Genomic DNA, 72,089 nt, shown 5'->3' with positions numbered 1-72,089 from the left:
GCTAAATTAATTAAGTTTAAAAGCCTGCAGTTTCAGGAAGACAGTCAACACCAACTTGGATGGAAAGCCAATAAATCTGTATGTTTGGAAATAAAGATACACAGAAATGTCTATGTAGCTTTTCAACAGAAATCCACAAGCAGCCTATAATTCTAGCTCACAGAGCTGGGGGCCACAGAAAAAGTTAAATGGTGTGAATATTCCCTGTAATGATTACAAAAGGCTGTTTTCAGAGTGTGTTGCATAGGTAATGCAGAGCATGCCAAACTGCCATCAGTCTGTCACATCAAAAATCACAGACTTTCACAAGCAGCTACACACATGGATAAGCCAAGAAAATGACAGAACAGCATAGAACTCTCAGCACAGAATTACACTTGGTCTGTGATCTGGGCACGTTTAAATAGTTCCTTGCTGCAAGCCACTGCCCAGCCAGGGGCACATTTATTCTATTCTTACTCAAATTCCGCAGTAATCTCCAACACGCTCTGACAAACGTACCCAAGAGTGACAATTCAATAATAATAGTGGCAGTATCCAAGGGCCAGAAAAGAAGGTGTGTGACTGCATAGTGCAGATCAGCACCACAACCCAGGCTGTACAGCACAGAGGGATGATGGAGAGCATGTGCAACTCCTCCACGTCTATCTTCACTCATGAGCAATTCATAAACTCCACAGAAGTTAAAAAAAAAAATTATAAAAAACAAGTGCTTAACTTTGAGAAATACTCAGCAGACAGAATGCTCAGTAAAACTGTCAGAGCAAATCAAAGCTCTTCTGTCTCTTTCAGCTGGGGGATATAAGCTCTGCAAAACACCAGGATTAGACAAGCATATTGAGAGCAGCAGTTTCCATCTAGGATTGACTACTGAATGAAGAAATTGCCCTCCTTATGAAAGTCAAATTACAGCTATTGACTTCAATTGATATACATTATATACACATAACCTTGCAGAATTTATGTCCTGCGGGTTACTTTTGACTGGCAAGTGAAATCTCATTCATTCTCATGGAGGGAAAAAAAAAAGATAATCATTACACCACACCAAAAAATCTGTGTTTATGAATTCTGGAGATTACTTTGTCAGTACTTGCAGAGGTACACGACATGCAGGACAATCTTGAGGGTTTGTTTTTTTTTTTTAAAAAAAAGAGAATTCTTCAGGCAGTGTACATGTGTGTTAAGAGAGAAGCACCGTGGCTGTCCTTTCTACTTTCTTTTACTGAGACAAGTGAACAACTTTTGCTGATGTCGAACTCCTACATCACAAAGAATTAACAAAACATTCTATTTCTTCTGCAGCTTCTACCTTAATGTTATTGCTGGTGCCGCAATTTAAAAAGTACCAGGCTGAGATAGTTTGTAGGACATTTTCTCCTTGAACACTTAATTTCATTTTACATACTCTTCAAGCAATTCTATACAGAATTCAGTTTAGAATGCCTTTGGGTCAGCCGGATTTTTCCCACTAACCTTAGCAGACCATAGTTAAACGGTACAATGAGGTGTGATTTTAAGGTCAATGCTTCCAAAACATTAAACCAGAAGTAATTAAATTCTATGTGTTATAGTTTTAGTATTGCTTGAGTTCTCTGCTAAATTGCTTTGTCCCAAAATCCTGCCACATCAGCTACCACCTTACAGAGATATTTAATTTACTGTTAATCTGCCACAAACTTTCATCTGAAAATACTTTTTTTATATAGCCTGTAATAAGTTTAGTCATATTGGAGAAACACTCCCTACTTTATAGGCAATAATGATTTTCCAAGGACTTTCTACAAATGCAAATTTTAAGGGGCTACTGGGAGTAGACTACATACAGCGTCATAGATAACATTCAGGTGTCTCATACACAGATTCGAAGAAGTTCCAGTTAAAAGGCTTTAACAACAAACTGCGAAGGAATAGAGCTGCTGCCCTCCATCAAATTCTTACTGACATGTTAAACAAAATCATCTGGAAGATCATATAATTTACATAACAAAGAGTTATATACATAATGCTTAATGTCCATTCAGACAGACTTCAATGAGATGAAGAACTAGCATGTTGATCTCCCATGCTATAAGGAAAAAAGGAGCATGAGTCATCCTGTAGTCAGAGGATGCTATTCAGATTTCAAAAAGGTAGACTTTACAATAACAAGTCTACTGCAGTCAGTAGAAATGTTTTGCTGTTAATTAACAAACAAAATCTAATTGCATATGACAAGAGCAAGGACAAATCTGTAATGGGAGGATATTCCACACTGACAAGCTCAAATTTCAGATACTATTTGAGCAGAAGAATGTATCGGTAGAGTTGTAAAAATAAAAGTAGCTACTCACTTTAGTACTTTTAAAGAAGTAAACATGCCTCACAAAATCATCAATAACAATGTTTAATACACTCAAGAAGCTTCATTAGGTCTTTCTGGTTTAGGGGTGTATTTTTAATCATTAAAAAAAAAATCTCAATCCCTCACTTTATATCAGCAGGAAAAAAACATCAGCACAGAATCATAAATATAATTCTACGATTCTTCAATTTTAGTGTTAACCAGAAGCCCAGTATTTCCAGCACTCATGTGCTGTCCTCATATTCTCTGCTTCTTCAAAATAAGCAAAAACTCAAAGTGCTAGAGCCAAAGCCACAAGTACATGACTATAGCAGTGTTCTCACCTGTGTGCTTCCGGAGGTGCTCTTTAAAATGTCCAAAGTGGTCAAACTGTTTATCACAGTACTGGCATATATGTATTTTTTTGCCAGGTCTTTGCTTCTTAGGGGCACCACCTTCATCAAGGTGGTAACAGGTGAGGTGCTGTTTCAGAGCATTCTCTCGTAGGTACCTTTTATTGCATATGTCACACTTGTAACTCTCAGTAGAGTGTGTTTTCATGTGTTCCTTAAAATGGTAAAACAATTTAAATGAACGGTTACATTTCTCACAGTGGAATAAATTGTTCATGTGTGACAGTTGAAGTTCCACAATTTCAATACCTTCTACCTGTTTGCATGAAGGATCAGCTGCATTGTCAACTTTTTCTTGGATCTGGCATTTTCGCTCTCCCTGACGATACTTGCTAGTGATATCTGCCAAAAGAGCCAAAGCTGATTCATCGGATGTACCCGTTGTCTGTATGTACTTTATGGATTGCTCTGCAGAAGCTACTTCCTCAAGTGTCTCGATGCTATCTTCTTCCACTTCAATTGCTCCCTCAGCAATCTCAACTTCAATTTCAACAGGCTCTGATTCTGCAGATGGCAGAGATTCTGTGATAACATTAGATGTCTCAGCTATCTTCCTCTTTTTCGGTTTAGTTTTACCTTCTGTTTGATTTGATTCTAAGGGTGATGAATTTTCTTTGTTTCTGTAAAGCAGATGCGTAAACATGGTTGAGATCCACAAGCACTTACATAACAGGCGCCTGCTGGGTACCAAGCTTCTGCATTAAGCACTTTCTACATGTTTATCAGTGAAGCTGAATGATGAATGACCGCATAACCTGAGTGCACTGCAGGTATTTTCTCCTTATTCTATACTCCTTAGAATTGCAAAACAGAAGGTTAATGCTGTGGAGCCTTTTACATAAGGTTACTATAGTGTTCTACAGAGCTCTGCTTGAATACTACAAAACACATCAGTAAGAAAGACCAGTTAGCATAATGGCATAAGTTATCAGAACAACTTGTGAAATTTTGTACTTTTTTGTATTCAGAAATAAGATTCAAGTCCTTCTTATGTTATCGATCTCTTAAGCTCTAGAGTTTGCTATTACCTGCAGCACTTTTAAGTTAGAAAACACTGAAACTGTGACTCCACACAATGATTATTGTAACATCTTGTACTTCAGGAAAGAACACAAGTCAACAACAGAGGAAAAAAGAACGGAGAAGGCAGTGAGATGTGGAAAGAATATTCTAATTCAATTTTCTGGGCTTAAATAAACTGCCCAGCTCTGTTCCTCTTGTCCCTGCATCACACACACAACAACATTCTTTCTCCAAGATGTCAGGGACAGCATCCCACGCCAACCTCAGGCAGAGCTGAGTAAGACTGTTTTCAAGTCTGATGCTCAAAATTACCCACAGCACTGAAGTTTTACTTCCAGATTTTCAGATTTGAAAATGAGCAGATATTATCTCAAATCAGATTGGTAAGATTAATCTAATGCTTTTACCGTCCTTTGTGGTCTGATGAATTATTTCATGAAATCTACTCCCTAGCTTTTAGCTTTTCTTGTAATAGAGAAGGAATTCCTCCAGTATCTCTGCATGTCATGTGTCAGAAATATATGGCTAATGACTTAATGCAGGATACATCTTATCAAATTATACCTTAAAATATTCAGATACAGGAATACAGAACACATACACTTATATCTATCATGGATTTCAGAAGTCTAGGAGACAAGTTTCCTTGCATATTACTGCAAGGAGTTCCAGGATCAGGAACCAAGAACTCATAGAGAGCAGCCCAGCAGAGGAGGACTTGGGATCCTGGCAGACAAAAAGCTGGACATGACCCAGCAGTGTGCACCTGCAGCCCAGAAGGCCAAATGTATCCTGGACTTCATCATTTTCTGAGGCAATCAGCTCCAGTACAGGTGTGTTCTGCAATAGAGCAGGGGATCATGGTGTGAGAAGGGGGACCCTGAAATTGAGGAGACCTCAGGGCAAGTAAAAAAGAGCATGGCTACCAGAGTGGGCAAACAAGGCAAAGCAGTTTGCATGGCAGTTCACACAAAAATGGTGGCCAGCAGCCCAGCAGGCAGGCTGCTCTCTCTCTCTTATGAGAGCAGCAGGGAGCTGTGCTCTGTTGAAACAAACACAGTGACCACCTGCTGCAATGGTTGACACATGCACCCAGACAGAGCTCCCAAGGAGAGACAGAGTTGCTTGGACCTTCGGTTGCGGCAAACTCCAGAATCTGGAAGTCCTTCCAAGGCCTGAGGGCAGAGGGGGGTGTCATGGCTGCAAGTGTGCCCAGCTCGATGAACTTTTTGAGGAGGTGGTCAGGTTGCATGAGGAAATCACCAGGCTGAGAATTATCCAGCAATCTGAGAGAGACTGATGCATAGTATCATGCAGTGACACGGGTAGACTAAGTTTCTATATGTGGAAGAAGCTAAGCTAGGTATATATAATTCTGACCCAGTTATTGTAGTAGAAGAGGGTATGGCCCCATACAAGTTTACAAGGTTCTCTGATAAGGAACAGCACTTCAAAATACTAGCAGATGGCTCTAGTAAGTTTCTTAAGACTACATTTCAGTGTTTGTAAGAGAAAGAGGCTTACATATTTACCTGATTTCAAGAGCTTTGATTGCTTCTAACATCTGTAGATATTCAGCTGCTTTCCAAACATCATTTGCTTCTTCCTCACCTTGGACCATTAGTTTTGCTGTATAGGTGAATTCTATTAGGTGACGAAATGCCATGTTACTTACACCTGTTAAGAAAAAAGAAAAGCAAATTACCAAAGCCTCTATCTCATGAATCTTGCACACTTGCCTGCTCAGAACTTTGCTCACCATACTTTAGCTGTCAGTTTCATGAAGTTGACACCCTTATAAGGCTCACGCTGGAATAACAAGTCTGGTATAGAAACATGGAAATCTGAAACAACTACAGAATAGTGCCATGACAAAGATAAGAGTATAGGAAAAGTAAGATGAACAAAGAGCTCTTTATACAGAACAATTAAATGTATGCATTTATACACAAGAATATAATCTCTCTCTCAAAAGACTTCTGACCAACAAGTTACTAGAAATATAAGGACGGCTCCAAGAAATCACTCCCTGCCTACGAGGGAAGTATTGCTCCATGTCTGCCCTGTTCTTGTACTCCAACTAAGACATCTGCCACGAGCCATCATTGGAGCCTTTTCTGCATGAACAGAATTGCTTTTATCAAGGAAAAGGTCAGATTGCTAGTCCTAAAAAATTACAAGGATTGTGATCTCATTAGGCACATTTTGGATAAATACAACAACTCAGAATCTCTCCCTCTCCTTTCCAAAATATTTAATTCATGACTGTTCTTTATCTTCATAATTGTATTTCAAGGGAAGCTATTTCCAGTGGCAGCAGCTACCTCAGAACAACTCACAAGCTGAGACCTTAAAAATTAACTGATATCATCAGGCATGCATGTCAGCCTGTATTAAGGATACTACATTCATTACCAGCTGCAGTACACAACTCTGAAAGCTTTTATCTACATGAATCAGATTACCTTCAATCTCCACCAAGGGCTCCTGAGTGAAATCTTGGAAGAATCTGTAGAAGAACTGGCTACAGGCAGCAAGAACAGCCTTATGAGCTTTGAAGTGGTGGCCTGCCAAGACAGACAAAAATTTAAGTTTAGGATAACACCTTCGTAATGTACAGTGCAAAGTAAGTGCAGATGAACAAAACAAAAGAGCTGTAAAACCTATTTTACAAATCTGCCCTAGCAACATACAGCCATATGCATCAGCGGACAAGGGAAGAGCCACTCATGTCGCCTATCTGGACTTCAGTAAGGCCTGTGACACAGTCCCCCTTAACATACTTCTCTCGAAATTGCAAATAGATGGATTTGATCAGTGAACAAAGAACTAGCTGCAAGATGGTATCAAGAGCGTGGTGGTGAATGGCTCAGCGTCTGGATGGAGATCAGTGACAAGTAGTGCACCTCAGAGGTCACTACTGGGACTGATGCTTTTAAATATCTTCATCAGTGACATCAACAGTGGGATTGAGTGCACTCTCAGCAAGTTTGCTGATGACACCAAGCTGTGTGCTGCAGTCGATATGCCTGACAGACGGGATGCCATCCAGAGGGACCTAGAAAGGCTGAGCAGTGGGCCTAGGTGAGCGTCAGGAGATTCAATAAGTCTAAGGACAAGGTCTTACACCTGGGTCATGGCAACCTCCACTATCAGTACAAGCTGGGGGATGGAGCACAGCCCTGCTGAAAAAGATCTGGGAGTACTGGTGGATGGGAAGTTGGACATGAGCCAGCAATGTGTCCTTGCAGCCCAGAAAGCCAACTGTAACCTCAGCTGCATCAAAAGAAGTGTGGTCAGCAGGGCGAGGGAAGTGATCCTGCCCCTCTGCTCTCCACTGGTGAGACCTCACCTGTCTAGATGGAGTTCTCAGTATAGGAGAGACATGGATCTGATGGAGGGTGTCCAGAGGAGGGCCACAAAAATGATCCAAGGGATGAAACACCTCTCCTTCAAGGACAGGCTGAGAGAGCTGGGGCTGTTCAGCCTGGAGACAAGAAGGCTCCAGGGAGATGTGAGAATGGCTTTTCAGTATCTAAAGAGGGGCTATAAGTAGGAAGGGGACAGACCTGTTACCAAGGTCTGTTGTGACAGGACGAGAGGTAATGGTTTCAAACTAAAAGAGGGGAGATTTAAGTTGGATATAAGGAAGAAGTTTATTACAATAAGGGTGGTGAGGCACTGGAACAGGCTGCCCAGAGAGGTGGAAGCCAAGTCCTTGGAGACATTGGAGGTCAAGGTGTATGGGGCTCTGAGCAACCTGAGCTAGCTGTGAATGTCCCTGTCCATTGCAGAGGAGTTGGACAAGATGACCTTTAAGGGTCCCTTCTAACTCAAAAGATTCTATGATACTATGATTTAATGTGTCTCCTTGTAACATGGGATACTAATGCAGCTGGCCTCTCTCATTTCATGCACACACTTGCTGACATCACAGGACTGGCATTGCTGAAGTTCTGCAATTCAATCATCTGGAGTACTTTCTTACTCCAGAGTTTCTCTTTTCAAATATTTATGGCAAATCCCTGTGAAAACCTTTTCATGCGTGTCTTGGGCTCAGCTCTCAGATTCTACCCAAGTTCGCTGTGCTTTTTACCACTCTTACATACTGATTTAATTTTATCACCACTTCAGTTAGCATAAACACTCCTGTAGAACAGAAGCAGTTCCGCTCTGTTCATCGTTTTCCAGGCTGTGTACATCCCATCACTGTATCACCATGGCAAAGGCACAAACACTCATAAGGCTTCATGGGATAGAGATAAGAGATGCAATATAGATTAGAACTGCACAAATGTACAAGAAAACAGTTTTGAGCCCAATGCACAGGACTTGATAATACTAGATCACAAACAAACATTCTGGCTAAGTTTTGTGCAAGCACTGGCAACTGCAGAATAGTAATCTTTTCTTCATTTGCTTTCTTTTTTCTAAGACAAGTTCTATATGACCTTTTTTCTTCAAGTGAGCTCTAGCCACCTTTCCAAGAGTCAGGCAGTATTCCTTTAGCTGAGGCTGTCCTATTGGCTACTGGCTATCTTCCCTGAAGTGCTCATCCATTATAAGACATGTTTAGTGTAAAAAGAAATCACACACAGTCTATCAGACACCACCGCTTCTGATGGGATAATAAATAATAACTTATATTTCCATCTTCCCTTTAGACTAACACTTATGTCTCTAGGACACACAAAAAAGGAAAAGGGAGTCCTTCCACCTTATTTTAGCAACATATTAAAAATAGTATGCAGATACTACAGAAGCAAGGGAGTGATCTTACTTCAAGCTGTTTTTAAACAGTATTTGTACAAGTTATCTATATGCAAACAGTCAGCTTAAATTAGAGAAAAATATTTTTAGAATGTTCTAGAAATACTTGAATAACGTTAAATACAGTACAGCAGTTACAAAGTGGGATTCTATCTGAAAATATTCAGGGACTTATTTGGAAAAGCAGAAGCACAATTACTAATGACTGCTGGAGACTCTGTTCACTTCTGACTTTAGAAGAAAATCTGCATGCAATTTGCAGCCCGTTACAGAACCAAGAATTTGTTAGCAACCCAGCTTGACAGCTGACCCATGACAAATCCAAGAGCATCCCAGCAGCTATCAGAGTTCTCTGTTTACCAACTGGTCCACATGTGCATACATACCATCCACAATTAGAGTGATGTCTGTGAACTGGTCCTGCTCACGTTGTTCATTCAATCTATCCAAAATAACTTTATAGTGTTCTGGGAATTCCTGGATGCATTCCATTTTTTCCTCAGCTTCCATGGCAGAAGGACTAGCCTGTGAAATATGCATTAGCAGAGTAAGAATACCGTGCCACTCAGTAAATGCCATGCAGTCAGCTTAGCATACAAACATGAACCAACCGGCACTTTTCAGGGACTACAAAACCAAGAGATACCCCAAACTGTCATGATAACAGGTTTCCCACATTTTAACTGGCAAGTAGGAAATATTAGAGTTAATTTAATATGGCCTTATTTATATATATCAAACAGCAGTCAAACAGTATTTCTTTATTCTTCAGATTCAGTGAAGACTCATCTCCCTCAAAGCAAATAATGTAGGGATATAACATGTCTATAGCTAACTACTTAACAACTCCTCATCACTACAGTGACAGGATCTTTACAGTCACTTCCTGCAATTCTATCAATTTATTATGTGGAAGAACAGTTGCTAACACTTCCTTACTTAAGTTATGTTCTATATCTAGTGAATACAAGATGTTGAATACAAGATTAGTGAATATAAGATGATCAAGGAGGAATGGTTTTAAACTAAGACAGGGGAGGTTTAAGTAAGATGTTAGGAGGAAGTTTTTCACTCTGAGGGTGGTGATGCACTGGAACAGGTTCCCCAAGGAGGTTGTGGATGCCCCGTCCCTGGAGGCATTCAGGGCCAGACTGGACGTGGCTCTGGGCAGCCTGGTGTAGTGGTTGGTGACCCTGCACTCAGCAGGGGGGTTGAAACTCGATGATCTTTGAGGTCCTTTTCAACCCAGGCCATTCTATGATTCTATGTTTATTTCATTTAAGTACAAATGTCATAAGCACTTCTCAACTTCTGAGTAGGTAGGAGTTGCCAGGGTTTAAATAGTTACCACACTTAAGAACAAGAAGGTTCTCATTCACACAGCTTTTCCCCTGCTGGGTGAAATATTTGTTGCCAACCTTTTGAAAGAGATATGTGGGCCTGTAATCCTATGGCCCTTTCTCCCTTATTGATACAATAAACATAGCTTAGGGTGGAAGGAAGGTTCTCAGATCTGAGAAGGTTTAGCAAAACTGCCTATGGAGACACACAGATGCACCTCTGCTGCTTATGCAAAAGAACCTCTGGAGGAGCGAGTCCAAGCACTGCAGGGAAAGCATTTAATAAATTAACTGGAGAAAAAAGGACTTCAGATCTATGCAGCAGCATTCATCTTCAGTGCCCACACTCATATGGTCCTCATGCTGAGAATGCTTCAGAAAAAAAGCAAAGATATCTCAAAATCACATTAGCACAGAAACCTCAGTTTGTTTTTGCAGTCTAACTCACTTTGAAGAACACGTGGCTTCTAAGAGAAGACAGTGAGTAGGCTTGAAGGAGACTCAAAGGAATTTGAGAAATATCCTTCGCTATACTGCTACACTCAGTATAGACCAACGGAAGAAAGCAGAGCAGTTAGTATCTCTGAATATAGAAATGGAATTCTTTACCATGGCAAAGAAGCAGTTGCTTTCAGGATGCTAGAAGAAACTATATGAGAGGTGCTCCATGACTCCCAGTGCAGATTTTTTGTGTGTGACTGGAACTGGAAAGTCCAGAGCGTGAACCTGTCCTGTGTACTTGCTGCACCTGCGCTGCTGCCAGCGTGCATTGCCAGCTCCCTCGTGTGGCTGCATAAGTTTTTTACTTCCAACAAGTGCATGTACCAGTATAAGGGGTTCGACAGAAAAAGAGAGGAAAAGAATTACCTAGTAACTATGAAAGCAAAAATTATTTTCTTACTACTAACACATCAAGGAAAAGAAAATGTCAAATTTGTATTTTAATCACAAAACATGCTCTTCCTTGCATCTCAGAGAAACTGTCCCTTGAAGAAGGCAGAAGGGGAAAAGGGACAAAAACAATTGCTTATAGAAGTCTGGTTCTGCCTGCTACCAGTGCTTTGCCATGTGGGCTCTGAAACACATATCAGATTCTTAAAGGGGAAGAGGCGACCAGCCTGTGGGGGACAGTGTGGTGGAAGGAACGGATGCTGCTGCCTTTACTCATCTATTCCAGTGAGCCTCAGACAGATGGCTGCAGTCATCTGGGGTTCCACATCAAGTCTCACGTGGAAAGTTGTCAGCCATTTACTTCACTGCTTAACTCTTCCTGCCCTTTTTTGAGAAATCATACAAGGATAGGTGACGTTAAAGTTAAAAATATCACAGAATCACAGGGGTTGGAAGGGACCTCAAGAGATCATTGAGTCCAGCCCCCCTGCTGAAGCAGGTACCCTACAATAGGTCACACAGGTAGTTATCCAGCCAGGTCTTGAATATCTCCATAGAAGGAGACTCCACAACCTCTCTGGGAAGCCTGTTCCAGTGCTCCCTTGCCCTTACAACAAAGAAATTCTTTCGCATGTTAGTATGAACCTCCTATGTTCAAGCTTTGGGCCATTACTCCTAGTCCTACCACTACACGCCACTGCGAAGAGCCTGGCCTCATCCCTGCACATCCCACCTTCCTTTAGATATTCATAAACACTTGTCAGATCCCCCCTCAAGTCTTCTTTTCCCCGGGCAGAACAGACTCAGGTTACTCAGCCTTTCCTCATACAGGAGGCACTCCAGGCCCTTTATTATCTTTGTGGGCCTTCGCTGGACTCCTTCTAGGAGATCCCCGTCTTTTTTGAGCTGTTGGGCCCAGAACTGGACACAAAATAATATCCTAAAAGTAAAGCCAAACGAACCTCTGGCCCTCAAATATCATGATTTCCACCTATCCAAATGTAATACGGAACTAAAGTGCATGTTCATAGGGGTATGTTACAAAAAAAAGAAACCAACCCAAAATCATGTCAAAATAATAATCATCAGCTCCCTACCAAACTGATTAAATTCCATTTTTCTTTCCTGTTCAAAGTTTCAGTCTTTCTCAGAAGACTTAAAAAGGAAAAAGAAAAAAAGGGGGGAAGCACACAAGACTGCACAATTTATGCGTAATTAATTGTCCTGAGTTAGTACAAAACTCAGTAATATTGCAGAAAGAAAAAAAAAGGTCTTTATAACAGTAACAGTACAGAGAACATTACTGCTCCGGAGCAGGAAAGGAGGAAGCACGCGCAAGGGTTACACGTGGGCCTTTATTCCAGCGCTAGAAGCCTGACCGCTTGTTTTTAAACCTAGCTCTTCTAGGTTTAAAACTAGGTTTAACTTCTAGGTTTAGCCATCGGCTGAATTTCTCATCCTGTGAAACTGCTAGTGGAACGGGAAGCGTCTGACCCGACAACACGCAGATCTGTCCCTACAGATCTACCTCAGCGAACTCGCGTTACTTGGGCGTGACAGGCGCGCCGCCCGAGGCCCGCTCGAACGAGAGCCGCGCCCGCAGCCCAACGCTTCTTCTCAGAAACAACGGCGCCGGGCAGCGCGCACCCAGCCTCTGACACGGACCATCTCCGGTCGCGGCCCCGCCCTTCAGCCACAGCCAACTCCGCCCTCAGGCTGCAGCCCGCGCTCCAGGAGCACAGCCACCGCCCTCCTATTGGTAGAAACCGCTGCCAGTCAGCGCGATTCTCCGCCAATAGTAGTGCGGGAACGAAGCCCGCCTCTCATGGGGGAGCCAATGAGCGCCCGCCTAGTCCGAGGAGCGAGAGAAGCCGGAAGGCCTAGCCAGGGCTGAGGGCCCGCCGGGCACGGGTGCCCCGGGAGCGGTGCGGGCGGCCGTGGATAGTGCGAGTGTCCCGCGGGCGCGCCCGGGGTGGGGCCCGAGTCGGTGTCGGGCCGAGTGGCGCGCCCGGCGGCGCCGCTGCCTTGTTAGTCCTTATTACGTCATCAAAGCGCGCATTAAATCGATCTTTTTTCGGATCGCGGGCGGGCCGCGGCCCGGCGCCGCGCGCGCCCCGCGGGGCGAGGTGAAGGTTCCGCCCGCTACTCACCGCCAGGAGCCCTCCGCCCCGCCGCGCTCGCGCTGTTCTCGCTTCCTGCTGCCCGGCACGCTGCAAAGCGGGGCGGGCGCCGGCCAATCGCGACTCGCATTCCCGGCCTGCCCCGCGCGGCGGAAGTCAGAGCTGCGTCACCTTTCACACAGCGGCGCGGGCGGTGGCGGCGGCAGCGGGGTGGTCCGGCCCGGCCCGGCCCGGCCCGGGGCGTGCTGGGAGCTGTAGTGTGGGCAGTGCTGCCGTGGGGCGTCGCGGCGTGCCGCGGCCTTGCCGCCAGGGCTCGTGGTCGCGCGCGTGTGTGAACGACGGGGACAGAGAAACGGGCACCCCGAGCTGCAGAGACCCAGCGGGATCCGCTCCTGGTCCCACTCAGCGCCGCCCCAGACTGGTCTGAGAATGTTGACCGTGCTCTCCCTGCCCTGGGCAGACTGTGCCAGTGCCAAACACTGCTGGCGGAGAGCCTTTTCCTGCACCTCGCCTGCTCCTCACCTCTGCTCCCTCGCAGAACGGCGCCGGGAGAGCCACCTGCCTCCCGCCATGGCACCGCCCCATCCCCGGCGGTCACTGTTAGACCCAGGAGGGGCCCACCATAGAGTTCTCCTGTATTGGTGCTCGAAACACATGCAGTGGGGAAGCTGAGGCAGTGCTGCTGAGCCGCAGCAGGCCTGGTGCGCTCCACAGGCTGCAGAGCAGCCAGGCTGGTTCTGCTGCCACCGGGCCACAGTGTGTTCCTCTGCACAGAGCTGCATAAAAACGCAACAGTGTTCATCCCTCTGACTGCCTTTTTGTCTGTCAGAGCTGCAGTAGCTACGTGCTCTGACAAGCTTGCCTGCAAAACTTCTGTCTGCAAACTTGTTTTACTAACATCTCCAGCACTCTTCCTTACTGCCAAATCCACATGATTTGCTTTACTGTATTCCTACTCCACCAGAAGTTACCACAGCATCAGGCATAGAAATCCTGCTGTTAAAGCGTCAGCAACAGCCAACTAGTTCATGACAGTCTTTTTTCGTACGTGAAGTCCCAGGCACCTGTGCCCTGTGTTATAATACAACAATATAGAGAGAGTGTCAGCTTTATCAGTATGGATTGTTTGCAATGTAAAAAACATTGAGGTCAAACGTATGTCCCTTTTATTTCCTCAGGTTGTTACCTACTGGCTTTGCTAATGACATAATATGTACATTCTCAGTCAGCTTCTTCAGACCGTCGTCTTGACTTAGAAGAAATTTCATTTTATCAGAAAGCCACAGCCTTCCTTTTCTGGTACATACAATTATATTAGGAATGTTGATGTCTCCTGCATTCAGATTTTCACTGTCAAGCATTTCAAACCTAATTTTTGGTGGCAGCACAGTACCTCCGGTAGCTTGTAGTTGAAATATTGCTGAAGTTGCCACTATAGGACCAAATACTACACATTAACTAAAAATCTTTTTTTTTTTCAGTACCAACACATTCTGCTTATACCAACAAGAAAGTGGTTTGTGCTTTTGTATTTTTCATTAATCTATGTTTTTTTTTCCTATATATGTTAAATGAACAGTTTATAATTTGTCTTCATACCTTTCAAAATATAAAATTGGACTTACTGAGCTGTAACTATTCAGGTTCTCCTTTTTCACTCCTAGAGAATCCTTTAGGATTTTGGAGCGTTATGCTACGGACCAATGTAATTTAGCTGTATGACCAGTACCCCCTGCTCCTGACACCTGTCAATGCGAGTGGCCTAACCAACAATGAGGTGAATGTCCTTAATGTGTGATTGGGTGTGAATATATCCCCCTGCCCAGGTGCTGGGATTCCAGTAGATGGTGACACCTCTCTGGCAGCAAGGAAGCACAACAGCAGAGGGTGTTGTCACTGTCTGTTAATCAGGCAGCAACAATACCTAAGGGGGACTTAGACTGGAAAACTGCTGGATTGCAAAACAGGGTGAGCCCTAGTGGCCAGTGACATCTCCACTACCATTTTCTTTCTCTGAGGACTGAATGAGAGACTTGTGTTCTTTTATGTGGAGCCTCAGACTAGGTTATGACTGTATTGTGTGCTGATTGGTAAGAATTTAACCTGATCTGCAGAGGGTTTAGCCAGGTGACCAAAAATGCCTTTGTAACAGAATTCTAGAAATTCTGTGCAACTATAAACAATGCTAAGTGCAATAAATGTAGATAATAAACTGTGCTTATTGTTAATTCTTTCCTACATAATAGCAATTCTAACCAGAACCATGTGGCCAGTTCTCATTCTGCCAAGAACCTCCCTGTCCTCTGTGGTGTTGGGTGACAAGTTTCAAGTCTCAAAATAATCTCATTTATATTATGTCTTAATTAGCTGAGGAAAAACTTGTCAAGCAAACATGAAAATAATCTTTATCCCTATCTCTATTCAATCCATACTAGCCATTTCTATGAGTAAAAATTCTCTGTGCTTACTCTTTTTCTATAAGCACCTCAGTAACACTCAGGAGAGATCTGTGTTCATTAAGACGACCTGATGAGCCTTCTGGTCACAACATTTGGCTGAGTTTAGGAATAATACTGACCCTCCCGCTCTGTGCTTTTCATGGCGGTGCTAAAGAAGGCAGAGAACATTCAACCAACGGAGTGTTGGCAGCCTTCCCTAGAGAGACCTGTAAAGCAGCAGAGAAAAATGAACACTAAATTAATTATGGAAAAATGTGAATCTTTTTTTTTTCCTTCTTTAAGGAAAAAGTGTGAATCACAGAGTTCCTTTATTTAATTAAAAAACTCTCTTGTCTGAAGAAATGAAGGAATTAATAAACTGCAGATGTGAGACCAAGAATTCAGAAGATGTGCTGATGGCATGATTGAGTAAATAATTATTTTTGAAAGTGGTTAATTCAGATTATAAATGAAAGCCAACAAGGACCATCAAATCATGTAGTCCAAAGCTATCCACCTAGCAGCCTGACTTGCATGCAGCTTGCTGGAGGTCCTGTCTGGCTCCGCAGGAGGTTTTGAAAGCTGTGTAGTGTACTCATCCACAGATATCCCACCACATAGTCTGAAATCATGACCAAATGATTCACCTCAGGAGAGATAGCTATGGTGTGGCCTTTTTCTGGCCTCATATATACAAAAGTCTTATGAAATAACTGCTTATTCCTGTAATGATAGCAATCATCTGTAAGAAATCTTTTTTGTACAAGAAGTCTTAGTGTGTTTACATTGAACAGTGAGTTGTTCTGTGCATGAAAAGGCTTTGCTGTCCTGTCTAGAGCAAGCCAGATGTATGCTGTTACACAAGGTAAGATTTCTGTGGAGCCCTTTGGTAGGTATGCGTACTGAAACAAAACCAGATTGCATGATAAAGAGCTCTTCTCTTGGTACTTCTCATTCCATTACTATCACAAGAAGGGAAAATGTAAGGAGTTAATTGAAGTTAAAATGATAATGATAAATATAGAATGCAATACTTAAAAACCATAACATGATGAATTGTAAACTGATATTAAAAATCCTTGGACCATACATCTATGACACAAATATATCATCTTGTTCCTTTGTTATCTTCATGTTTTCAGAGGAAATGCACAGTCAGCACAGGATGTGCATTTATGTCCACTCAGTGCTCCCATGCTTCTTTAAAACTGCCCTGCCAAGTCTGGTCTACTGTGCTCAAGTTCATGTTTTTGTAAGCCTGCAGAAACTAGCTGACTAGTGAAATTAGGGAGATCACTGTCTTTTGAATGCTGTAAGAGAGAGGTTTTGAATTTTTTTGACCAAGTATTTTCTTTTACATTATTTTTAATTTCTGAAAGAAGAAACCAGTTTAAGAAATTGAGTGTTTATCAGCTTTTTAAAACACAGTGACTTGAGTTCTGGAGAACTATGAGAATCATTCCTTACAGGACTGCATAGTGTCTTAGCTTTTAAGTAACAGTGTGCATCACATTTAGTACTGTTATCACAGCATAAAACTACAGCAGGCATTGGTTAGGTCAGTATTTCACTGAAAAACCTCTCATTTTTATATGGGTATGCAATGTGCATCATGAGTAGAAATAAAATGCACACATTTACTATACACTGTATATATATATTGCATCTTCAGATATAAAGATTTTCACAAGGGAAGCTTCTATAGTCTGATCTGCAATATTTTTTTCTTTTAATAAGCCACAATGAAGCTCGTGCATCAGAACATGAAACTTGGTGATTTTTCTCGTCTTTTTCATAACTGGTGGAAATCTACAGTCTGGAAAGCATAAAAGCTAAAGTGGCATGAGTTTTTTTTTACCTATTTTACTTTCAGTTGTGCAGTTCCGTATAATTAGAGATTAATCCTACTTTAAGGCCACGTAACCTTCCTATAAAACTGTAGATTTGTGGAATATATTACTGCTGAAGAGAAATAACATCTGACCAATACGTTCATAAAATGTGGACCATAGACGAAAATACACTTTGGAATCTGGAGCCAATGGGGGAAACATCCCACATGTAAGATAGGTAACACTGAGATCACTACCAAGTGAGAAAGCAGAAAACCTAGACATAATTCTTCTCAATATCTAGGGCATGTTCCTTCCTTCACTAACTTTTTCTTTCTGGCACAGCCTTCCATCCATCCATGCAAGACCATGTGCAATATGTAGCACACTGTAACTGTGTCAGTTACGGAAGTTTAACTACTCCCTTTGCAGACGCATAGATGGAGCCTTCACCAAAGCACATGGGCTGCTGAAAGAGCACCCAAAGTCCATGCAGCCTGAAGTTCTTTAAAATCACCCTCATGCACAATCCACACTGCAAGCCTCAGGCAGGTGCCTGAGCTGCCAAGTGATCAATGATTTGCCTGAATGATGGAGACTGAAGCCCTACATGTGGTTTCTGGAGAACTAGATGTCTGAAATCCTGCAGGAGCCTTTTGTTATAAATTCTGTAACTTTACTTGAGCATGTGTTGTCTCTGTTAAACAATCAACAGAAATGTTATCATTAACTCAAAACATTTGCAAGCAAGACATGAACTCTGCAATGAAAAGGGCAATACAACTGACAATTACTTATTGTTAATTATTACTATTATTGCAGGCATCGGATCACTCAGGCATTTAGCTTTCTGGTTTGCCTCTCTTTCTGAATGCCTGGTAGCAGTGGTGGAGAGAACATTTTCAGCCTTATGGCCATGAATTTTAAAGGGATGCAAGTTTTTTTTCATTTCACTTTCTGATTTTGTTTCCTCTTTGAGAGTTTGAACAGGAAATCTGGCAAAGACTCATGCAAGATCAGCACAAATCTGTTTTGTTTCTCTACTTCTTTCTTTTTCTTTTTTGCTGACAAGCAGAAGTTCGGAGGAATGTAGTTTACAATTTAGAGGGCTGGATAAAACTCTGCTGGTCAAAGATGGGTGTGGGAGCTGCTCAGCTGTTCCACCATGAGTCACTGGCTCAGCACTCTGCTGGGGATAATGTTACCTTCCTAACTCCAGACCCTGTAAAACAACATATGAGGCTGATTAGTGCCTGATACGTAAATAATAACTAGAAGATAATACCAAGAGCATATGAGTAGTATTCTTGAACAATTCTTGCTGCCAGGAGACAGACATGAAAAAAAAAAAAAAAGAAAGAAAAAGAAAGGAAGAAGGAGAAAGAAAAGAAACTGGAGGTCAGCTAGTTCAGCTGGAGATAAGGACTTATCAAAGTATAATGCCAGCCTGGGAACCATGTCTCCTTGTAGTGGTACAGAGTCCTTACAGATATGGAAAGATAAATGAGCTGCTATGCAAACTACTGACTGGGGAAATGTTGAGGTGTGCTGAGGTGACTATTTCTTGTCAGGACAAGGACTGAGTAACTTCTCGAGTTCCACAAGCTAAGCCAGTGATTTTGGAACTGGACACTGAGGAAGTTCAGAAGTGAGAAGTGCTGTTATTGCCTGTAGGTAGATAATAAGATATGAAGCCTGTTTGGTGTGAATTCTTAGACAAGTCAAGAGTTTCATCCAAGCACATGTGGACATCTGAAATAGACGTAGTTTCATAAAGGCAAGTAAGAGTGTTGCAAGTGAATACTGCAGGGAAGAATTTTTCACATCTTTGTTCTTTAGAGTGATGTGGAGTAGAGTGAGGGTTTGTGCAGGTACTTCCAAATGTGTCCTCAGGCATCATAACTTCTTTTCTACTCTCACTTTTCTTTCTTTTAAACACCCTCTTAGTTCCTCTGACCTCTTTACTGTGGCCTTTATGCTGGAAAATCTTTTCAAAATTTTTTTTTTTTTTTGGCTAAACAACAGAAAATCTGGGAGACCAAAGCCTTAGGAAAAATAGTAATATTGGTAGTATCAACTGAGGGATAAAACATTTTAAAGATATAATGATCTTTCCATCCTTGCTGGCCCACTGCCAATATACTAAAGAAATAAAATTCTACAGAAAAAAAATTACTTTGCCTTCACAATTACCTTCAAGACCTGCATCTATGGAAAGGAAATTTTAGGACTGTAACATCAAATGTTTGGGGACTTCTGGTATATACCTATTTCATCCAAAATATACACAAATAAATATATGTGAATTAAATTTATCAGCACAGATGTGAATTCTTCAGGACACTATTTACGGGGGCCCCCACCCTGGAGGCTCTCAGTGCCTGTTCATATGGGGCCCTGGGCAGCCTGATCTAGTGAGTGGCAGCCCTGCCTAGGGCATGGAGGTAGAACTGCATGGGCTCTAAGCTCCCTTCCAACCTAAGCCATTCCATGATTGTATGATCATTACATACTTTATAGGAGGGTTAAATGCTTATTTACTTAATATACTGGGATATCTTTAGTACTGGAATATATAATACATTTTCATAAATTCATATTAAATGGTGGAAAACACAACATACAAAGACCATCACTTTCTTAAGATTTGCAAGTATCTCTTATTATCATAGAATCGCAGAACAGTTTGGGTTGGAAGAGACCTTGAAGACCATCTGGTTCCAGCCTCCTGCTGTAGGGAAACCTTTCACTACACAGCATACTCATCACATTCTGAGTGGCATGCAGATACCAAGTAGCTATGTATCAGTAAATGGCACTGTAGCTGCTGAAGTTTGTACAAAGTAATGCTTGCTGAAGGCAAAACTTTAAGTCAGTATAGCTTCATTATCAGAAACAAAATATGGGTAGGGGCTGTGTGTCACTATTGCTTTCTCTTTAAACAATACTACTGACAGTACCTGAAAGGGTGTTACTCTAAGATGGGTGACGCAAGCACTTCTGTCATATCAAACAATGTAAACTGATCAAAATCAGGTGAAGATCTGACTCTTCCAGATTTACATCAGCTTCCAAAGAACAAAGAGACAAGGTTAGTTTGTTCAGAATCTGTCTGCTGCGAGTGGATGCATCAGCACAACTCTTCTTCTTTCATATGGAACACATTTCACAGACAGTTCAATTCTCTTACTAGCCTTCAGAAGTTCACTTAATAGTATTTATTTATTTACAGAATCCAGTTGAGCTACTTCCATTTTGAGCTCATTATGATCCTAGGAGCAACCCCTCTCTTTTTTTGTGAAACTAGTTTTTACTCATGGTGGAAGCAGATGGCTATCAATCTCAGCTTCCTGTGTGCCACAGAAGTAAAGCATACTCTGTTAAGTGAAGACAGACATTTGGGTCTCTCTGTTTTTGTATTTTATCTGCAAACTCTTTCAGCAGTTCACATAAAGGGTTGATTTAGGCAATTACATGTTCATGCCTTGTGTTGATGACACAGTCACATAGTCATGCCCTCAGAAGGACACACAAGAATTGTTTACAGTTCAGCATTCCAGGTCTCCGCTATCAGAAAAGTAGTATCACCAGCAATCAATCTCCAAAGGCATATACTTGAAGCCATAATCATTTTAGCTTGCCAAAACTCTATTTCATATAAAATAATTATATTGCACTCAGCCATCTGAATCTATCCCTAAGCTCTCTTAACATCTGTTGCAGATCATGCTGTTGGCAGTCACCACTGTATTTCAGGAAAATAAGACAACATAGATGCATAAAAAGAATTTTTACTTAAAATATGTAATCAGTTTTCCATCACAACTCAAAAATACTTGAAAAGGAACTTTTGCATTCAAGATTCCTCTCATTCATTGGCTGGACCCACTTTTCAGTTCAGCTTTCACGTATTTTACAACTGATAGGCAAAAAACAGCCTTAAATTACCTGTAAGGTTCACAGCTGTTGTCACTGAATCTCATGCATTGTGCTGGCATAATTTCCATTCTCTGGCTAGAGTTCAGTGCACTGAACTATGCTTGGATGGCCTATTACAAATCATTAACAAAAACTTGTTTTTACAGGTAATTCTGGTGAAAGACCTTTACTGTCACCTGCAATGACACATTGTGGGTTTAGCAGATGAATCATTTTCCTCCACATCTCCTGAGGTATAAAGTCTGTAAGAGGAGATAAAAATATTACCAATTATACTTCTAAAGCTACGATTGGAGTTACACCCTCTCTAAGACCTGATCTGTTCATATGAAGAGAACTGTCTAAATACAGCAAAACCAAGAAGTTTGTTTATCTTTCTTCACATTCATGGGTCAGTAGTTATAACTGAGGACAGGTCTGATGAAAAATATTTTCCTAGTTAATTGCACTGTGATACAGACTGGTTAAAGAAGAGAAAGACACTGCACTGTTGTAATGGAATTTCCAAGCAGAAAAGCAAAACATCTATCTAAAAATCAGAGCTTTTTTTTCAGTCTCATTTTGTTTTTAAATAGACAATTGCCTTTATCAGCTGTCCCTTAGTTCAACTGAAGCAAACTCCAGGTCTATATCAGAGGATGTCAGCTTTTGTAGCTTCCTTTGAATTCTGACAAGTGTGCATTTTGTTATCTAACATTGCTCTGGTGCAAGACATGTATTGCACTACTATAACTCTTTCTGGAGTTACTTTAACTAATGAACTCATAATTCCAATTATTTTCCTGAATCTACTTTACTGTAATATATACTCTTTGTTTTCACTTACATTGACCTATACTTACACCTTTTAACCAAGAATTTAAGGTCTTATAAACAAAACAAATATGGTTTATGCAAGCATTAAGTCAACCTCAATGGCCTATTTTTGTTTTAATTTATTCCTCTATAAAGGATGAGTAATTCCACTGAGCTGACATGGTTACACTGCTATAAAATGAGAAAAATCAGCAGAGACTAACAATCTGCAAGTGGACTTTGGGTTCCCTGCTTGTGACATCCTTCAGTCCCAGCAGCAAAACAGACATTGACGTCTTGAAGTCTTGTGATAGAATTCATGCTGGATCCATGTTCTGCTTCCATCCTGCATTATTTGCACATGTTGCAAGTCACTGTTGCAGACTTTACCAGAGTATAATTACCAACAGCCTCACAATTCCAAGTCCATTTAGGATTTTTTTTCAGAAATGTATGTATTACTGATCTAGATGGCAGAAATAATGAACATCAGTTAATTACAAAAGTAGCTGTACACTGGCATTTCTATGCTGTGATGCTTTGAAAAGTTTGATACAAACAAACAAAAAAGAAGGATATTTATGCTCAATAAGAAGAGAAGGGAGCTCTTATTCCCATCAGTACCATTATTCTCCCCTGCTAAGACAGAGAGTGAGTAGACACTGGATGATAATGGTAATAATCACTGTTGAAACTGAAGACTTCTCCAAATTAGAATTAGTAACAGCTTCCTGCAGGGAGACTGGGTCTTACTCAACAGCTAAGATAACACTTGCAGTGGTAAAAGAAATTAAAATTTAGGACTATTATTTCTTTAGAAGCTATGGACAAAGGGCTATTGGAGCCTACTGTTTCAGGGGGGCTGGCTAAAAGAAACTGAATGGTTGGGCTTTTATGCTGTAAACTTAACGACTATTAACACCTTCATTCTATTTATAAAAAACGTGGAAATGATAAATTTTCCACGCAATAAGGGTGACATGTCAGATAGCGAGTTAAACATATTTAGGGAGTCATACATTTCCAAAACAACTGAATTATATCCATCAACATCCAGAGCCAACACTGTAACATTCCTTACCACTTGATGGAGGAACTCAATACATCTCGGGTCAGAACAATGACCTTTGGTAGGGTGAATGTTATAAAGCAAGATGCTTACAGGTTACAGCTAGAAATGTAGTTAAGGCCTCTGTCTTAATATTATAATTGTTTTAATAAATGTCATGCAATGTAGTAGTAGTATAATCAATGGTAGTTATTACAACAGTGACAGTTGCTAACAGAACTGCTGCTTCCCATCTCTCTGCAAAGCAACTAAGGGTCTGTGAGTATATCTGCATACTAGCTGGGAGCAAATATAAATTTTTCATCAGTGACCACTGTACATTTCCATCCTCAGAGTGCTTTCCATAGCGAGTCACCCGTTTTATAAGCTAGCTGCTTCAGGTTGCTTTGTCTGAACCCTATATTCTTCAGTGCACATGAACTGCGAGTCTCAGTGTGCTTGTTGTATTGTGCATAGTATTTCCAGCTATTTGCAATAACTTGTAAGAGACCAATTTTCAGCCACTACTGAGCTCTATTTTATTCCCCTCTCTATTAATAGATCTGTACCTGCTTCTTTTTGGCTGTAATTAGGAATTGACAGACCTGATGCACACCAAATACTTCCAGCACACCTGACAGGGCTCCATTAGTGCTAAAAATCAGTAACTAGACTCCAGGCAGGAGGCCCATCAAATAGCCTCTCATTTGGAACAGTACAAGACACCGTCACAGAAATGAGGGCTTGGTCCAGCAAAGGAGATAAGTTTGACTTCCTAACCACACAATCAAGGTGAGGATGTCCCATCTTGAAATACCTATCATTCCCTATCAGACATCTGTCTCTTATTTCTTCTTTGTGTACTCAGAGACTGCTGAGTAAAATCTCAGGTCTTGGTCCTCCTTCCTGTTGACCTGAGCATGGCACTTCTGGATGACAGCTCTGTTTCTTGTGTCCAAGATGCAGCCAGGAGCACGATGCTCATCTGTGCAGGAGACAAGGTCAGGGCACAGAGCTAAGCGAGTAAATCTCACCACCAGGAACTCTGAGCGCACTAAGTTTGTAGACACTTGTTTCTACATAAACACATACATTGAAGGAAATTAAGCAAATTGCCAAAACGAAGCACTTCATCCATGAGCAAACCCCTCTCTGAGGAAGGAGGAAGAAAACAGCATAACATGAATGTTCTCAGGTACCTCAGTGGTGAAGGTGGAAAAAAAGCCTAACAGCATAGCAGGGCTACGTGCTGTTGGCGATAGGTAGAACCTCGTGCGTTCCACGTACCTACAGTACTCCGAGGGCTTTAACCCACAACACGCACTGGTAAATGGGAACGCTCCCCCCGGTCCCAGCGCAGCTGGCGTAACCAAGAGCAGCCGCGCACCAGGAGCTCCGCGGTGCACACGCGCTGTGCAGAGGCACGCCATTCCCCGCACAGCTGCGGGGCAAAGCACGAGACGAAGCCAGTGCCAGCTCAGCAGTTTTACGAACGGAGAACTGCCTCTCCCCGACCGCGGCCACCCGCGTGCCCACAGCTCGGCCCCCCACCCCCCCGCCTGCCCGTACCACTGTTCGGCGCGACGGGGTGGCCCAGAACCGCGCGGCCCCGCGTTCAGAGCCGCTGCACGGAAAACGCCCCTGTAGCCTGCGTGAGAAATGGTTTCTACTTGCAACGAGTTAACCGAGAGGAATTTTGGAAACTCCTGCCGGAGGGCTTTGCTTTGCTTGCAAGGTCGCGCAGAACGAGCTCCCTGAACTTTGCCCCGCGACGTAAACAAGGGCCCTATAAAGAGCGGCGCCGCGCTGCGGCCGCGTCCTTCTGCCGCGAGCCGAGCGGGGAGCGCGGAGCGGCCGCTGCGGGGTGAGAGGGGAGCGGCCGCTGGAGGATAGCGGGAAGGTCGGGAAGCGCGGGGGGAACGGAGCTCCCGCCGGTGGGCGGCTGCTGCGGGGCGTGGTAGCGCGGCACGGGGTCCTGCCAGCTTCGTGCTCCCTTACGGACCCCGTAGGGGGAGTAGCTTCCCAGATACGTGGAAAGAGAGAAGCGGACTTGTCGGTAATTACCGGGGCAGAGTTTCAGAGTGCTGCGCCCCGGGTCACTTGGGTAGAACTGCAGGGAGGCGGCACGGGGACAGCTGGACTTACCAGCCATGCTGGCTTTGCAGCGTCTGTCTCTTGCCTGGGAAGATCAGTAATTAAAGTGTTCTGCTTTATTTATTTATTTATGTTAGTAGAACGTGTTTTTCATTAATCTTGTTGAATGTCAGAACTTGCTGTTTCCAAAATGTTCTGTATTTACTGTCAGATGTGCGTGCTGGAACTGCACAATTCCGCAGCCTAGGGCGTGTTGGGAAGCGGTGTTAAAATTTTATTTCTCAGTAATGCGAGTTGTCCAAGCATATTAAGTCAAACTTATTATACCATTGGAATGAAAGGATACTTACAGAGTTTGTTGTATGTTTTGATTCCTGTGAGCATTAAAGAGACCTGGTGTGGGCAGCAGATTTTATAAGATACGGCAAATCCTGAAACTTGAATTTTCATTTCCTATTTTTGCAAACTTGTTTCTACTGCCTGTGTTGAGATTTTTCTCAGTGGCATCCAAGTGCTACAAACTGACTTCTAGAATACTTCAAGTCTTTTTTCTTTTCTTTTTTTTTTCTTATTTTTCTTTTCCATAATGCTTGCTGCTTAAAACACGCTGCTGGTGTAATTACTTCAAGTCAGTGGTTGGATTTACAACTAGGTTCGTACCGGTGTAAACTGGTTCGGCACCACTGCTTTCACAACAGAAGAAATGGATCTGCTTAGTAGCGTTACAAATAAAATCCAGCTTTTTTTGAACTACTAAAAAAAAATCCATTTATTATAGAGGATCACTACTACTAAATGAGATAAATATGATCAAGCAGTACGGTTCAAATCTACTCTTGCTGTTTTTCTTTTTAACTGAATGGAACCAGTATCCTGCTGTGTTTTGTGTGGGAATTTCAGCATCTGGACTTCGTTCAGGCATCGATCTCATTTTGTCTATTTTCCTTCTTTTCAGATAGGCCCAGCCATGTGGGCGGGGCTGGGGCTGGCTCTGGTTCTCTGCCTCCTCCCAGGAGGGGGGGCGGAGAGCCAGCAGTGCCAGGAGCCCCCGGAATGGCGCATCGGGGAGGAGAGCCCAATGCTGAACTCCAGGGGGTCAGTGGCAGTGGTTGCTCTCCTCCAGGCAAGCTGATACTTGTGCCTGCTGCAGGCTTCCAGGTGAGCATCGGTTTCCTTCCCAGCTTTTCCTGAAACACAAATGGCCACTTCATAAAGCCAACTGAGGATAATATACGAACTCAACTATGGGTGTGCTCAACAAGCAATAGCTTCCTTGGATTACCACCCCCATACGTGACGTGGTCCTACTGGCCATTTCCCAGTGGCTCTGATTCTTCAGCTGTAGGCTTAGTCCTGGCTGAAAGATCTTCCTTCCAGATTGTGTTTACAACATAAAATATGATCAGATTGATATTAATGAAACCCAAAACACACCAAAACCACACAGAAACAGTTCATCAAGAGAGATTCTTTGGTTAGCAGGAAAATTAATGGTGGGAGGCACTGAAGCCGAGAAACATAATTCTCTAACATGGCTTGAACACCTGAAAAGACCCATGACCATTCCTTTTTATGTAAAATCTGCAGGGAAAAAAATCACGTTCTGCTTTGTACCTTTAATGTGTGTCTGTTCATGGGTTCTGTATAGAAAAAAAATTCAGAAGATGCAGAAAAGAAAACTTTGCAAAAAAAATGGTGAAGCATTGAAGGGAATCATCACTGTTACATCTTCTTACGCCTAGGACATCGGTGCTCCAGTTTCTAGAATGTACCTTGGTATAAATAATTAGATAGTATGATTGTAACAGCAGCTGGAAAATAATTTTGAGCCGGCCTAAACATGAATTGCCTGCAGTGCTTAGCTTTGGTTCAGTGGTTGTGAAATCACTTTGGCATAAAAATTCATAGTGCTGGTTTCACAACTTGATTAGGAACACTGTAATAACATGTTTGTTTCACTCTCCAGGCTGCATAACTTCATGTTACAATAATCTTAGCCAGTTTTTCAGGAGCTGGACTTACTTAGGGAATAGCAGTGGCAAAGTTATGGCTTTGAGGCTGACTTTCAAAGTAGTTGGATTTGATTCTATGCATTTTAGAAAGGCTGTATTCTTTGAAGTTCTAGATTATGTCCTGAAAATGAAAAAAAATGGAAGTGTTTTCTAGAGTATTCCTGTAGGATTGATCCTGATCGAGTGAATGAAAAACATTGTAGAGTAAGAAAGCAGCTTTCTGTAATAGATAGCAAAGAAAGGGGTGGTGTGTTTTTTTTTTTTTTTTTTTTTTGTGATGGATCACAAAGAAGCCAGCTGGGTCATGAAGACATTCTGTAGTGGTTCTTTTGGCTCAGCTGCTGTCCCTTTTCTGTCATGTCCCTTTCTGGCTATTGCAGAAAGTAGACAAGTCAAGATGAGAGGGAGAGCTGTTGGCCTTGTGCTGTAGGTTTACTTTCTTTGTTATTCAACTTCCTGATGTATTCACTCTGCATTCTTTAACAAACTATGTGACCCAAAACTCAGCATTTAAGTAAAAACACTACATAAGTTCTCTCTGTTAGACCATGAAGAGTGTGAAAGAACTGACATGAAAATAACTCTGAATTCAGTCTGGTAACAGATGCCTGCTTTGCTTAGTACAGTATTCTAGTTACAAGCATAGGAGCTGTGACATACAAACTTTTGTAGAGTTTGACTTGATGGCAATACAGAATCATACATTCCTTTAGGTTGGGAAAGAACTTCAACATTTTCAGTTCTGACAAAACTGATACTTCTGAAAAGAGCAAGAATGTTTTAATAGTATTAGACTGCTGCTTAGAGGAGAAAACACTCACTGTAATGCAAACAACACGGAGCACATTAACTCTTGATGAATGTGGCAAATAACTTATTTTCATATTGCAAAGGAAAAGAACTCTTGTGATTGCCTGCTGATTTATGGTCTTCTTTTTTCACATTCCCCTCTAGGTTGGAGGACCTGCGAGTGAAGTTAGAGAATGAAGGACTGCTCAATATCTCATACGTGGTTGTCAACCATCAGAGTCCTCATTCCCAGAAGAAATTTCACCTACTGCAGGAAAGTGTTTCAGACCATATTACTGTCTACCAACAAGATGATCACCAAGCTGATGTCTGGACTACTTTAAATGGAAACAAAGATGATTTTCTCATCTATGACAGGTTTGTGTTTAAAGGGAAAAACTGGAAAATATTTACATGTATTTATAGTAATGATTTGTAGATCTCTGTATTCATTCATTTAAATAACCTCACAAAAAGGCATCAAGCTGCACATGCACTTTTACTGGAAAACGGAAGTATAAAAGTCTGCTTTTTCTTAAATAAATTTGGGACAAGTATGTATTTATAAGTAATTATGATGGCTTTGGATTGTTGAATTTGATATCATGGTTCTGGTCTTAAGCTGTTTTTATTCTCTAACAACTTTGTTATGTCCATGTCCATTCTGGACATTAGGAAACACTACTTTTTTGAAAGAGTGGTCAGGCACTGGAATGGGCTGCCCAGGGAGGTGGTGGAATCACCATGCCTGGAGGTGTTCAAGAAACATTTAGATGTTGCGTTGAGAGACATGGTTCAGTGGGGTTATTGGTGGTAGGTGGATGGTTGGACTGGATGATCTTGTAGGTCTTTTCCAACCTAGCTAATTCTATGATACTATGATTCTATGTATTTGAAAGAAGACTCAAACCAGGAAAGCGACCTGACTTCTCATCAGAACATCTTGACTGAAGTTGCTGAAAGTGTCCTGTAGCTGAACAAAAAGTCTAGAACTATAGGAAAAATTAGCTTTTTGATCGCAGGATTCTGGGACAAGTATCTTTTGGTAGAACCAGTAATGACTGACTGTTTAGTTGGAATCCCGATTTTTTTTATTTTTGAAGTGAGGATAATTATTTGAGAACTTGAACTTCTGAAATGCCTGTCTTATTTACTACTGTATTACTGTAAAGAATGTTCTGTCTCTGTACTGAAGCATAATGAAATGTAATGAAGAATTAGAAAATTACTTAGCTTTTTTTTTTGGTAATATGATGAAAATAGGCAAATTAGCTATAGTAGGCAGCAAATATACCTAAAGTTGCTGCTGTATGACAAAGAGATCAAGGCTGTGTGTAGTCCACAGAGGTGCTACAAATCTGACACCTGGCCCACAGCATTTGAAAGGTTGAACAGTTCTGCACTGTTGACCCACTGGGTATGTGTACACCTACACTACTAATTGGTTTGGCAACTGCTGGGCTGTAACCTGTTATGACTCTAGGAATTTATGCCCTACTCATTGCTGGTCCTAGATATATATGACAGATGTTTAAAGGTAGGGCTGAAGGGCCTTCTGGTGACATTGCAGATGCCTGCTCATCAAGGTGCCTTGCATACAGCTTCCACATTTTTACCAGCTGCTTTTAATGTATCAATTGTACAGATAAGTACATACCAGAATATTAAAGTGCAAACATGATGCAGGTATGTATCATAAAATCCCCCACCACCAGTGCACACTAAATTACTAATGTAGATGGTTAATAGTGTGCATTCCAATCAAACACATTAGGCTGCATTCAGACATTCCTATCAAATTGGAGATTAGGGAAGGGCTCTTCAGCAGAGGGTGGCTGGGCACAGAACAGGCTCCCCAGGGCAGTGATCATCACCCTGAGCTGCCAGAATTCAAGAAGCATTTGGACAATACTCTCAGACATAGGGTTTGAAATAGAGCGGTCCTGTGTGGAGCCAGCAGTTGGCCTCGATCCTTGTGGGTCCCTTCCAGCTTGGGATATTCTGTGGTTCTATGATTCTTTGGATACAATAACCATGTAGTAATTTGTACCTCTATGCAAACTGTCCTCCTCATTACAAAGACAGGTATTATTAATGTACAGCTTTGTCAATCTAAGTGCAGATCAACTAGAAGTTTCTGCCAGCAGAGTGATTACATCAGTTAGAAAGCAGACTTCACAGTGTACTAAAGAAGCTGAGCAGACAGATGTTTGTGAGGTGGAGACTGTTTGTTTGTTTTTGTTTTTTTTTTTTTTACTGTGAGCTCCTTGGAGAAAAACACTATCTATGGGACTGCACAGCATAGGTAGACTGGCGTAAGTAAAAAAAGAAAAAGGTATACTAAGATGAGATGTTTAATTTTATGTATATGTAACCACAGAGTTCTTTCTCTCCTTAGATGCGGTCGTCTAGTGTATCATCTGGGTCTTCCCTATTCCTTCCTGTCTTTCCAATATGTAGAAGAAGCTATTAAGATTGCATACTGTGAAAACAAATGTGGAAATTGCTCTTACACGGTATTTTGTTATTTCATTATATATATACTAGGAAAAAAAACCCTGATACTTAAGAATCTTTGTCAGCATGATTAATCAAAAAAGGCAACTTTGAATGTACACGTTTCATGGGTTGTGACAGAGAATATATAAGCATTTTTGAAAATTGATCTAGTTTAGAATAGACTGACTGTTTAAATTCCTGCAAACCATTTTCAGAAATCTAAACGTAATCTTGGATGCAATTCTGTTTGTGGAATTACATACAGATAGTGAGAATTTAGCTACTTTAGTTTTTGGGGAGAGGTAGGTACATTTTATTATTTGTTTTTTAAACCTTGGAGATGAATCTGAGCTGGTTTGAGTTACAGTTCCTTTTAGTTTAAATTTAGAAGCAGTATACAAAAGTTACTTTAAGAATTGGTAATACAAGGGGATGATTGTTACCATAATAAAAGAAGAGGAGCTGTATTTTACATGTAACTAGGCATCAGAACTGCTTTAAGGATTGCTTTGCAATGCAGATAGGAAGTGATGAATTTCATCAAGCAGAATCATCATTTTGGCTCCCATCAAATAGCTTTCCAGCTTAACATAGGCCCCAGGCAGGTTAGATGTGGGATCCTAGAATAAGAATACTTTTTATTAGCAATAACTTTGATTATAATCCCAAAAAATTTACATTAGGAGATTGTCCGGGTACCAGTGGTGTTATAAAAAAAGATTCTTTTTGATACGCTCAGATCTTTCTTCAGCAAAGTAGCACTTTCAGAAGCAATCACTTTTTTTTTTCCTGGGATAGATTTAGGGAGGACAATTCAAAGTGTTTAAATGCTAAACACCTCACATGCTGCTCAGGAGGTGCAGAGCACCTGTGTGCCTTGTTTACTCTTCAGTGCTTACACAGATAATCACAGCTGGAATCATGTGGTCTGATGAACACAGCTACTTGGGCACTGAAATAGAACATGAAAAGTATGTGACAAAATATGGCTTGCTCTGTATTTCACAGAATTAAAGCCAGCCAGGTTAAAAAAAAATTAAGTCATTTTAAATGGCTTTTGGGTGATTGTGAGGACTAACGAGAAAAATCTTTGCTATTTTCAGTGTTGTTTTTTTTCTTTTTTAATTTGAACTTTGACATTAAGACCCTGAGTATGCATTGCTGACTGTTTATCTAGCTTTACTGAAAAATCTTCATAAATCCACTGACAAGTTTATCTGTGCCGCAGGAGCAGAACCAAGAAAAGTGACAGTTAAGATGCGGACCGGGGTGTTACGGAGGACTTTTGTGCCTCAGAGACAAACTTTGGAAGCAGATATTTCTTCCCGTTTTTCCTTTTGCAATTGCATCGCCTTTCAAGGGGTGCTATAGATTCCATTCCTGGAGCCAGCATTTTTGGCTTTCCACTCCCTGCCAACCTCCAGGGTGGAGAAGTTGCAGAAATAAGTTTTTGGATGGTCTGTGTTATTTTACAGACTTTGTTGATGCTAAATGCTTTATTATTTTCAGGAAGGAAATACAGACTGTAGCTCACACTTTGTGTCACTGCATTAGTTTATAAAAAATATTTATAAACAATAATTTTAAATATCTCATTGCATGGGTTTTCTAGGTACAGCAAAAATACTTATTTAATATCTTACAAGTAGTTTAATTAAATACCGTGTTGCTGTTTTGCAGGAACCTGATGTTGATAATATATGTGAAAACATCACTAAAAAAGAAGATGAAAATCTAGCAGGGATAGAACCTGAACCCAAACCACGTGGTCAACATTCACATCATCACCGTCAACTGCACAGGCACAGACACCACCACCACCATCGTGAGGGCAGTCATCATTCAAAAAATCAAAATCATCAGGCTCCTTCTGAATCTCAAAGACGTCACCCTCACAACGGTCGTCATCACAGAGTTTTTAACCACAACAGACATGATCCAATAGGTAGCCATGAACAGGTAGAAACTCTTCCTCCAGGAGAAGGTGTGGAAATTCTTCCGCGTGTTACAAAACTATGAAAAAAGTGGAAAACCATCTGTAAAAACCAGTTAACTTGAAATTGGCAGACAGCATCAGACTCAACAACTAGTAGCTGATGCTGTCATTGTCGACACCTTTTGTTTGAAGAGCTAGGAAATTCTATCACTTGACAGTGTCGCGGAGCACTTCCAAATTCATGCAGGTGACACGGCCAGCTGTTAGCAGAGGACATCACTGAATCCTGACAGTGACGTCTGCTCACTGCTGCCTGAGAGTCATCAGCAGCAGGAGGAAGTGAAACTAGTGACACCTGACAGTGACAGGAACAGGCAGGAAACTGAGCATGAAAAACAAACTAAGCACTTAAAAACTGCAGAGGAGTCATATGGCCTACATTTACTTAATTGCAAGACAGGAAAAACTATCAGATGATGTATTTCTATTGCTCCCAAATAAAAATTAGACTAAGGTGACAGGAGTGTAGTGCTAAAATTTTGCAAAGAGCAGTGCTCTTGAAATTACACAAGACCAGTGAAACTCCATCAATGAAAATTTCTTACTACAAAGGAATTGGATTATCCCATAGTTTGTTTTTCAGCTACACTGGAAGGGTGTCTGCATGGCTGATTAATTTGTCTTTCTTGTTTCTCTTCTAACATTCTGCTTGCATTTGTGAGGACAGGAGCATAAACTATGACCTAGGGGCTCCTGTTTGATATTTTGCAATCAAGAACAGAAGATAAGCAAAAGAGATACTTTAATCTTTTTTTTTTAATTAAGAGGGGATATATTCAGAAGTTTTTTTTTAAAGTAGGTATACAAGTTATGTACAAGTGAAGCTTATAGCTAAACAGTGGACCAAAATAACTTTTTATCTCATCAGAGTAAGATACAACAGTAACTGCATTGTTTTAAAGTAACAGATTATATGCTTAACTTTGTGGGTTAGATATAGTACCAGGTTACACTGATACACAGTACTACAGTTTGTAAAATCCCACTCAATCAATTAAGTTCATGTCTGAAGTGAGAAGCAATATTAACAACTCTTTGTGCAGAATCAGCACCTCTATCAAGAAAGAGACAGGACAAACTCAATCTTGGTTTAATATTTTTCTTTACTAATGGCAGTATGGAATTTGTTAAATCTGTATTGATTAGTAAGGCAATATACCACTGACATTTTTATAATTTCTTTGTATGTAGCTTAGCATTTTCTAATTTTTATTAACCATGTTGAAGTAAAAATTTCTTTTGTTCAAAGGATTCCTGGATGAGCAGAGTATTCAAGAAAGGAAAGCTGCTTTGAAAGCATACACCATAATTAATGATGTTTGAATAGGGAAATTATTACTCCTATGAAAACTGAATCTTTTTGTGGTGAATGCTAATTAGCAGGAAAGTAGTACTGAATATAAACAAAATGCCTGCCTTTGGAATATTTGACAAGAGACTTTTCAATAAAAAATATTCAGCATTTCTTTGTATTTTGTTTTTACTTTCAAATGCGCCATTTAAAATGTGCTGTTTCTTATCATATATTCTACTGAAATGCTTCATGTTATTACTCAAAACCGCCTCCGTTTTAAGTGCAAATCTTGGCCTTTATTGAGACGTTGCTCTAAGTCTCTTACGGTGTTTCGGAGGATTTCAATTTCCTTGTTTTTCTCCTCCTGGAGGTGCTGTAGTTTCTGTAAAATTGCAAGTAAAGGCTTTGTTCATGTTACTATGTAGGATTATGCACCAATACAAGATGCTACTGCTAATGAGAAATATTCTAATAAGAATGTTTTTCCTTGGTATCTATCTTCTATCACAATATTAAAGAAGATTACATCCCCCCAAATCCTGTTCCTGTGACATTACAAAGTCCCCAGTCTGCAAAGCTACTAATGCATGCAACATTTGTATCAGTCATTGATGTCATTTCTATCTCAAATTTCAAAGTTAACAATTCTGTACTAAAACCATGTGGTCTTCTGTTGTTATTCATGACAAAGGTATTAAGCTGAACCTTATCTATATCAGCATCACTACAGAAGGACATGGAATTGGTCATCTAGAGGTGGGAGAGATGTGTTGAAGAGACACTGAATGGATCCTGGAAGTTACAGAACTTCTTTTCCCAAATAATTTTTTTTTTTTTGCAAATGAAACACAGAAACAGCCAAAATAACTGCTGTTTAGAATGGGCTGCAACAATACTCGAGTATTTGCAGATGACAGGTAATTAAAGCACATACCCTTCGATAGATACTTTGTGGCAAGACAGAAGCATCTGAAAATGATTTTGTTGTTTTGTTCTGAACTCTTGCCAATTTAGCATTGAACTGAAAGAACCAGGGAAGAGAAAATATTAACAATCCAGCAGGGGGGAAAAAAAGTATGTTAAATAATACAAGGATAATTTTTTTTTTCTTTAATGGATGTTGTATCTGAAAGTTGTTGCAAGATTATCTAGTATTTAGTTCTAGGACAATGAAGTTTATTAGAAATGAACACAATTACAGATTTCTTAGTAATGCTTCAAAATATTCCAAAAAGTAAATAGTACAGATATTCTGATCCCGCTATGTTACACACAAGTATTTCTGAAATGCTATATGGAAAGAACACTACTAAAATGAAAAGTTGAAAGTACTTTGGCACCACAGTTTCATGAATGCAGGAGGAGAAAATGGAAAGGATGCTAAAAACCTCTTAAACCTTCCCTCACATACTACAGATATCTCAGCCCAAACGCTTTCACACCTTGTTTCCTATTTAGTACATGAAAGATTTGAAGTATTTCCTTGAGTCTTCTGTAGCAAGGACTGAGCTGTGAAATGTGTGTTGAATTCCATGACTCAAACCTCTTGGAAGTTTATAATAATAATAAATAAAAAATAAAAATATTCAAGCATTCAGGAACAACAATAAAAGAATAAATAGAAAACATTGTTTTAATTTCTGTATAGGTAAAAAATTAGCAACATTTTCAAAATAATTTAAAGGAAGAACACTACAAAGCTCAGCCTCCATATACAGTAAATGGAAGTGCAGATTTCTGAGCAGAAGCTACTTAGATACCATAGTGACAGAGCGATCAATGCCACTGATCCTTCTAAAGGTCACTTTTTAAGATGCTTAGGTTCCATCACATTACTTTGTTATGCACTAGTTACAGCATTTTTCACTTCTGTCTTCTAAGTTTACTCAATGCCTAATCGAGCTTTAATTCATCATAACACATACCTCTATCTGCAGTTTAATTATTTCATTCTGCTTCTCTTCATCTTGAGTTTTCAGCTGTCTAGTTAGCTCTATTATTTCCAGTTCCTTTTTTTCTATCTGTTCCCTATACTCCATCTCTTTTGCTTCAGCTAATATCACAGTAACACCAAATATACCGATTAAATTAATTATGCAATACACTTAAATGGAAAAACAAAATAAAATAGCATTTCCCAAATAGCAGAGCTTTCTTGAGCAACAGGTCAGCATTTTACAGAACAATTTCAGTCAAACAAAAAGTATACTTTAGAGCTATGTATGAATGATAGTGAATGATCTGAATGATAGTGAGATTGAATCTCTTTAAAGCAGCATCACATTTTACAAAGACTTTGTTTTGCTTTTTTACATCTAAGTGAATAATCAAAAAAATCCTACTTGTCAAGCCTATGTCAGTAATGAAAAATAATCAATACTGCAATCAGGTATTTCTTTTTGCGACATTATTTGCAAAAAGTCCTACTGATCTCAGGCATAGCTGAAACACCCTCCTAGGAACCTACCTAAATCAATTTTCCAGCAAGTTCAAAGCAATTCTCCAGTCAGTACTTAACCCGAAACTTTATTCCTTCAGATTTTTATGTACAGGTTCCCAGTGTCTGTTCTACTTGATTTGAAATTTCTGCTCATCCTGTGTTGTTGTAATATTACCTCATTGCCACTATCTCCACAGTTAAGATAAAATTCAGTTTGACAATAGGTACTTTGTAGCTTTCATGTCTGTTTGTTCTGTCAGTACCACACTTGGACTCTATGCAAAAACTGTTTTCCAGTCATGTTTCCATGAGGAAGCTGAACTATTTTTTGCATTTATGCTAGATGAAGTATAGCTCTTACAGGCTATGACATGGTTTATCCAACTGCATAGCATTCAGGCTTCAGATAACTTACTTCTTTTTCTCATGTTGGAATTCAAGTTTGCTATTTCTAATTTGTGGTCTTCCTCTTTGTTTTGAATTTCTACTGTGAGTTTCTCAATCTGATCTTTACAATCCTGTGAATGCAAAAAGTTTCATGAAAATTTTCAGGTTTCTGTGCCTTCTTAGAAAGCCTTCTGCAAAGCACAATGTTCATGTCAAAATATACAGAATAACTCAGTTAATTATAATTCTATAATGCAGTACTTGTTTTATGTTGCATATGTTCAATTCTAAAATGCTCAGCTACTTCTTACTTAACCCAATGAAAATCTAAAGATGAAAAATGTAGCAGATTTCACTTATCTGTTAAAATAGAATTATAAATTGCTTGTATTAGGAGAAGGGGCAAACGGAGAGGTAGTATTCTTTGCCCCAGTGTAGGATCTGGTATGATTCTGCAGTTAGTTAAGTAACAACAGTTTTACTTGTACAGATTTCTCGTTGTAGAATTGTGCGACAAAAAATGGTATTTAAAGTATCTCAAATTGCTAATCTTGTTTACACCAAGGATTCCACAACTTTACGCTGGCAGCAGTGGCATTAATGCTAGTGGCCCTGATATTCAAATTAATAGTTTGAGCATACTTATTTTAAATTTGCATCAATGAGAAATACTCCAGAACTATCAAGTAATTTGGTGTAACTGCCAGTGCAGAGGTGCTTACTCCCAAGATCTCATCAGAACCTTCTGTTGTAGATAGGCACTACCTAGAGCAATGCTCAGAGGCACTACAAAGGCAGTTACTATCTGGTGGTAAGAGCATGTACAGGACGATCAACTAAGTGCCTTCAGAACATCAGTAGTTCTGTATATGTGAATATATATATATACACACATAGATACATATGTAAGACATATATACATATTACTTATTCTCAAACTGTCAATATAACAGTTCTATCATTATAAAAGTTTAATTTAGACTCTTTGCTGCTATAAACACAGGCAAAGAAAATTGACAGTAAGATTCCTAATCCTATACAGGTAACAGATATACAGTCAAAGCACAGAGAACTGACACAGCTTGTGCCTAGCCCTGTTTATGTTACCTCCTTTCCAAGAATGAGATAGATATAAGTACAGGGACAGCAATGGAATTTATTCTGAGATACGGGGACCTATTCTCTTTACAGCATTTACTCCCAAAGAAACTACAGAGATAATTCAGGTGGTACTTAATTCCCTGGCAGTAGAGTAGGTATCTTGACTATCCAAAATTTATGTGTGGGAAGTTGAATTTAAAGCTAACTATGGTTAAAAAAAACAAACGTATCTCAGATTAAGCCAGAGTTCTCAGCACTCTGTAGTGCTGACCTTTTAGTTCTTGTAAAACGCTCTCATATTGTCATTAGAACAACTTTTCTCTTTTTACACATGATAAACTTTAGGAAAAGTGAAACAGTAATGTGATTAGTAGCAAACTCAGGAACAAAAATATGTATGAACTACTCCAGTAGAGACAGAAATAGTATTATGTCTCCTATTAAAGAATGATCATTTTGACGAACCTGTTCAGTAGCCTTTAACTTATCTTCCAAGATATGAATGTTTTCCTTCAGTCTATCATTTTCACCTGAACAACAACAGAAAAAATAATACACTAAAAGATAAATGTTGGCACATGGAAGCATGAAAGGAAATTATTTAAAATTTTTTAACTTGTCTGAACTCTAACGAGACCTAACATTTTCTAGATACAATAATCTTAATTTACAGAGATACAAAATGCCTTACAATTTTTTTAAGAAGAAAATTTATTGTATAATTGTAATGCTTCTCTGGTATTACTATATTGAACTGCTTTTAGAAATCTTTAGCAACTGTTTACCAGTGCATTCAAGAAAACCTAGATGCAAAGTTAACTTGCTCAGAAAAGAAAAGATTGTTAACACATTGGTAAAACTTTCAAACTAAGAGATTTAACTTTTCAAGTACTTGTTTCTCAAAACCAGAAAACTTAGTCAGTTTGTGTAGGCCCCCTTAGAGCCTGTCTATAGTGATAGCAAATATGCAAACTGAAAAACAGTATTGCAAAAACAGAATTCAGGAAAAGCAGATCATGCTTTCTTGATTAGCAAAATTCATTCTGATTATTAAGAACAGCCATCTACTTCCAATTTTTAGAGTTTTATTAACTGTTACGCTAATGTACCTTGAACACAGAATGGGTATACAATGAAATATGATAACTAAACTGCAGTATAGAAATATGTTGATATCTGATGTGTATAATAAGTACTTTTATTTTTTAATTATTTTTTAATTAATTTTTAATTAATTTAAATAGCAATGAGCAATTATCAAGAATTTACAGATAACAGCCAAATTTCAACCTCCTTAAGATGAGGATTAAGACTCGGATTTTACAAAGCACTTTAGCAAAAACTGCATAAATGCTTTAAGAGAAGTCAGTTCAGTGGTTGAGTAATTCTTTCCCACATTTTCTAAAGTTTCCTTTGCTATGCTGAAATAAATTTTAAATCTAACTATTAATTAAAAACCTTGCTAGGACAGGACTTCTTTTATGAGTGGATTCTAGGCAGAGTAACAGCAAAAGACATTCACTGAGTACACAGGCCACCAAAATCTGCACAGGATTGATTTTAGATATACTTTTAACTTCTGCCTGGATGCTAGAGTGTTTCTCTCTAAAAAACACAATGAATATAAAGAAAAAATGAAAATCCTGTTTTTTCTATATTACTGTACAGGATAAATAAGAACACTTTTCTTTTACCTTTTATGTTACACTGGTTTTCAAGAGTTTGTATAAGACCCTTTATCACATTCCGTAGAGCAGTACATTCTAGAAGGGAAAAATTCACTGTTTGAAAATAAATAACTTCTTCACCACTTTAATTCTGGAATATAGTATAGCAATTGAAAAAATAATAAACATCATGTTTAAACAGTATTCTTAAAACATAATAGAAATGTAAGAAAATAATACACATTTTTGAGTAATAGGATTGTAAGCATAATCCTTCTGTTTGGTCTTCAAGAATGTTTGCTTTTTTGAGATAGTAGGAAAAATATACTGCTTTGCTTACTGTAAAGGTGATTGAAATCTTATAGAATCAGCAGTCACTTTCTCGCTGGGAGTTAACCTTATTTAATTCATCACAACTTTGGAGAAGGTCATCTTTTGCAAAAAAGACTTACAGACCATATACATCCAAACCTCACTTGCACTGTCTAAATCAGCTTAAAGATTCACAGCCTTCTATTGGTAGATGACAAGAATTCAGAAAAAGTAAAGAATCTATCCACTGTTTTGTTCAGTAAGAACTACTTAAATTACTTAATGTTTGAGATTTTATTTATTTAGCAATGACATTATACCATGTCTCTGCTTTTCCAGATGGATTTCAGGATAGACAATGTCATGGAAGAGGAAAGCCTGCTGTTAGTAGCTAAGAAAATACTTGGCCTGTATAGGAATTACAGTTCATTTTGGAAAAATCAGTGAACACTTTTAGGATAGGAGTTTGAAAAATGATAGTAAGCCATAAGTCACTGGATTCAGCTGTGAGTTTCCAGAGAGGGCAGCAAGCACTGTGATAATCTCCATTAAACTCTGCAGTCTATAAAGGAAGGAAGAGAGCACTGAAGAGTTTTGCTTTACAATACTATCAGGAAATAAATATTTTAGTAAAGGAAGTTTAAAAGCCAAAGGAATTACTTTTCCACATATAAATGAATGTTTTCTGCTGCAATGTTTTAGTCCTTCAAAGCTGCTGAAAACACCTGTCCTGAAGATACGCTTCCAGTGCCTAAATGTTTTATTACTTATTCTTTAATGAACGTTATTAAATGTTTTCTTAGTATAGCTAGGTAAACATTATTTGGATGGCTTACAGAATCTGGCTAAATACTAACTTCAAGGCTTAGTATGTAAGCTTTACATACAGTAAGGATTACAAATTGCTAGAAAGTATAGAAAGGCATGAAGACTAAAAGTATATTTAAGCCTACAGTAGCTGAACTGCATATCGAAAGGTAGTAAAAATGCACAGAAAAAAATCTGTTATGAGCTATGAAAAATGTTTCTTTCTTAAAATGCCCTTTGTCGTTTGTTTTCATGTGTTTGCCCTCCTATCAGATGAATGACCATTATTTCATAAATACTTGTTCTTTATCACAGGTACTTTTAAGCTATTAATGGAGGAGATCTACTCTCTATCAAATATTTGTCTGACCTCCACTCTGAAAATCTGGCAATTTCAAATGCAGTCAGATGATTGACTTCAGAAAATCTCAGTTTGTACGACCCCCCTAGAGGCCTTTTACAACTTGCTACTAAGTTTTCAAGACTCAGATAAATAGCCCCAAAACTGAACAAGACTTTTGCCACTATATCAGCAGGTAACTGCCGTTCTGTTATAACATCTGATGTCAGTCTCTCCGTCCTGTAACTATGGTGGTAATCAAAGACGATTCAGTATTGTGAAGAAAAAGGCAGAGACTGGGAAAGCAGGTGTGGAAGAAATCGAGATGTAGAGGGGAGGGGCAAAACACAACAGAGCTAGGCACAACTTGCAAGACAGACGACAGAACTGTGAGTCAAGCAGCAACCAGAGATGAAGAGAAATGCCAGTTGCCAAGAGAAAAATGACAGAGGTGGTAAGATGACAATCAACCATGCAACAAAGTAAGGTGGATAAACAGGAAACTCAGGGCAGGCTAAAGGCAGAACATAAGAAAACACGCTTTAAGAATACTGTGAGCTCAACCACTCAAGTCAAACTTTCTTAATTCAATCACATTTGAATTATGACTGCTTATTATCGTAATTGGTCTTGAATACATGTGTAGGTATACAGCTTCTCCCCAGAACAAGAAGGTGAAGAGAACAGGGAATAGTGTCATGATGTGGGGATAAAACACTACCATTATCTTGTTAGTTACAGAAAGTCAAATTTTTATTTTGAATGAGACAGGATGCTGCTGGGCAGCAGATTCTACTCCTAAAGTTGTTTGTGGCACTGTTTTCCACTTAAGGCAATGGTGAGCAGCTTATTATGCCTGCAGGCCTCTTTCCAGGTCAGGAGACAGCTTTAGTATGCCACTGTCTTGTTTCTGTGTCACAGGGCATACTGCAAAACAGTGTGCACATGCATGAGAGCACAACTCTGCATGCATGTGAAAAGATGTGTTCCTCATTTTACAGATACCTACTCTGAGATTCAAGCTTCCAGGTATTGAAAATGTCTATCTACATATAAATGAAAATTATTTGTATAACTGCAAAGAAGTGAAAAACCTATGAAATGGGTACAGTACCTCAACAAATTAGACTTCCTATGTTTTAAAGCAGACATCTAAATTTGGACATTTTGACTACTGATACTTCATCATAATCCACATCTGAAACACTGAAATAGGTCCTGTCACATGTCTGACTGCAAAAACTGCAAAATTTGTAACACGACAGACTTCAATGACCCACATCCTTTAAACATGCTATGCTGTACTTTTTACTTTGTTTACAAATAATCTCAAATGTTTTATAATCACCCAGATTAAATGTTAACCTAAATCTTCTTACTGGCTTTATAGATAACACCTTACTATTACGCTATTACTGCTTATTTTTAGCTTTTACCTTGATTACAGACTAAACTCAATTTTAACAAGCAGTACAATTTTATAAAACAATTTTTTTTTCTAGTCATCAAATAAGGATGTTATTGTTTTCTGGAGAGTAATGGAAGTTTTCCACATCAGCATACCAATAATTTTATGTAATTAAGTTTAGGTTTACTTCTTCACTGACAGCATTTTTGCCAAGATTGCTTTTAATAAGACCAAAACAAAATAGTTCTGTGTGTGTACACACATGCAATTTGTTGCTACCTTACATATTTATATTCCATAATTTTATTTCAAAAAACTTGTGTATTTTTCGTATTTGAAGACCATATGGGCTACCTGTAATAGAACATTATATTTCCTTGTAATTCTAACAGTTAAGCTACAAAACATTCAAAGACAGGGAACACTGGGCATACTAAAACTAAGGTTGCCTGCTCTTAAACCTTTTCATCCTGTTTTCTTAGTACCACTTAATTTCTGAAATGGCTTCTGATTTCTGCAACAGATAAAGTATGCTAAATATCAGTTCTTTGACTAAGATGAAACTTTTGTTGAAAACCGTAGATCCTGTAATTAAAGTCTACAAATTACGGAATCATGATGATGAATTATGATTCCAGCTCCAGCATTTGGTCTTCTACTCAAACATTTTGAACTTTAACCTATTCTTCCATCCAGTCTGCTTTTAACGCAGCTGTGTGTTAGCCACTGTCGTTCTCTTTTTCCATTCTTCTAAAAAAGCAGTAGGGGGAGCACGAAGGGCACAGGAACAGTGACTGCCAGCTCCTACACTATGTAGTACACCGTATCGACTATCAACAGCATTTAATGGTAACATCCTATTCAAAATCTGAAGCTTTAGGTCACTATGCCTATTTATACTGACAAGATCTATTACAATTCTTCATCTCTTTGAAAATATAGGAAATAAATTCTAGAAAGTCATACACACATTGTAAATACATCTATGCATTTCAGTAAACAATACGACAGAAGATAATCTTACAATGAATCACAGCAATTTAGATGCAAACTACTTTTTTTGTCCAATCCTAAGAATATTTCCTTCTCTTTATTATCTTTAAATGTATATATATTGACAATTTTCTTATGTTAAATTACAGTTGTGACTGGAAAAAATTACTGAGCACACAGTTTTGCTTGCGTACATTAAGGAAGAAAAGGCACAGTAGTGCTAAATGGTCACAGCTCTGTGGATCACTGGCATTAGGACAATTCTAATCTGCTCCTTCTCTGTAAAGAATACACCCTACACACAGAAAGACTGAACAGCCAATCAATATTATCTCATGTTTAGTATTCATGATTCATTGCAGATCCTCCTATCCACACTTATAACTGAAAATATTTAATATATATATATTTTTTCTTCTTTAACACCTTCAAAACACTAGCCAACAAATACATAATACTGGAGATGCTATATGGAATTGTGTCATTCAATATACCAGTCTCATCTTTGTTACTTGGAAGCAAAATCCACTGCTGCAATATCTGCTGCTGTAAGACATATTTGAAGAAAGTGAAGTAATTACTGGACAAACAAAAACAAAAACACTCATTAAGACAAAATAGAGCCACCTTCAGTTTTCTGTGGAAATAATGAAAATTGCCTTCTTTTAAAAAACTACAGTAGATTTTATTCAGAACTGTAGTCTGCACCACAACTGTCCACTTAGTATAGAAAACATTTAGGAGCGGAAAACAAAAGTGCCAGACTTGTCCATGTTAAGTTGATCACAATGTTTTACACTAAACAAAGCTGCGGTCCTGAATCTCACCTTTGTTCAGTAAAGAACATATTAAAACAAAACAAAGCCCATTTGTTATCTTTCAGAACATGTATACGCTTGCCATGTTGCTCATCTTTTTCTACATTATGTTTGGTTAAAGAGTTTCACACTCCTCTCCCCACTAAGTTTTATACATTTTCTTTCTTCCTTTGCATATCCCTCAGAATTCCCACTCTTCTTTTACCTTGAACAGTTCCAAAGAGACTTCTGGCAATCAAGGATGTCAAGAAGCTCTCAGGTTCTCACTTATACTTTTTGGAATTTTCTTCGGGTGTGAAATGCTATTCTCATTTCAGTTTCTCATACTAACATAGGGTTTTTCAGCCAGAATAAAATTCCACTTCCTCCACCCAACGACCCTAGCAGCCACAAATCCTTCAGGGTAAGTGGAACAACAGCTTTTCCTTCCACAGTGCTTTTGCTCTCTTCCCCGTTGCTGAAAGAAGCATGTTTATTTGGAATCATATGTGAACCATTCAGCAGCATGTGGTCTCTCATGTTTTTCCTTGGCTGTTCTGTGAATAGCTTTGTGGTCTACTGCTAAGGCTGAGTTGTTTATCTATCCTAAACTCACTTGCTCTTGTGTTAAATTTGCAACAAGGTGGACTTCAGAATCTTATTCAACTTGAGAATGTACATATATTCAGAATGCATGTTGACATTGTTCATCAAAAATTTGATGCAGCTGTTCAGATCCAGCAATTTCATTTGCTTTTGGATCAATTCTTCTACTGATACCCTTGGGAAATATGACTGAGATGGGCTCTGGGAAGTGGCTTGGGGCATGAGGCTAGACGAAATCTCTTTTCCAAGCCACAGTTGGCCCTATCATTATATAAAAGCCATTCTCACATCTAGAGTCTGTTAGGATAACTGTTGCCAAAATAAGAATAGAAGAATCAATGATGAATTGTTCCCACACATCTCCTCCAGTTCAGTGCAGGACTCCTCTATATTCCCATGAGAAGTAAAGAGTGTTTTTTACTGTCACAGTGCTCTGACTATCAAAAGGGTTCTGCAAAGATCCAAACTACCTGACACAACACTTCCAGTGCTCTGAGTCTGAACATACCGTATGCTACTACTTTAATCACTGATTAAATGTACAAAGTCCATTTTATCAGTTTTAAAAATAAAAGGCAAAATGCTTTGAAATTATTTTACGATTACTGTAATTTATAATTACTTAATAACCTATAATGTACTTCCGATGTATTTTTAACATTATAAATACTGCTGACCCTCAGCAACACAGTAACTCATGTTTACCTGAAAATTTCTCTGACAGCATCCACTGCAGATCATGGCAATGTATTGAACAAAACGGTTTGAGAAACTACTGTTTGATCACCTTTAATGAATGTCATTCAAAAATGTTACTTATATAAACACTCAAATCTTGTGGTGTGCTAGAATTTGATTGGAATACGTTACTGGTAAGCATTTTAACCTAAGAGAATATAGCCACATTAATCAGCTAATTTTCTAAATACATTCTATGCCCTTAGCATCTCGTATTTACCTTATTACCAAGTAGATTTCAGAACCACCTCTTGGAAGTCCTACTATGTTTTAAGTCACCTCTTTTCACTTCTTCCTTTACTGCTACTAACATCTTGGCAGTCTCTCTTACTCTCAGACCAGAATTATCAGTTTCCAAAACTTCTGCCTCCTATCTATGTCCTTACTAATTTGTAAATTACTGCAACTTGAATATTTCCTTTTTTTTTCTGCTACTAAACTTTATTTTGTATTTCATGGTGATTACTCTGGCACTTTTACTTGGACTTCTGCCATCCACATTTTTTTTCCATCATGTGTTTCAAAACAGCTCCAGAGATTGTTCTCCCCAGTTTTATCAGCATAACTATCTCCTCAAGTCATTTCACTCTTATCTCATTGAAGTGAGGCAATTTACATAACCCAAACCTCGCTTCCGACTTCCATCTGTTTTCAGTCTGTTCTGCTTATGGTGTCCTTGCTTCAGTCTTCCCAGCTGCTCTGACTTACTGCATTGTCTCTTTTGTATTCATTATCTTTTATCCCATGGGTTTTATGATAAGAATAATTTCTTCTTTTTTGTCAACGTTTTCCTTTCTGTCTTTAAAATCTATTTCATACAAAAAACCTCCTCTTTGTTTTCATCAGTAATGAAGCCTCTTGCTCTGTTTCTGAATGACTGTCCTTCGTATTTTGTGCTCAGTAGAGAAACAAATGTTTCTAATGAGTTAAACCAGAGTTCCTTTCAGTTTGCTGTCCCATACCATAATGCTCAGTAGAAGATACTTTAGGAAGGAGTAGAAATACCAAACAAGATACTGCCACAATGCAATCTCACATCTTCAAAAACCACAAACAGAAGACTTGAGCGAGAGGTACTGTCTTTGTGTTTAAGACTTCAGGGGTCCAGGGAGGTTGCTGTTAGCTGTAAACTAGCCAGTGTTATACATGTCTACCAAAACAGCATGAAAGAAGACACAGAAAACTACAGACCTGTCAGTCTAACCTCAGTCCCTAAAAAAGTTATAGAGAAGATTATCTTGGGTGCTACTGAAAGAACAGAGAACAAAGCTATTTTCAAACACAGTCAACAAGTGTTCAGGAAGAGAAAGCTATGCTTTAATGATCTGATCTCTTTCTGCAATATCCATATGCTTGTTGGATAAGCTGCTGGAAGGGTAATTCCATTACATGCCACAAAATAAGCATTACTACATTTCATACAGTATTTAAGAACCTTGCTATTTTATACGATTGAAAATAATATATGTATTTCTCAGAACTTCATGAATACAAGCAAAAAGCTTTCTTTATTTTTTTTTAATTAGGGAAAAAACCAAGACCTTACCTTCTTTTACTGATTCCTCCCTTGATTGGCTTAATGTTAACAACCTGTTGGATTTTTCCAGCTGAAGAAGTAATAGTTTGTTTGCTTCATTAATTTCCGAAATTTTCTAGGAGACGGGAAAAAGACCAATTTTATACTGATATCTTTTGATCTGAGTTTTAAATCCTGTGTTTTAAATTTATATAAAATTAGCACTTAACAAGTCTGCAGTCACAAGCCTATATTATTTGACTTTCTGGAAATTCTATCGTAGAAAAGATGAATCATAGAATGTTCTGGGTTTGGAATAGGCCTTTGAAGTTCATCCAGTCCAATTCCCCTGCTATGGGCAGGGGCATCTTCTCCTGAATCAGGGGTTTCAAAGCACTGTTCAACCTTACTTTGACCACTTCCAATGACAGAGCATCCACAACTTCTTAGAGCAACTGGTTCCCGTGTCTTATGACTCTCATTGTGAAAAATTTCTTCCTTATATCTGACATAATTCTAACCTCTTCCAGTTTAAAACAATTTAAAACTGTTCCCCTTGTCTTGTCACTACAGGCTCTAGCAGAAGGTCTCTCCATCTTTATTATAAACCTCTTTTAAGTACTGGAATTTTATAATGAGGTCTCCCCAGAACCTTCTCTTCTCCAGGCTGAACAAATATAGCTTTTTCAGCCCATCTTCGTAGGAGAGGTGCTCCAGACCCCTGACCATCCTCATGGCTTCCTCTGGACCAGCTCCAACAGCTCCACACCTTTCTTACGCTGGGACCTCCAGCCCTGGGCACAATACTACCTCATGAGGGCAGAGAAAAGGGGTACAATCACCTCCCTTGTCCTGCTGGCCACTCTTTTGATGAAGTCTAGGATACAGTTGGCTTTCTGGATTGCAAGTGCACACTGCTGGCTTATAATCAGTTTTTCATCCCCAAGTTCTTCTCGGCATGACTGCTCCCAGTAAATTTCTCACCTAGTCTGGTCAAAATCTGGGATTGCCCCAATCCAGGTACAGAACTTTGCACTTGAGCTTGTTGATCTTCATGAAATTCACGTGTCAGATTTGAAAGCCTATGCAGTTGATAGTTTACCCTGCAGAACTAAGAACTAGTTATAAACTGGATCCTTCTGAATACTATACTGTATGGTCCAGATCAATCCTCACAAAGTTCTTTTTACTGCTTTGCATAAGAAGCTGTGAATGCCATCATTGAGAATCAATATGAGTAATGTGTATGAACAGAAATTGGCATTTTATATATATATACATACATCGATTTATTTTTTCATGAGAAATACTATGTTTATTTTAGGTGCTGCTTCTCTGTTACCTTTAGTGTGGATTCACCGAACAGCATCAATTACCAGAGAGGTGGCCTGTGGGACTAACAAGGAATCCAGCACCAATTTTCCTCAGTGGATCAGTCTTTAAGAAATTACATACTGAGAGTTCAATGCATATATAATAATAAAAAAAAAACAGATTCTCCTTCCATAGTAATAACAATTTCTGAAGCAAAGGTCCAGCAGAGCTCTGTAATACTGGTATTAACAGTGGAAGTATCTGTTAGAAAGAGATATTCCAGTCTCTTCCTGAGAAGCCAAAATTGGGCCTTAGCACCATTAAAATTCTAGCACAGAAACAAATACTTCTCAGACTTCACAGACCTTGCAGAGAGACAGTGACAAGTTGGAAGGCTGAGCAATCACCAACCACATGAAGTTCAACAGGAGCAAGTGCCAGGTTCTGCAGCTGGGACAAAGCAACCCTGGCTATATGCACAAACTCGGGGGATGAGAGGCAGCCCAACAGCCCTGCCAAAAAGGATCTGGAGGTTCTGGCTGATGGTGAATAGACTGTGAGTCAGCAGTGTGCCCCGGCAGCCCAAAGAGACAAACGCACCCTGTGGTGCCTCAGGCCTCGCACTGCCAGGTGGGTGAGGGAAGGATTGTCCCGCTCTGCTCTGCGCTCTGCAGCCTCACTTTGAACACTGGGTACAGGTTGGGCTCTGCAATATCAGAAGGACATAAAACTAGTAGAGAGCATTCAAATGAGATCTATGAAGGTGGTGAAGGTTCTAGAGGGTAAAGAGTGTGAGGTGCTGCTGGGGACCTTTGGAGTGTTGGGCCCAGAGCAGGGCAGGCTGAGGGGAGGCCTCATGGTGGCTGCAGCTCCTCACAGGGAGCGGAGGACAGCGCTGAGCTCTGCTCTCTGTGACAGCAACAGGGCCCGAGGGAACGGCATGGAGCTGTGACGTGGTTGGGCCAGGGGAATTAGGGAAATGGTCTGCACCAGAGGGCAGAACATAGGGTTTGAATATTTGGGTGTTCCTGTATGAAGCCAGGAGGTGTATTTGGTGATCCTGGTGGGCCCCTTCCAACACAGGAAATTGTATGATTCCACGATTCTCTTAAATCACTTGTATCACACTGAGATACAACCAGTACAATCAGCTTTGAAACAAAGTTGGTATTACAAGGTATATTAATAAGAATTAGCTGCAAAACAGAAGAATCTTCACTTGAAAAGCTTACCACAGTATCAAAAAAATATTTATGGATAGCAATTTCAACTTTCTTTTAAGACCTTTTTTACTTACCTTTTCTATCTCTGAGAAGTTATCTAAAAGTTTATCAAGATTCACCACATTGATTTTCTTCATGGCTGTGATTCATTGATTTCCAGAACATTTCAGCCAGTGACCACTGCATATATAAAAAATAGATCTATTAATTTTCAGTAGATTTGTATGCACAAATGTAAGCAGAACAAGTAACATTTAAAAAAAATATGTAACTATTTTTGCCTATTAATCTAAACTTCCACCAACCTGAGACCTAGTATTTCTAAGAAATAAAATTAATGTCAGAAAGCCCAAAGCAAATCTATCAAACTGTTAGATGATGTAAAAAAATATATTTTTTGTTGCAATTCAAAAATAAATCTGAATCCAATTCTATAGACACAATGACACAATTCTAGCTAAAACCACATATGATGCTTTTAAAACATATGAGCTACTATTTCTTATATATGTTACTAAAACATATTGGCTTTCCTATCATCACTTTTAAAGCACGAAATTGAATGGATTCAAAATACTCGTTCTCCACTGTGCATTTTGCAGAGGCAATAGATGAAGCTCTGTTAAGTTTGATTAACTTAAAAAATATTATTTAAGCAAAGGAGCTTTTACTGGGTACATATTAATTCAGAATATACATCTTTTAACTGTCTACGGGCTCCAATACTCTATTCAGGCTTAAAGCTACATACATACTTTCTTATAAACAATTCACATTAATATCAGTGATGAGAAACTGCTGCACATAAACCTCATCGTGTTAGTAAAAATCAATATTTTGAAGCACACCCATATAATTTCAGATTAGTAACACAATTCCTATTTTTACTGGGAGTTCTACTTACAGAATCTTCAACATGCAATTGCAAGATGTATCTGAAAGAAAATATATGAATGTTTCTAAAAATATTTCAAGTATCTTTGAACATCAAACTCCATCAAACAATAATTCCAATACAGATAAAGCATATATTCTGGACAAAACCATCACTTCTGTGCAGGAATGTATAAACTGTCTTTGTTATGGATAGTAAATAAAAATGAAATGAGGGTGCTGATCCAGAAGATAGAATGTGTGTGCTACCCAGAAACTGAAGAGGTTTCCACACATATATACTTACAATGAAGTTACGCTGAAATACACATGTAAATGAACAACTGAGCAAGAACCAAACTGAATTTTTTTTTTTAATTCAATATTTTCAGGTCTTTATGTATGTGCAACATCTTTAAAAAAGGTGTAAGATAGTGATAATAGCTCTGTGTGTTCAACAGAGAGTTTGCTTTTGTGTCCAGCATTTCCTCTAATTAGCATTAGAGGGACTAATGCTAATTCATTACGTAACACTAAAAAACTATTTTAAAAAAATCAATAATTTTTAAGAATATGCCTAAAGAACCAGTACTTCTAAGATAAACTGGCAGTTTTCTTCAAAGCTAGCAATCTTAATGACCTGTAATTGTTATTACAGTGTAATGAGTTGTTCAAATTGAGTTTGAAATAGTTATTTAGAACGTTCAATTTTGTAAAACAATTACATGTTTTATTTGATAATTTAAATGTACGGTGTGAATGCCAAGCCCCGATCTTTCCAGTCCTTATCATGGGCACTATCTTATCTATTTTTCTATCATGTACCATGTTATCATGCTTATAAAAGTGTTTTAACATCTGAATTTTGACTGAGGATGGAAGCTCAGGGAGCTGCCATGCTGCGTGCTGTTTTATTTGTGTTTTCATATTCCATGGCATCATTTGTTTATGTGGAAGACAGGATGTGCTAAGCATTTGGCAGCGTTAGGCAATGATGCCACTGGGAATATAGCTCCTGCTGAACAGAAAGAATAAATTAAAAATAATACGCTGTATTTTGAATGTTGCGTTTTTCCAGCAGGAAAACTCATCACTTTTTGTGTAATCATTATTTATATGTTAAGTTCTCCAAAAGCATTTTTCTTAAGCCTCCCACTCCTATTCTGAACTATACTTACTTCACTTGGAGGAAGGCTAGAGATTTAACACACATTTTCATCTGCCACAAAACTGACACCTTTATTTACTCTCCACATCTCCATCTCTTAGAATCATTTTCTAAGTGTTGCTTATGATAATCTTATTTTGGAATTTAAGATTTCTTTTTTGTTTCATGTAACACTGAAAACTGTATACATAACCAAAAACGCCCAAGAAGTTCTCCCGATTTTTTAAGAGCACATCTGAACTGAATACAGTGATTACTCAGTAACAGGCATTTCAGATCATCTCACTGTTTTTCTGAGCTCCACCCATCTTGAGGACAAGCGCTAACATTGGCTTTGACCTTGCTTCATTGCTCACACTTGGAAGACCCTCTGACATTTAAAACATGGAAGGCAGATCAAAATGCATCACTCAGAATGGGGTGGTTCCCATCCCCCCACTTGATTTTGCAGAAGCCTCACCGCAATGCAAGAAGATGGCAGTACGATCTGCTGCAATCCCAGCCAGTTCCGTCCACCAGCTCACAGTGGCCCTGTTTGCCTCTCTGTCCCGCAGTTTGCTTACAGCCAGTGCCTGCGTAGAAGTGAGATGCTCCCACAGGCTCCAGAGTGCAGCATGCTCAGGGCGCAGCCTTTTGCTTGGCAGAAGCACAGAGAGAGGGAGCAGGTGCTGCAGGTTCCTCTGAGAGGACACCCTGCCTTGCCCTGCCCTGTGCACTCCTTGTCCTCAGTGGGCTGAGGAGGAACAGTACACACCCTCAAAGGCGGGAAAACCTCTCTGCTGGTGAAGCGCACTGCTGCTGACCTCAGGGGTCCCTTCAGCCCCCTTCAACTGTGAGATGCTGGGGGAAAGGTCAGCAGGAGTGTGCCACACATCCTAATGCTTCTTTGACGTCAGCCTGAAGGCAGTGCCTTTGTCTGGTGCCTCACAAAACAAACAAAACAGAACCTGAACACCTCAGTGGACCACCTGTCAAGGCCCTGATTTTATTCTCTCTGTGATGTTTGAATTTTTCAAATGTCTCCTCGCACTGACACTAACATTAACTGAGCAGGAAGTTCATGTGTTTTCCTTTCCATTCCTTTGAATAGAGGCAAACTGACTTCTGATGAAGTCAGCGCACCACTTCTGTGAGTGATAGAGATACCAGTTGATTCCCATTATTTCTGAGTATTGATGATGTGACTATAACTATCTACCAAGCAGCGATCTTCTCTGTGTGTATCACTCCTTTTTCTGTGGGAAGTTACCACAAAGGGCTTCTGAGAAAAGTGTCCAAGATAGCGTGTATGAGTGTGGCAGCATGCGGCCAGGCCTATGAAGTAGATGATTATAATGTCACTGAATAACGTTCCCATGAAATCAGAGGCAACCAAGCCCTCTGGTTATACAGGAAAGCTGAACAACTCCTCCTCTAGCTCCTTCTTACCTCACTAGGTAAAAACTGCTTGTTTTCCAGGCTAACACTGAATGGATGACCAGGACATATCAACGTTTCTTTAATCCTGCTTGTTAGGGCCATGTATGTATTCTGCTTGATGTTCTGCCTTACCACGGAAACAAACTGCAGAGGCAGGAGGTTCTTATCAGTAAGTGTAACTGTTGTTAGAATAGGGTAATTAGTGAGAGACCCTTACTGAAAGCTTCACAGCAAAACTATTTTGTCATTAAAATGATCCTAACAGGGCTTCAGGGTTAGTAATGCTGAGGGAATATTTGCTATGTTTCACATAATAATTTTTTTTGGAAGGGACTTCTGGATCTTGCCTGGTTCAAACCTCTTCTCCAAGTAGGGCCAGCTTCAAAGCCAGATTGAGTTGCTCATGACTTGCCAAATTCAGTTCTGAATATCTTCAATTCATGACTATATCATGGCTTGAACAGGATTTTTTTTAGAACAAACTGTTTCATTTAGACAGAAACAACAGAGCCATACAACTGTATGTAAAAATAAGTGGACTTGTTTTCAGAAATGCTAAATATGCCACAGCATGCTTAGATAGCATTACTTCATAGAATCATAGAATCATATCATTTGTGATAGAGAGGAAAGATATTACATCTTCAGTGCTTGTTGATGCTGTCCTCAAAACCAGAGCTGCCTGCCTCACTGCTAGAAGCCAGGGGAGCATGTAGGGCCCTTCAAGTCTGAACATGTCCAGAGAAATAACAACCTACCAGTCATGGTCACCACTGCTGTCTGTAGGGAACAACATGATCAGAATGTCTGAAGATTGCTGTCCACTGGGATACAGACATAGCCAAAGTGATGAAAATATTTTTTGTGCATAGAAGATCTGCCACTGAGGTGTAAGTGGAGAAAGTACTGTGCTCTTGTAGTCATGGTTTACAATTGGGACTCCAGGTGTGTCATGATGACAGGTATTGATGGGGAAAGCGGAACTCCTGTCATCTCCCAGTGAAGGGGATGATGAGAGAATTTTAAAATTCAGTGAACCACACGTTATTGCACAGTTTGTTTTTATTCTTAATTATTTAGTAGTGGTTTTACTTTATAGATTACATTCACAGGAAGACAGGCAATGAAGAATGAAAGAATGAAGAATGAATTCCAACTCTTAATTATAAGGCAAAAATTTAACTCTGTAGACATCTCTAATATTTGCAATAAGGTGATGCTAAATGTCCATCTGTAAATATATCATAGAATTGTAGAGTGGAATATCTCAAGTTGGAAGAGATCCACAAGGATCATCAAGGCCAAATCCTGGCTCCACACAGGACCACCCAAAAGTCAAACGCTTTGTCTGAGCTATGTCCAAATGCTTCTTGAATGGCTTGGTGCCATGATCTCTGCCCTGGGGAGCCTGCTCCAGTGCCCACCACCCTCTGGTGCAGAACCTTTTCCTAACACCCAGCCCAGCTCTCTCCTGACACAGCTCTATGCTTTCCCTCAGGTTCCATTACAACTGGTAAACAGGAACTGAACTTTCCTAAAGTGTCTCTGTAAGTGCCTTCATTTAGGCACCTCCAGAAGGACTCATTAGGGTGAGACGTAAAGATACTCTCTAGCATTAGTGGTAGCACATGCGTAACATAAATTGGCTTTAGTCCGGCTTCTAAAGTAACTTTCTAATTGACTGTGATTGTGGATGGAAATCCAACTCACTGTATCATGCTGTCTGCAAATCTTAGTCTGGAATTGCCTGTGTTTTTCTGCAGCATAACTTTTAACAAAATATTTAGCCATATGGTATTGAAGGTAGACAACACGTTCCAGCACTTTGCTGCATAGACAGACTGGTACGTGCTGTTTCCAAGGGGAAAAAAGCCCCTTTTATGTCATTAGAGCCTAAGAGACCTTTACAGTTATTTAGCTTGTCAGAACAATATTTTTGTTTTAAAAGTCTCAACCATCACCCAAGCAGGACTGAAAACATTAATTTATAGCATGGCTTACTTGTTTTTTTTTTTTTTAAGCTTATTTATGCTGATTCCATTAAAATTCTCTCAGGTATATATGTACATACCAAAGCCCAAAGAGTAAGCACATACCTAGACTAAATAATTTAATTATATTAATGGAAAATTTTAACCACTGCTACAGTGAAGAAAGTATCTGTACATGGGCAGATTCAGATGTTCTTGTGACCCGAGTGTAACTTAAAGGTAGTTAGTTCCTCATTAGTCAAGAGTTCTTCATTAGTCTGTCAATATCATCAGCTTAGAGACTCTTCCGGATAGAACACAGTTAAGCAGATGTATACTGTTGATATCGAAGATTTTCTTTTGAAAAACTTGAAGTCACTAGAACAATTTTTTTTCTGTAAAGATTTTCTCTTTATGAATTTATTTTTTATACTGCAGCCATGTCAGCATTCCAACCATGCCAAAGCTCTGTCCTGCCAAACTCTGTGTGAGCTTAGAAAGAGAATCTTTGCTTGGAAGCATTTAACAGATAGATATTTTATCCAGTTTAAATAGGATATGACAAAGAAGACTGATGAACTTTAGGGAAAGCAGCAACAGAGAAATAAGGATGAATTCAAGAGAAATAATGGTATTGTTTCCACTGAATTCCAAAATAATCTAATCTTCATTTCTTTTTAATTTATATAACGTTGATCTTTCTGTTGAAATACTGATGTGTCAAACTTCTAAAATTTTAATTTTAAGCATATTTATAGCAATAGACTGTTTTATAATCTAATTTAGATTCCAGATCTGTGTACTTTAAAGTAATACTAAATTTCTCCTGACACTGCATGTGTCAGATTGGCAGGGAGCATAGTTTCTCGAATGTATCTAAAACACCATTTCCCCAAGATTATAAAATCTTGACTAATTGATCTTATCCAGAGTTCTCCATTTAGGCAGTATTTTGTACATTAAAGTTTCTATGTTTCTTTTTTTTTTTTCCCTTCCATTGACTATTTGCTTTTCCTCTACGGACATTAAGCAGAGAGTTTAAATCTTGTGAGAAATGAATCCTTGTGTCTAACGCATCATCTACTACACTGTGGAAGTAGAAAAGCAACTTGTGGTGACACATATTCTTCTGTCTTACTGTATTTCTGTTCTAATTGTGCTCAACTATCAGTGCCAGGCTAAAATCATGCATTTTGCATCTAAACAGTCATTTAGTACATTCCTCCCCGAAGTACACTTTTGTAATTGATTGATTGGTGGAGATTAGCTAATTAACAGAAATCACATTCCAGGAAGAAACTACAAACTTATTATTTACACTATAGAAGCAACAGATGTTTTACCCCTAGAGCTTTTCATAAAATAGATCACTCTTTGTCTGGTCTGTTGTAGTCTGACTACTACTGCACTTCAGAAAAATGCTGCATTTTTAAATACTCAGTATTTACAAATCTAATTGCAGTTAACACAGATACTTCTCCAGAGCGTCACATTCTTTCATTAGAACATACTTGACTCAGGAAATTTCACTGAGAAGCTTTCATGGCATTTCAAGGCACGAGCTAATCTCCCACAATCTGTAAAACAAAACAAACCAAACAAAAAAAAAAGCCACGAGAGATCTTCAAAACATACGCAAAAACTTAGCTTATGGAATCCCACATTGCTAGACTATGGATGGAGGATGGGATGCTGATAACAATCCTAACATTTCTGGGTAGCAAACATTTGGCACTAAGACTGTTTTTGAAGGGCTGGTCCCACTCTTTGAGTAACACAGTTTTTTGCTAGGAATCATGCTGTCTTTGGTAATTTTTCAGGCTTATGCCTTACTCTTCCAAGGAAAGTACATTTATTTGGCTCACAGAATTAGTTCCTGAAGAAGTTTTCCATTCAGAAGGGCAAAGTTGCTATTTCCTTTGTTTGTAACTCAAGATTGCTGCACTGTACGTGCTACACGGATAGCTACTGTGAAATAGATCAGAAATTTTAATTTCTTTCTTAGTATGGGGAAGTTACCAATCTCTGTATGGTTCTATACTTAATGTCTTTCTGGTGTAATATTGTAAGGCTTCAGGAAGGGGGGCAGCCGGCAGCCCAGCAGGCAGCCCGCTCTCTCTCTCTCTTCTGAGAGCAGCAGGGAGCTGCACTCTGTTGAAACAAACATGGTGACCACCTGCCGCAACTGTCAGACTGTGGCAGAATCAAAATCATAGAATCATAGAATTACTCAGGTTGGAAAGGACCTTAAAGATCATGAAGTACAACCGCAACCTAACCGTACTGCTTTAACAACCCATCGCTAAATCATGTCCCCGAGCACCACATCCAAATGGTTTTTAAACACATCCAGGGAAGGTGACTCAACCACCTCCCTGGGGAGCCTGTTCCAGTGCTTAACAACCCTTTCTGTAAAGAAGTTTTTCCTGAGATCCAACCTAAACCTCCCCTGTCGCAACTTGAGGCCATTTCCCCTTGTCCTGTCACCTGTCACCACTGAGATGAGACCAGCCCCGCTCTCGCTGCAATCACCTTTCAGGTATTTGAAGAGAGCAATGAGGTCTCCCCTCAGTTCCTCTTCCCCTGACTGAACAACCCCAGTTCCTGTAGTTGCCCCTTGTAGGGCATATTTTCCAAGCCCTTCACCAGCCTTGTTGCCTTTCTTTGGACCTGCTCCAGCAACCCAGGCTGGGGAGCCACAGCCTTTCTGGGCTGATGCATGCACTCAGACAGAGCTCCTGGGGAGCAAGTGAGCTGCCCAGGCCTTCAGTTTTGGGGAACTCCAGAATCTGGAAGTCCTCCACAGGCCTGAGGGCAGAGGGAGAAGTCATGGGTGCAAATCTGCCCAGTTTGATGAACCTTCTGAACCTGACCACCTGAAGGTTCAGGTTGTGTGAGGAAATCACCAGGCAGTGTAAAATTTAGGTATCAGACAGGTAAATTGATATTTGATATTGCACAGTGACATGGGCAGACCATCAGCTCTGTCTTAAATTTCTGAAAGCAAAGAAGCTAAGCTAGCTTCCAACCTTGAGGAGACAGACAATATTGTGGTCAGTGGCTCTTTATCCAGGTGGAGATCAGTGATGAATAGTATCCCCAGAGAGTCTGTCTTGGGACCAGTGCTGTTCAACATCTTCATCAGTGACCTGGATAGTGAGATTGAGTGCACCCTCGGAAAGTTTGCTGATGACACTAAGCTGAGTGGTGTAGTTGCTACAACAGAAGGAAAGGATTCCATAGAAAGGGATCTGGACAAACTTAAAAAGTGGGCCCATGAGAACCTAATGAGATGCAACAAGGCCAAGTGCCAGGTGTGGCACTTGGGTTGAAGAATCCCAGGTATGTGTAGAGACTGGGAGAGAAACTCATTGGTTGCAACTCTGAGGAAAAGGACTGGGGGTTCTGGTGGATGAAAAGCTTGAAGGGTGCCAGTTGTGTGCTGGCAGCCCAGACTGCATCAATAGAAGGGTGGCCAAAGGGAGAGGGAGGTGATTGTCCTCCTGGAGTACTTCATTCAGGCCTAGGGGCTCCCAGCACAAGATTTGGAGCTTTTGGAGCAGGTCTAGAGGGGGGCCACAAAGATTATCAGAGGGCTGGAGCACCTCTACTGTTAAGACAGGCTGAGAGAGATGGGCTTGTTCAGCCAGGAGAAGAAAAGGCTCTGTGGAGTACTTGAAGAGAGCTTATAAACAGGAGGGAGACCAACTTATTACACATTCTGATAGTAGGACAAGAGGGAATGATTTAAAACTAAAAGAGGAGAGATTTAGGTCAGACGTTAGGAGGAAATTTTTTACTGAGAGAGCGGTGAGGCACTGGCACAGGCTGCTCAGAGAAGCTGTGGATATCCCATCCCTGGAGGCATTGAAGGCCAGGATGGATGGGGCCTCAGGCAGCCTGATCTGATGGGTGGCAGCCCTGCCCATGGTAGGGGGTTGGAACTGCATAGGCTTTAATGTCTCTTCCAACCCATGCCATTCTGTGTTCTGTGATATGAAACAGAAATGAAGAAATATGTGAAATACATGTTGTTAGTTTTACTACTGAAAAAAGAGTGCAAGGAATCAGTTTCCTAGCATGCACTGTTCTCAGATGTCTCTTAGCAAACAGATTTCACTTCCTTAACCTCAAAAGCAGACCAAAGAAGTTAGTGGAAGCGTGATTTATAGGATTTGTGACTGGAGACTACAGAGAGCTGTCAGCTCTTCAATTTTTGTTTTATTTCTGCTCCCTAAAGATAAGCCTTCTGCAGACTTCTATTCTTTCCAACTGAGAGGAGGCAAGTTCATCTATGTTCTCTCATAATTTGCAACATGATATGGAAGGATCATCTGATATCTGTGACTAATTTCAGGAAGCAAATATATCATTAATGTGATAAATTTCATATATTAGGACATAGAAACTCATATTATGCAAGAGAAGTACTGAAGCCCGTAGGAAAAAAAAAACCAAAAAACTATGAAACATTTGTGTTAATTTAGTAGATGTATTGATTTTAATAGCTGCATCTGCTTTTCATTACAAATACTGACTACAGTGTTGTCATCCACACCACTCCTACAGCTCCACCTACAACTCATTACCCTGCACACTGCTGTATCCCTTTGGCTGCTGGTCTGCTGGGCCAGTCTCAAACATCACTGTTTTTCTTTCTCTTCCATCTGTTTTTGAATATTTTCTCTTATGGCTCTGATTTGAGGGGGTGATGAGATGCTTACTCAGTGAATTATGGCAGTTATTATGTGATATACAAATAATGGAAATGGATTTCAGCTACATCTTGCTTCTGTTTGGCATGATTTCTATAGTGGCTAAGCACTGGCTGTATGTCCAGTTAATGATAATAAAGGAAACAGACTTTGAACAGTGAAATTAGATTTTAACAGAGAGATTTCCAACACAGATATACATCCAGTGGTATCTCCTAGAAGTCAGTTCGCTAAAGAAACTGGTTAGTACCAATTTCCACCATGCTGGCAAACTAGGATGTTCTAAATTACAACTGGGAAATGCGTAATGACATAGTAATCACCACTGTTATTTGCTTGAGCAGGAAGGCATTTGCCTTTGATAGCTGAGATTTGTGATGATACTGGTGGGGCACCTTTAATTAGTTTGATCAGCTCCTTCAGTGGGCTCTTTTGATCTTCCTGCTCTTCATCAGGTGTTTCTGATACTGCCACGGGTTCATCACAATTAATTAAGAGAGACAATTCCTCCAGCATACTGTCCTGCTTCTCCAGTTTATCGTGTCTTTGTGTTACTTTGGAGGAGATGGCTGAAATGGAAGCGTGAGGCAGAGATAACTGTTGTTCAAAGTTTTGAAGTGTAATAATCAGTTCAAATACTGGGGGTCTTTTCTGTTGGTCCTCGTATCTATCAAATGTGACTAGTAGTGTACTGGCATACCTTTCTGGTGCTGTTTTTTTGAGTTTCCGCCATGTATCTGGCGTCCTTCTAACTCTCGGGATCGTGGTCCTGGTGTGGATTGTTAGGAACAAACATGGGGTCATAAAACATTTCCACCACGGCTATTTCTCTCAAATACTGGATACCCTTTTCAACAGTGTTCCACTTTTTCATCTCAGGCTCCAGATCATCTTTGAAGGGATATCTTTCCTTTACGGCTAATAACACTCATTCCCAGAGGGTGGAGGTTCCGTCCATACATCTACTAATCCCTCTGTCAGTGGCTGAGTCTCTGGCAATGCTTCCTAGCTGTCAAGCTTCGTTACCATTTAGAAACACTTTGCTGGCCCCGCTGTCCCAACACCGAAGCAACCAGGTGACAATGGTTTTGTTTGGGTGCCGTGTAAACTCCTTTCTTGAGCCTTGGATTTCAGTCATTTTCAGAGGTCGACGAGTAGTGGTAACAGTGACCTCCTCCTCCTCACTCTCCTCTCTGTGACTCAGTTTTTTCTGTCGTCTTTCCTGATGACAGTGGTTTTGGGGAGGGCCCCTTGCCTGGATCTTCCCCTACTTTCTCTGCTTCTTCCTTCCGTTCTAGCCATGAGGACACCCGTTTCCATTTCTGTCCTTCCACAGGGGCAGCTGACACCAATACTGGTGCCTCTTGTGATTGCTCAGGATCAACTCATCTCAAAGCACTTGCAGAGAGCACTGGAAATGGCATAGGTGAGAACAATGGGAGCCAGACTTCCCCTGACGGCAGCTTAGAGCTAATGTGCTCATTGCCATTTCTTACTTTAAGATTCCCTAGCTGTGAATCCTCAGACTCTCATTTGGAGCTTAAGTAGTATTAGAGCCTTAAAAAAGGCATAACTCTTCTGAAGCTTAATTCTTCAAGGAGATATAAGCAAGCACATTCACTCATCATGACAGTTAATTTGTACTGAGTTCTGTAATCAAAGTTTATACAAACAGCACAAATCCTAAGAGAACAGCAATAGCTTTCCTTTCCCTTCTCATCAAAGGGTTCAGGTGAGATGAAATTCAGTTCAACATTAAGACATTTCAATTAACTAATATAATTTTGTTTCTGAATGTGAGCGAATGTTTCACTGGAACAGGCTGCCCAGGGAGGTTGTGGATTCTCCTTCTCGGGAGATATTCAAGACCTGCCTGGACGCCTACCTGTGCAGCCTGCTGCAGGGTGCCTGCTTTGCAGGGGGGTTGGACTCAATGATCTCCAGAGGTCCCTTCCAACCCCTACAATTCTGTGATTCTGTGAAAACGTCCATGCTCCTGGTCTGAAGAGTCCCAGCCAACTGACCTAAAGCAGATCCTAAACCTGATCAGATAGGTAGCTCTTTAGATAGCTAGCTACAGTGGTAACTTAGACACACCTGACACAAATGTTTACAATCCTTAACCTGTTTTCTTCCACTTGGGATCTTTTCAGCTGCCAAATCTACCATCATTCAGGCTTTCAGATGAGGCAGATTCTCCATAAGCCCAGTGCTCTTCTGGACCTGAACCTGGAGACCTGGAAGTGGCACTGGACTTCTGTGTACAGGGAACTGAATCACACCCTGACTCCCTGGGGAGGCAAGGATTTAGTCATGTCCAGTTGGATTCCGAAAGCTCCCTCTCTACCCTTGTATAGAAAAGACTGGTGGTAATAAATGACCAAGTTCCACAGTGGGAAACATTCAAGGTATGACATCTTTTATAGGGACAGACTATGCTGTATTTCTGACATTTCAGAGTTTGTTTACTGATAGGTTTAAAGTACAATTATGAACAAGTACCGAGTACTGTCAGAATCTGATTTGTGGATTGAATTGTGGGTGTAGATCTCAAACTAATGTGGTTTATTTACCTGCAACCACAGGCTGTTCCAGCCAAAGGTCTGCTAAATTAGTAACACAGTCTCAGCCAGTGCTGGGCACAGTACATCCTATCTCCTTCTACAAATTCAGGTATGCAGTTCTATTTTTAACTAAATAAATATCAATAGTGAAAACACCGATGCCAGCAGGTATTGCTTGTATTCAAAGGAAAGTTATATTCTTCTTCACTCAGTAAGAAATACTCGATTTCTCTGGCAGAATCTTTGTTTTCCATGATCACTGAATTATCTACAATAAAACAAATTCTGTCAGGACAGATCAAAGACAATACATTTATTAAACTTTGAGGAAAACAAACAAAACACTGACATAAGGAAAGTTAAATAGAAACTGAAAGACACATCTTCTGACCGGCGTATAATGGCTTGTGTGACCAGTAAAGTACCAAAATGACATTCTGAGTTTGATTGAGGTATTTAACTATTTTTGGCAATAGAAACAGATTAAGAAACTTTTTCCAAACACACACATAGGCTTTACTTGCATTAGTGTCTATCAGCTATGAAATTTTATATGAAACTAAATAATGTAGCTGTTAGAAAAATATAGCAGCAAATTAGCAGAATACCTAATGCACATTTACCGTAAAGTATGTTCTAAACGTAAAAATCCCACCCAATAGTTGGGCTCAGTCCTGTAGCCCTTGGTCACAAAGAGAGCATCAGTGAGTTCAGTGGGAGACATCATGAGCAAGATCTGCATTCACTGCATGTCATACACTTCTGTTCATGTCAGAGAAAGGCAATGAACATCCCCATTTGCTTTATCAGAAGAACCCTGCTATGATGCAGCTATAGCCTAGTAAGGTAACTTCTGAAGCAATAAAAACTCATTGCAAAGCTCTGTCAAGTTCTTTATGTACTTAAGAATAAGGAGAACATTCCCACATGGTTTTGGTTTTCTTACCTCCTTTCCTTCCTAAGTCTGCCTAGCGCAGTCAGAGGAGATGCTGTTAGGCAAAGAGGAAAAATCCTTTTGAACAACACTGTATTCAATTCCCATGTTCCATTGAAGCCTTTATATCTATTAATAGCTTAAAAAATCAACTGCTGGCCAAATCCTGAAGTCCTTATTTTACTTTCTTAATCAAAGCTTCATGTGGCACAATCTAATAACTGTAGCGGTAGCTTTGTCCATTGGAGGGCTTCAGAAGTTGGTCAAATATGAAAAGATATGCTGCTAAATCACCAGAGCTTATTCATGTGTTTTCAAAAATTTTCAGTGAAAGTGTGCTTCCACACTCCTTAATACTACGGTCATCAAAATCTTGCTTTACAAAAGTATATTATCATTAACCAGAATTTGATGAAGAACAGAATCTTTTGTCCAAATATTTTGTATAGTCTAAAGTTTTCTACAAAACTTTAAATTTCATGTATATTTCTATACTAATTACCGTAAGAAAGCAATAGGATCAATGACTCCAAGTTCCTAAAATACTTCAAAGTTTCTCAACAGACTTTTTTGGAGTTATAAAATGGCTCTGTAAAATCTATTTGTAATTTTTGCTGCAAACAAAACTTTTATAAAACAGAAAACTCCTTTTTAAGACTGCAGCGATTATATTGCTTGGATGGGTCATTGTAATTAAACTACAGCATGTAGTGTATATAAAACATCTACGCTTTTGTGACTAAAATATTAAAATATATTTCATTATTTTATATAGATCAAAATAGATGTTTTATTCAAACTACTTTTGTGGGTTTTTTCTTCACCTTCATGTTCAGTTCCCAATTACTGATATAAAGATCTCCGTCAACTGCATGATTTTTAACAAATTCTCAGATTTCAGACCACCTGATTTTCAGCTTTATCAAAAAGCATGATTTACTGTACATTAAACGTAGTCATTTCAATGTTTAGTATCACAAAAATCAACACCCACGAGAACAAGACAGTCACGGCTAGTTAAGCAGTCTCAAGACAAATTCATAGATAATATTTACAGAACAAGAGGCATACTTTGATGAATATTTTATGTTTCAACATTTGAGATAAACTTGTAAGAACCACAACAAACGTTTGCACTTCATTTTGGTTTCAGCACACAAGCCGAAGCTGACTCTCTGCTGTGAAATACTGCACACCTAGTCAAAGAATTGCTATGGCATGATTTTGTTCAGCTGGTCTGTGCTCACATAGCCACAAGACATGTTAAATTCTTTCTCTGGCACAGGCAGTGCAGTTGCATTGAGCACAAGGCCTTGTGGAGAGTGAACTATATGAATAGAAGTGTAGTCTGGGACAGGCATTTCCATACTTGGGGTTTCTGCCATTGAAGCTCCAAGATTGATACCAGTAGTGGTAAGGCTTTCTGTGGTGAAGTAAGTGTCCTCGTTACAGCTTTGCTCCTGAACACGCGGCTCATCCTCTTCCTGGGAAATCACAGCAATACATTTTTTCACATCTGCCTCACAGAAATAGGCACTGTCCATGGCGAAGTTTTGTTCTGTGCAGCCTTCACACTGTGCTCTCCCCACCTTGGATTTCTGCCCTGGTGAAAGTACAACGCTTCCAGCTGGAGTAATATCACTCACTTGTGCATAAAAGTCAGTGTTTGTCAGAGAATTCTGGTTGCTTAGCTGGGTATGGACTGATGGACTAGCTAAGTCAGTGCTGTCTGCAAAAGGTGGCCATGACTCTCTGCTTTCAGACTGAGTACTAGTATGCGGCTGTTGGGTATCTGTGTTGGCAATACTTGGAAGTGCCTCATTATCATCTTTCCTATCAAGGCACAAGAGATCTTCTTCTTTTTCAGTTACCTTCTTGAACTGATCAATATCAGAGATGGCATCACATGTGTCGCTTGCACTGAAGTCTGTCTCTGGAATATCTGGTTCACAACAACTGGCCCGTCCAGAGTCATCATCCTTTGCTCCCAAGCAACTGTGTGATTTCAGACGATCGTCACTCAGGAGCCTGTCAGTATCTGAGACTCTGTTCTTTTCGTCGGAGTCATCTATGTCCAACTCAATAAACTCAACCCACAAGTCATCATTGTATAGCTGTGTCTTGTAGTTATCATGGCTGGCTAAGATGGAGTTCACTTCATCTAGCTTTCCTTTCTATAAAATGAGAAAAAACAGATGTTGTAAAGGAAAGAACAAAAATATTTGTGCTTCTAATGATGCTAGCTTAAGGAAAAGGAACTGTAGTTGATATAATAATTACAAGAAGGTTTTTTGTTGTTTTCATATTTTATGAAAAGTTGTTCTATTGCATCTCCCCACACATTGCTAAAAGATGTAATTTTTTCCCTAGAAAGTTGTTCTGTCTGGAACAACAATTGTAACCTGTTACTACTACAGTGATTCCTGCTGTAGATTTTAGAGTACAACGTTACCTTCAAGAGATCTGGGTCAATTCCTTTAATCTTTGGAACTGGGACAGGAGGAAAAATCAGCATTTTTAACCTGGAAAAAAATAAATGGTAGTTTTTAATTTACAGAAGTCCTTTTTGAGGAGGCTAGAAAGAAGAGAGCTGTACGTTGCATTTAGACTTCTTTGCTTCAAGGTTGAAATGTTTAAAGATTCAGTTGAAAATAGCACTAAGGAATATTTTTTTCTCTCATTCCAAATTAAAGCAAAACAAAACAAAAAAACCCCTATCTTTTTGTAGCCTGCCCTTGTTGGAATCACGTAAATTTATGCTGAACTCTACTCTGACTCCGTTCTGTTATTTTAATGCTTTATATAAGGAGAATACATTCCTAGAGCATTGTCAATTGTTTCCCTTTTTATCTTTTTCCTAAGTTTTTTTTGAGGGATAAAGTAGTCTTGCATGAGCCCTATTAATTTAAAGAGGGTAACAGAGAAAGTTGGAGAGGCCAATATTTTGTCATCTGTTTGACAGTTATTGATGCAAGAATTAATATATAATAACAAGAAGGTTTTATCATTGTTGAGGAAGAACTTGCTTATGCATGTTCAGGCTGTGGAGACATTATTTTAGTCCTTCATAAAATGAATTTAAAATTCTCTGAGAAAATAACAATAATAATTCACCTATGGTCATGCCTATCCTCTTCCATTTTACCTCTCTGTTTCTTTTGCTAACATGTAAATTGTACTCCCAAAAGGGAAACTGAGCATTCTCTTCATACTGAATTACTTCTGTATTTTAGAAGGTAAACTGTGAGAACTGCAGAACCAAATCCCAGCACTGATTTTGCTGCATTGTTATTGACCCTGCTGTTGTCCAAGGAGGACTGGAGGAGCCTTAAGAGGTCTAAGTGAAAAATTTAGGCACCTTCTGCTTAACTATGGAAGGCACGCATTCCCCATCTATTTTTGCTTTTGGTAGACTCTACAGTTTTGTCCAGTAAGCTTCAATGAAAGCCAGAAATCCAGCAATTTTCCACCTGTTCCCTGGAGGGATTGTGCTAGCTGTGCACTGGCTGGGATCTCAAAGTACTAATTTAAGATCTGCATTTCCAGCTGAATCCACACATCAGATATTCTGACAGGATTGGGAACTCCATCTAATGACACAGCCCAAGGATTTTACCACTCACTGACTCGAGAACTAGTTCAGGAGGCTCCTTTCTTAGCTGCAGGTAACTCTAGTCTGTGTGTCTCAAGGCTTGATCCTATGGCATCTGTCCTAAGGAGCCTGGTTCAGAATTTGTGAAATCAAAGTTGAAAAAAAAATGAATTGGGATCTTTTCAGATACAGGAAGAAGTGTGTCCTGGATATTTTGCATTACTGGAAATCTAAGAAGCCTGTGTTCCTGCAAGAGATGCTGTCACTCCCACCACCACATGCACCAGTTTGAAGGGTGGAAGCCCACAGGTCCAGAAATACATGCCAGATATAGAGTCATTGCTGGAGAAAAGCCTCCTTCAGCAATCACTATTAGCATGAAATGAGCTGTGATTAGAGACGTGCTATAGCCGTTGGGATTTTTTGAGAACAAGCTACTCCTTGCTCTGTGTGCTGAACAGTAAGCTCCCAGTCCCACATGTGACATCTCGCACCCAACTGACACACAGAGCTTCTGCTATTGCAGGGAGTGGCCTACTGGAAGTTAAGCAGTTCTAAAATGCAATGCTGCTTGCCTAACCTATTTTTTCAGCACCATCTTGTTTTCATTTCAGTGACTTGTCCTTAGCTGGTACGCAGAAAACACCTCAGTGTTCATTTTCAATGTGTATATATAAGACTACTGACAACATGTATATGTGCACTGTGGCTAGACAATGGTGTTGCTCTGAAGTGAATTAATTCTGTCAAAAGCTGTCCCTGAACACTTATTTTAGGGACTGAATTCACTCTGAGACCATTATGTCATTCTTATAAATGTGTCACTGTGTCATTTTTATAAATGACATAATCCTGAGCTTTGTTTTACTTTGTCCCAGTTATTTATAGGAGGCACAGTCTATCCACAGATACCAAATACTGCTCTATGACTCAAGCTCTTTCCCTTGGCTCAGTGAAGAAATAGTCAGATTACTGGAATAGCCTTAGAACAAATCCAAATATACAGCCATATGTTTGAGTGAAACTTTTGAGCAGAATGTGTAAAAAATACAATTTACTAAATTTGAATGGACTTACTTAAAGAAAAACAACTGCCTTCAAAGTCTAAGTATACTAAGTAAATACCGTATTATAAAATGCTCTGCAATCCAGAAGGAACAGGAACTGTCAGCATAGTCAGACTCCTCCTGCTCAAAGCCGAGTACGCACATACACCAGCATTCACGTAACTTGAGAGGATGGACAGTGATTGTCAAAATGGTTTCTAGCTCCAAAGATGTGATGAAGTTGAAGCACCCTTTTCTTAGACTATGAATAAATGAAATATAACAGATAAACCTCTCTACCTTGGGTGTTTGGACAACAGGATTAAGATCGCTGTTACGGCCAGCCCACACACTCCGAAGATAACAACTAAAAACCAGGGGAACTCGATTTCTGGAAACACAGAACAGAAACATTAGCAAGAATCTGCATCTCTGTTGCATCTTCAACTTCCACCTTCCCTGCAGCCACCTGAGAATTCTGAAGTCATAAAAACTGATAGGAAAATTTTTAGTTACAGAAATGTGAAAGTTCTGTAGCAGGAAAAATAAAAACATTCTTTGATATCAGTAGTTTCCATGCTGCATTTGTGAGTCCACTGAGACTGCTTGCAAAAAGAGATTGAACTTTTTGATATGAGCAAGATGATAGCACAGACAATATATATAGCAAAAGCAGACAGGAGAAAAATTCTGCCTGCCAGGAACATGCTACGAAGTAGTCCCCTTTGTAGCCCGTGTTACTGCTTCTGCTAGCCCAAGCAGAGAGAACATTATTAACAGCATGTAACTCTGCTAAATCATGGGTGCCATGGGGGCATCAAAAACTGTAATACCACTTTTTCTAAAGGTAGAACATTAATTATGTTGTGAGCTGTATCAATTGCAAAAAAAAAAAAAAAAAGTTTTTTACCTTGCATGCAGCTACATGGAGAGAATTTTAGGCCACTGATAAAAGAGATCTGGCAGGGATGAGGAACTGCTGATAAACAAAATGTTTTGTCTTTTAAATAATGTCAGTTGGTTATTGTAATGTCAGTTGTGAATTGTGAATTCAATTCCATTTTAGCTGACACTGCAGAGTACAAAGTATAGAAAAATTTATTCTGGTTGTATCCTAAGATTCTCCTCACTTGTTCCCAATTTTAAATTTTATATTCAAACTTCACTCACTTTTGGGATCAAAAAATACTGGGCAGGAAGCTTTAAAACAGCATGTATAGTGGCCTATACATGAACATATGGCCTTTTAGGAAAAAGAAATTTTCAGTTTTAGGCATCTGCTCCCAGGTTAACATGTTGACTTCATATTTTCAAACATGACTATTTGAAGTTCTATAAGGTTATGTCTGTGTTGGACAGGACTCTGTTCTAATGTAGAACCAGTAACTTCTAACATTAGTAAGACTGGAGTCCAGCTGCTTAAAAAAATAGATTATTATATGTGAATTTAAGTTCTTAACATGGAAAATGTCAAATATGTGTTCCTGAAGGTGAAATGCAAAACAAGGAATATAATATTTTGCCAGAGCCATTCTGTACTTCCGCAGTTTTCATTTGTGAACATCCAACTTGTGCCACAATCTAGCAATTCTGCAGATGGAGGAGAACTGACCTTCAAATAAGATCACTGCTGCCGTATGACAAGTACAGATATGAATCCACCTGCAGAACGTGGGTTGTAGTGAATGAAGGAAACTGCTTGGCCTTTGACTTTCATAGTATTTTTTGTTTATATGAGAACACAGGCCGTGCAGATCAATTTGCATTAACAAAACCATTTTGGCAGAACACTAGCTATTTACATAAAACAGGTAATACAAGCTGTTAAAAAGGGGACTCCAGCAAGACTGTGAAAGATAACAGTTACAAGTTGTTTTTATTTCCATTGATACTTCAGAAAATGAAGTGAAGCAGTCTGTTAAAATAATTTACTGAAGAGTTCATATTGTGAAAAGTTTAGGAAAAGGCACTGTTAATTCTTTTGATAGAAAAAATGCAGTGCCCAGTGATTGCTTCTTCTGTTTTTAAGAGCAGTTTTAAAACAAGTATAAGCACAAAAGAAAGAATTAGAAAAACACTGTCCTTGATCAGATCAGGCAGATCAGGAAGGCAGAGCATTCCGATAACAGACTTAGTAAATAGTATAACACCTTAATAGAAGTGACAATTCCCTCTTCATTGCTGGAGTGCTCCGCTTACACAATGAAAGGTGAGGTTTATCTGTCTTTATTTTAGGATGTATAGCATGCGTAGGAGCAGTTATTACTTCTGATCCTCAAACCTCCCTGTGCTTTTGCACGCCAATGAGCTGGGAAACAGTTGCTGAATTTACTTCTGAACCTGTCTATGGAATTTGCACACTCTTAATCTCACCAAATGACTTGCACGTGGTAGGCTGAACTATCAACCCATTCAAGTATACAACATCAAAAGTATGGAGGAAAAAAACCAAAAAGGTGGCAATGGTTGTAAGAACATTCTGATACACTTCTCTTATTTACCTTCAGCACAATGAACAAATTCAATGCCTGCTTGAGTAAAAGAAACATAGAGGATTTCACTGAACTCCCCAAACTTTTCGGAGGTACGTTGTCTTGATCGGACTCGGATCTCATAATCTCGTCCCATCTTCAGAGAATACAGAGGAACCACTGTTGAGAGCCTGGGTTCTAACTGCAAAGACAGAAAGGCTGTGATGTATTTGTGTGTGAATTGTACCAGCAAGTTTACACTGCTGCTTGATTTCAGAAATAAACATTTAAAGGCATTTTTTCTACTTGGCACATTAAGGATACAATGAGAAGAGTTCAGAGAAAAGTCACACCATTTACTTCAGTCTTACTAGCTAGTCACTGGACTTTGCTGTGATTCAGAGAAGAATCAATACTCTCTAAATACTCAGTGAAGAAAGGCAGCTGTGACCATCTCTGCTCATTTTACCAAGTTGTAGATCCTCCTTACTGTTAAGATACAACATAATTAGCTTCACAATGCTAAAAAACTTGCTAAAATAACACAGGAACCTTAAAACAACTGCAATTCTCACTGAAGAATTAATTTTAAGAAGAAAAATGCTTTACAGGCTTAAAAACCAAATGTATTGCATCTAATGAATCTAGTTATTTTGCGAAGGTTGCATAGCTCCCAAAACCTTCAAGTATACATACACTGAGATAATGCAAAAATACTCTGGTAGAGCTGGCATTACACTGTAGGTCTTGAGATGCCTGTATTAGTTGCAACATTCTTGCTGCTGCGTATCAAACTATGTAGGAAATCATATTGGAGGTCTTAATACATGGAATCACTCCTTTCTTCTCCTCCTCCTCTAGGAGTATTTTAGCTCTGACATAAGTACAGAAAGTATAGAAAGTATAGAGAAAATGAGGAAAATGCACAAAATAGAAGTCCATGTGGCAGATGTTATATTCTGTGTTTATTTCAGAAGGTTGATACTGGCAGAACTCCTTGGGGGTAAGAAGTAGAACACCTGAAAAACAACAGCCACTGGCGACTTCAAAGAAGCATGATCAGTACCTTCCAATAATCACTACTGCTGCACAATCCACACTCAAAACACATTCTGTTGTTAGACATGATCTGTGGAATACTTGTCATCCTTGATGCCTGTAGATGCAAGTGTTCTGAGAGGTGACCAGTCAGGTTTTGGATGAGGCAGCGATCACAGACAGACTGCTTTTCTCTGCTAATAATGGAAGCCAATCCAGATGGAAAGTGTTGAGAAGGGAATATGATCTATACTACTCTGCTCATTTTGTGCTTGGAAGCCACAAAAAATAGCACACTCATGTTTTACAGTATATAACTTTTTTTTTTGGAACATTTAATGGAGATTCTTAAGAGAGGGGTGCTGGCCACACAGAACTTTATGTACCCCAGATAACAGCAGCACTTGGAAAAGGCAGTATGCAGGCCAGAACACAGAGCTGAACAACACGAAGTAGAATTACTGTGGCTGTGGAACTCAAGTGACCTGAAATTGCAAGATAGCTGAATGAAAGATTGAATGATGTATGTGAAAAATCAAACAGGTTAATCCCCAAAACTCTGAAAAATAACAAGATTCAGCAAGGGGAATTAAATAGAATTTAAGCACAGTTAATTCTTTTCTATGTTATTTTTTTGGATTAAACATCATTATGATGTATCTATGTACTCTGAGATGATCTTCTGAGTAAAAAACTAGTAATTAAATTGAAGCATAACTTGACATCCCTTTCTTTACTGCTTCAACACTCAGTTTAGAAGGTATTTGTAGCAACGAATGCAAAGGGAGAAACTGCTACTCCACTACTGTTATTAGGAATTTTGCTATTCTTCGTTCAGAGCAAGATTTTGATCGGAAATTTGGCGTTTGTATTCTAATTGATTGGGGCTCAATGCCACATTTGTGGTTTTAAAACAAAAGGTGCAGCAACACACAATACATACAGCTCCAGTACAATGAAAATACTCCTTTTCTTGAGGCAAATACAGTATTCAGCAGTATCTGTTTTCTGCAAGAAGAAACACTGAACTTCAA

The 72,089-nt window shown here is 39.5% G+C and overlaps 4 protein-coding genes and 1 long non-coding RNA gene across 8 annotated transcripts in view; 1 reads left to right on the top strand and 4 right to left on the bottom strand.

Annotated features, from left to right (window-relative positions):
* ZNF131 (zinc finger protein 131) overlaps window positions 1-13,048 on the bottom strand; it is a 19,249-nt gene extending 6,201 nt beyond the window's left edge. The window contains exons 1-6 of one of the 4 annotated variants that reach the window (XM_021381058.1): window positions 12,911-13,048; window positions 8,916-9,054; window positions 6,225-6,326; window positions 5,292-5,436; window positions 2,993-3,356; window positions 2,668-2,890 (exon numbers count right to left, since the gene is read on the bottom strand). In XM_021381058.1, coding sequence (XP_021236733.1) covers window positions 2,668-2,890; window positions 2,993-3,356; window positions 5,292-5,436; window positions 6,225-6,326; window positions 8,916-9,039 — 958 coding nt within the window. In that variant the 5' untranslated portion in view covers window positions 9,040-9,054; window positions 12,911-13,048. Of the gene's footprint in view, window positions 1-2,667; window positions 3,357-5,291; window positions 5,437-6,224; window positions 6,327-8,915; window positions 9,055-12,288; window positions 12,782-12,910 lie in introns of those variants that run through there. The other 3 variants (XM_021381056.1, XM_021381057.1, XM_021381059.1) reach the window with 3 other exon arrangements.
* Window positions 20,926-24,640, bottom strand: LOC110389863. Its single transcript, XR_002433412.1, has 2 exons — window positions 24,502-24,640; window positions 20,926-23,917 (listed from the first exon to the last, which is right to left on the bottom strand). It is a non-coding gene; the product is annotated as an uncharacterized LOC110389863 (long non-coding RNA).
* On the top strand, window positions 24,661-33,784 carry SELENOP (selenoprotein P). Its single transcript, XM_021380880.1, has 5 exons — window positions 24,661-24,796; window positions 25,982-26,184; window positions 27,993-28,205; window positions 30,226-30,343; window positions 32,007-33,784. Exons 2-5 carry the CDS (start codon window positions 25,994-25,996, stop codon window positions 32,664-32,666), a joined length of 1,182 nt encoding a protein of 393 aa, XP_021236555.1. The 5' UTR covers window positions 24,661-24,796; window positions 25,982-25,993; the 3' UTR covers window positions 32,667-33,784.
* CCDC152 (coiled-coil domain containing 152) lies at window positions 33,590-52,388 on the bottom strand. The gene is made up of 10 exons (XM_021380881.1): window positions 51,767-52,388; window positions 50,170-50,200; window positions 49,340-49,445; window positions 46,759-46,864; window positions 39,239-39,307; window positions 38,010-38,074; window positions 36,472-36,574; window positions 35,542-35,669; window positions 34,551-34,637; window positions 33,590-33,998 (listed from the first exon to the last, which is right to left on the bottom strand). Exons 3-10 carry the CDS (start codon window positions 49,400-49,402, stop codon window positions 33,876-33,878), a joined length of 744 nt encoding a protein of 247 aa, XP_021236556.1. The 5' UTR covers window positions 49,403-49,445; window positions 50,170-50,200; window positions 51,767-52,388; the 3' UTR covers window positions 33,590-33,875.
* The window catches only part of GHR (growth hormone receptor), a 140,703-nt gene continuing 130,874 nt past the window's right edge, over window positions 62,261-72,089 (bottom strand). Inside the window, exons 7-10 of the mRNA XM_021380466.1 lie at window positions 70,048-70,219; window positions 67,847-67,937; window positions 65,361-65,430; window positions 62,261-65,082 (exon numbers count right to left, since the gene is read on the bottom strand). Coding sequence (XP_021236141.1) covers window positions 64,120-65,082; window positions 65,361-65,430; window positions 67,847-67,937; window positions 70,048-70,219 — 1,296 coding nt within the window. The 3' untranslated portion in view covers window positions 62,261-64,119. The remainder of the gene's footprint in view (window positions 65,083-65,360; window positions 65,431-67,846; window positions 67,938-70,047; window positions 70,220-72,089) is intronic.

This window comes from Numida meleagris, chromosome Z (assembly GCF_002078875.1).
Source record: "Numida meleagris isolate 19003 breed g44 Domestic line chromosome Z, NumMel1.0, whole genome shotgun sequence".
NCBI classification, from domain to species: Eukaryota; Metazoa; Chordata; class Aves; order Galliformes; family Numididae; genus Numida; species Numida meleagris.
Note: the sequence above shows the minus strand (reverse complement) of the source record. Positions and strands in the feature narration are given on the sequence as shown.

Bases quoted from the DNA above. Each gene is read 5' to 3' on its own strand.
- CCDC152 (XM_021380881.1), bottom strand. From the start codon at position 49,402: ATGAAGAAAATCAATGTGGTGAATCTTGATAAACTTTTAGATAACTTC. The intron at 34,638-35,541 runs GTATGTGTTATG...TGGTTCTTTCAG, and splicing joins TAATTAAACTGCAGATAGAG to TTCAATGCTAAATTGGCAAG. The intron at 33,999-34,550 runs GTATGTGCTTTA...GCAATTTTACAG, and splicing joins CACAAAGTATCTATCGAAGG to AAACTACAGCACCTCCAGGA.